At 32.6% G+C, this 62219-nt stretch overlaps 2 protein-coding genes across 2 annotated transcripts; one reads left to right on the forward strand and one right to left on the reverse strand.

Moving 5' to 3' along the window:
- Positions 1 to 31729: 31729 nt before the first annotated feature.
- LOC127872510 (uncharacterized protein KIAA1958-like) lies at positions 31730 to 37024 on the reverse strand. Its single transcript, XM_052415835.1, has 4 exons — positions 36946 to 37024; positions 32577 to 32731; positions 32115 to 32287; positions 31730 to 31957 (listed from the first exon to the last, which is right to left on the reverse strand). The coding sequence occupies exons 1-4, from the start codon at positions 37022 to 37024 to the stop codon at positions 31954 to 31956; spliced, it is 411 nt and encodes a 136-aa protein (XP_052271795.1). The 3' UTR covers positions 31730 to 31953.
- A 25-nt stretch (positions 37025 to 37049) lies between these two features.
- LOC127872511 (gonadotropin-releasing hormone receptor-like) lies at positions 37050 to 58453 on the forward strand. Its single transcript, XM_052415836.1, has 5 exons — positions 37050 to 37193; positions 37837 to 37978; positions 38427 to 38630; positions 39548 to 39689; positions 58276 to 58453. The coding sequence occupies exons 1-5, from the start codon at positions 37050 to 37052 to the stop codon at positions 58451 to 58453; spliced, it is 810 nt and encodes a 269-aa protein (XP_052271796.1).
- Positions 58454 to 62219: the final 3766 nt, after the last annotated feature.

Below are 62219 nucleotides of genomic sequence, written 5' to 3' on the forward strand. Positions count from 1 at the left end.
TTATCGAACTTATTATCCAACAAATCATTATGAACATGAGTTCAAACCATATTCGCTTCTTTTTTTAAAGGTCCACTGTCAACAGATTTTGACTATAATGTGATTACTAAGATTAGTAATTTTCGAGGATTCCGGTATTATACGACGAGAAGCTTTAATATAGGTTTAAATCATAAAATATAACGCAGTTAATACACCATCACGCAGTACAATTATATCCGTGTGAAAGATGGTACTTTTGTTAAAGTATATATCGCTTTTGATAGTCCGAGTATTTTTGTAAACAAAAATGATGTTTGATCGAGGAAATTTGGGTTGTACAACGAATTACAGAGTAACAAGGCCAAACACAAAAAAAAGTTTATGTAAATCAAATTACGCTGTTTCAAAAATGACATATATTGCTCGAAAGGCCCGTTTCAATTGGTTTACATTACACAGCATATGTACACAAATAACATCCAGACGCCTTTAGCTTTATCAAAAACTTTCTCAGTCACCACATATAATAAATGATAAATGGTAAACATAAGGATGCAAGTAGAGAACATATAAGTAAACATCGACACAAACCAGTTTTTTATTCCTTTGTTTTAAACAGCTGCGGTGAAGAACTTACTATCAAACGCAAACGTGATTATTAAAATGTTTATTAAATTTATGAATTGTGTATTTTTCTAGATATTTATTCATTTTGCGTTTGTTTTATCCATCATCGCTGTTCAGGTTCCAACCCAAGCCACTGACCACTTTAGAATGTAGATATTTTAGCTGTAAACATCAACATAATGCTTTGCCAGACTTTTACATAGTAACAGAGATGTTCAATTATCTAATGTAGTTTAACACTAATGTGTTAAGCTATTTAAAAACGGTAAAACCTAAAAGTGTTGTTTTTGCAAATATTGAATAGGTACATGTCTATGGAAGCCATCAAAAATTTGCTTCTAATCATTATTTCATGCACATTATAGAAAAAAACACAACAACAACACTATAGCCGTGTAAAGTTCAGTCTTAAAAATACGTATATTGACGTACTGAAAAAACTGAAAAAATGTTGTATACTTTGCCTTTGTTTACCCGATGATTGATCGACCTTAAAGTTTATGATTATTACTTAGTGGGGATTATTTGGGTATAGACTGTGCTTCAGTTCTAAGTACACGCATTGACGTTATATTTTAAAGGGGCCTTTTCACGTGTTGGTTTATTGGAAAAAAAATTGTTTCAGATTCGCAAATGTTCGTTGTAGTTATGATATTTGTGAGGATACAGTAATACTTAACATTAACCATTTTCTAAAATATCCAATATATGCATCTTTTGACGATTTAAAAACCTGAAAATTATTAAGCGTTGCAACGCGAAACGATTGAATAATTTGGAGAGTTCTGTTGTTGTCGTGTTTTTTTTCAAATACTACGAGGATTTCTTATATAAAGTATAAAATACTCATTGTATGAGCACGGATGGCCGAGTGATCTAAGCGATAGACTTTTACATCAGGGCTCAGTCTTTCGAGCCCAGTTGAGGGTTACTTTCTTTAATATATATTTTTTAATGGATTTTTTTAGAACCAATGTTTACATTTATCAATATAACGCATTCTATGCCAAACTTCAATTCGTGCCAAAATCTGCTAAAAGGTCCCTTTAATTTTCAGTATTTATTTATTTGGATAGGTGCTCCAGAGTATTAAGTGCCCTACAATATATAAGCACATGTGCTTCAGACAAATTTTGGCAGTTGGAAAGTGCGTTGCAGTATGTGATAACAATTTATTATGGCATAGTCTCTATTGCACTATTGCATGATATTGATATTGCACAGCGCTTTCGCAATATCCAGATTTGTTGTTCCTGCTTTTCCGGAATAAATGAGGGTATCGTGTGATGAAATACAATACATCATACTTTGTAACCATGTAAAGTATTTCTTGACTATCCGAAAATTCGAATTATTACTATGTTATGTGAATATTATGTCAGTTAATTAATGATGTTTATTTGTTTAGTGTTTGAAAAAGCTTGTAGCAAACATTTGAAATCAATGCTTTCCAGAAATATTATTACCAAATTGTGATTACTTAAACTAATGATATATGGCATTGGTTAACTCTTTCTTGCGCAAAAGGCTTATATTATTTATTTTTTTAAAATATTATCTAAAAGATTGTATGACGTTCATCTCGATATGATATGTCTTTGTCCGTTAGTTGGGCAGGTAAAAATGTTTTTAATTGAATTTTGACACACGCACTGACAAATGTAGGTTAAAGAATTTAAATAAATAAAGAATCACAACAACACTATAACAGTTATATTATTTTAAATGCAGTATTTAGCTTCTCATCACGCCCATCAATTTCAGATTCACGGAAACAAAAATAATACAGTTCCTTTCGTACGCACGTGTGGTTAGAGTCATTTTAGTTAAGGTGTAAATATAATTCATGATTAGCATTCCCACTATATGGAAATCCTCCGGCTATGGATGTTATGGAACTCGCTTTTGCATGTTATTAATAAATTAAACGGCGATGGTAAGAATGTAAGTGCACCGGGAAATAATCAACCGTTTTCTTAATAAATCATATTCTTATTCAGACAATGGTCTTAAAACTAGTGTTCTAAATTCACCGTATGATATCAAAACAAAACTGTGTTGAAAAGTGCAAAGCAAACTGCATTCATACCATTCGCGTTCTGTTTGAGAAAGCAGACTTTCGATGCCATATCCTAGTGTTTTAATTAACAATGATATATTTCTAAGACAATAAAAATACAACAAATTTTCGTGCTTTCCGGAAAGCTTCACGATACAACATTTTTTTTCGGAAATGAATGTAACGCGTTATGAAATGTTGTCAATATGCAGGGGTTTATTGATTTGTGTTGGTATTTGCTTCATATCGCCTTGCGTCTAATTTAAGCAATAATGTTGTAATGATGCATATTAAACAATTAGGGTTTAAATGTATATGTACTTTAATATAACTGTTATATATAATAATCTCAATTTGAATTGCATCCTTTTAGGGTTGATGTATGTTTACAATTGAGTGTTATGTAGTAAATTCTGGTCTTAGTGTAAGTTTGTTTCCAAAAGATATTTTCTTACCCAGCAATTAATTGCAGAAAAATGAATTGGCTAAAATGTCCAAGTAATTACTCAAGTTCAATGTTAAAATAAATATCAACATTCTTTTATATTAAATATTGTTATTCATAACAAAATACTGACAAGAAATGGTTCTCTATCAAATTATCTTTAAACACGTACAACATTTATTTTCCGTTTTTACTATTAAAATTTGTATGAGTAAAAGTGATTACCACAGAATACAATTGTGGTAAAGTCCTTTGTCTCTTTATTGGTATTAACTGATTCATACCGTTGCAGTTTTTGTTGTATGTCTAAACTGATAAATATCATCCCAACTTTAGGTTCAAAACTCAAACGTTCGTGCTCTTCCGAATGGGGATGAGCGTATACACACATCACAATATAAAGAAGTGAAACTCCAGCTGCTGGAGCAGTATTGAATTCACAAGCCTTCGACGTTCAAGTTGTTTCACTCACTTTATTTGGCATAAATGGCCGTGTTAATATCGGTATTTAGATAAGTATATACCTGTTGCTCCTTATGTATGGACATAATATAGTTTCAGTGATAAGGAACATTATCCAAATATAATAATATAAAGCTCTTGTTTCTGATCTATTGGAAGAACAATTAATTTTATCATGAATTATGACTTGTATTATAGTAATCTTGCACAATCCGTGTCCAAGAAGTCCATCAATTTTAAATAATAAAAATAAATATTTTACCAACAAAAAAAACTACCTCTTTATAATAAAGGCCTAAGTTAGTATAATGACTTATAGTTATTATTTCATACGTTTTTCGTTTTACATTCCCATGGCATTGGACAGCAATAGTCTAATCTTCAATAAAAATTGCTTAGTTATTACTTTATGTTACGCTCTATGTTTTACCCCAAGGAAAGCAACATTGAGGAATCGTATTAATCAGTGACGGTAAAATTAGGAGTGTCTAAGATTAGCATATCCCAATTGCATTACACGAAATGCACAAAAAAGTCATCTCATTTAGATTGGGAAAATTATTTTACCATAAATATTAACAAAGATCTCCGGCAATAAAATGTGATATATCCATACGAACCATATAACCACATATTACAAAATCTTATAATAAGATCAATGATATTATAATTTATATTAATGTTTTTTGTAATATGTGGTAATATGATATGTTTTTGTTTTATTCATGTTATCGCATAATATTTGTCTCATGCGGTGTAATTTACGTTTCATTGTTTTGTTGCAGTTTTATGTACAGGAGCTCATAATTCAATCTTTTAAACAACTTGATGAACAATCAAAGTTTACAGATATTGGGGTACACATGTTTTGCACTAATATTCTTTATTTGTAAACATAGGGAAAATATGTTATGTACAACTCTTTGATTGTATTGTTGTTATGAATTAATAACTATTATGTTTATAATTAATAACTAACTTCAGGCCATGAATTATTCAGTGGGATTTATCTATTTCGTAAATAGTATGTTAAACTGAAAAGAAACTAAAGCACTTTTTTTATAATAGTATGAAGCATACAATTAGTGTCCTTAGAATACCAAATAGTGTATTCACGCGACACAAACGAAGGACTGTAACATGAATTTAATTTCAATGCTTAGGCACTTCTTTTGTGTTATTTTAGTACAAGTTTTTTAAATGATATAATGTCTTATCGATAAGTTTGAAAACAATGCAATTATACCTAATTCCTTTAGACAGTGCAATCACATTTCAAATGTAATAAATGTTAAAAGTAAGGTTTATCTACGAAAATTCCCACAAATATATTTTTTAAACTCTTGGAATTATAATTCTTTGTTTACCAAATGGTTAGTTTGGATTTATGAATAGTTTCGGCGCAACTGATAAGCTAGTAAATTCAAAGGAGCAACTTTGGTTAGGACGTACAATACCAGTTGTTAACAATCATACAATTAAATATTACAAAAAAACTAAGTTAAATTTTCTTTTATAAATTATACATTTGCCTGCCTATGACACAATATTCTTATCACCGCATAGAATGGGGAAAATTATTTAAAATCATTATCGGTTATATAATGTAAGATTTAGTTATTTTCATTACTTTATTTTAACAACGTTAGTTATTTAACAATTTTGTTACTTTTTGTCCTCAAAATGTTTCAAAGTTTAAGTTCAGACATTTAACTCTGGCCTCAAGCTACCAATTAGGTTATGCTAGAAAGTAGTATTGCTACAACCCACATTGCGATTACAAGAACGTGTTAAAAACTCACGCGCTGAAACTCACAAAATATTATTCCCCGGGATTGCTTGGTTCTTTCTACTGAAAGTAGGCTACTGAACCTTTCCGGTCCTGTATTTATCGATTGCATTCAGCAGCATAAGAGTTTTCGGAAAGTGTGAAACCAAACAATAGAACGATTGCATGGAAAACATTGTCAGACTATATGTATAACTTGTGGAAGCGAGAAATTCCATTGATAGGGGACCACAAGGAAGTATATGGTGCAGATCCTGCGTCAAGGCAGACGAAACGAGGAAAGCGAAAGCTTACCATATCTAGACTATGTCCCTTAGTCAAAACACCCTATTAGGGACTTGTAGGCAGCGTCGAAACGTCCGATTAATACCGCCCACATCTAAATATAGGGATTGTAGCAATATTCGATGATGTACCTTGCAATTGTTCATTTCAAATGTACTTCTATTCTCAGTTTTATATTAGGCATTTTATGTCAATACATTCACATTGACAATTATATAAATATCGTCGTTTAGTGTTTATGTCTCATGCTCTAATAATTTTCATTACTGGTAAACAAACTGCGATATCCACCTATAACTTATAGTGGGTTTAAGTGTACAAAACAAACACTCATACAATTCTACAGATGAATAATCAGCAATACCTTAATACTGTCGATATATTTATAATAAAAGATCCTCCTTTATGATCAACAATAAATTAGGATCGTAAAGCTTTGAAAGTTTAACAAATGGTTGTATGGTGGAATGGTGGAATAAATACTAGCATATATAAATCAACCAAACTTTTCGCATCCAAATATCCTTTGTTAACGATGCTAAATATCTCCTACTATTCTGAGCACTACACATATACTTGAAATATAATTTATGCACTTTAAAGGAAAAATACATGTTAGGAGACGCTGCTGAAGAAACAATCAGGTATACGTGGCAAAGTTGAACACACTAAGTTCGTTATTGGCAACCACTTAATGCATAACGCTGTCATGTATATACATTTCAAATAAAATAGAATAGTTATTCCCACTTCTGTAAAGTAAGATATGTAATACACAACGTAAAGCTGATGTCAACGGGTGTAACTAATTTTTCTGATTGAGAGATTGGATATGCATTCATCATTAAGTTTTATGGCTCGGACATGCCAATTTCAGTGTCTACAAATACGAATATGCGTGGAATTACACGTGTCAATGACGCGGTACGGTCGAATTGGTATGTAAGAAGTTTTTTTGATGTCCGGATTAAATAACATTTAAATACCCATTCATCTCATAATATAATTTTTCATGAGAGAGTACAAAAACGGGCAGTAAAAATCACAGATTAAGAAATATAATTCCATTCTCATAAAATCACTGGAACACTTATTTTAAACTCTGGGATTTCGAAGTAAAATAAAAATATCTATATAAACATTGCGATATCACAAAATACTGATTGCACAATTATGCGTAAAAAACACTGATTTCTAAATTCATTCGACGTTGATATGATTCGTTTTACGTTAGCATGTGCATATATGTCCATTTAAGATCATGTTGTCGCATGTGAACGTTGAAATCGTCAAAGCAACTAAAAAAAATTCCTCCATATCGGAGATACATTAATACGATCGGCTTTCTCATAACAAGGAACATACACATGTTTAGTCAGTTACCGGGCTAAGATGGCAAGGAGAATATGGAGAGGCCAAGAACGGTGTTGCCTTTTTAACACTACCACGTTGACAACGGCACTGTGGCCTGAAAATAAACAATTACCGGAACACGTCCTTACTTTTGCCGACTCTTCATATTCAATTTCTGTTGAATGACTTCACGTGCTGGAGTAGTTAATTGATTTAATTGCAAGCCAGTTATTTTACATATAGAAGTGAGTTAATTAGTACAGTGTTCAGAAATAGCTCGATATAATCGTATGAAGCGCATGGAGAAACATGTTTACAAAATCAGTGTTGTCGTAATTACCTGACTAAACATCAATTTAAGTTCCGTAGATCCACTCAGTTTTACAACGATATTCTGCAATTAACCTTAATAACGGACAACACACTTTGATGTTCTACACAATTAACGAACGTATATATTCCTTATTCATAAGGTACACTATTTTATTGATACGGGCACAGAACAAAGCGTTATTCAATGAACAGAGACGAAATGTTGCATGATTATCACCAATACAAAGAGAATAATATTGAAAACGGTACTTGGTCCAATATAGTTTCAGTGATAAGGAACATTATCCAAATATAATAATATAAAGCTCTTGTTTCTGATCTATTGGAAGAACAATGAATTTTATCATGAATTATGACTTGTATTATAGTAATCTTGCACAATCCGTGTCCAAGAAGTCCATCAATTTTAAATAATAAAAATAAATATTTTACCAACAAAAAAAACTACCTCTTTATAATAAAAGCCTAAATTAGTATAATGACTATAATGGTACGGATTTTTATTTACAGCGATACACACAGACGAATATTTAACATGGCACTTGATCCAATTTATTGGATATTCATTTACAGCTAGCTTGTAACGAACGTTTTGTAGGACGCATTATGCCCTTTGTATTCCAATTTATAATTCTCGTTGAGCACCCCATCCCAAGGTGCCTGAACCACGTGACTTTTTCGGCTATGTGTGGGACAATCGGATGTAAACAAAACGTCGCTTCAGGTAACGTTTTTGATAATTTCTTCATTATTTCAAAACCATTTTCAAAAAAACAAAGACGAGTGCCCGGTCATTGTAAAAAGACACAACTTTGTTAAGTTTGCGCAAAATTAATTAAGTATTTTTTCCAAAAAGTGCAACCGCGTGTTTGAAAACACATGAAGTGAAATGCTATGTGTGGTATATTTTTTGTTCAATCAACAAAAACATTGATTATAATATTGTCGAGGGTTTAAAAAATAGGGCGGACATCGTTATTCTTCATAGATAAGCTACTTACATTGTATGTTTGCGCAAATTCATCTAATTCGGAGTGTGTGAATTTGCCCGTCAGTTCGGCATTTAATCTGAACACAGTTTTGTAAGAATCTAGAACATATACTTTAGTCTGTTTTGAAAATATATCAAATTAACCAAATGTTACATTATGGAATACTGAAGAAATCGTGTAATGATTAAACAATTTATGTTAAACTGAACATAATTCTTATATAAAAGCATACATGTTATGTTGAAATATGATATTTCTTTGTTTTACTTATTGCCTTTAAATAAATATAATGATTGATATTTCTGCCTGATTATTGAATTTGGTCCATTTTTTAATGAATTACAAAGAAAATAAGAGCACATGCTTTAAAATGGGTTTTACTTCTATTGTTTTTCAAACTTGAAAAGGATTAGTCGAAAGATCTGTTACGCTTTTAAGGTTCGAAGCTGTGTAAGAACTACATGAACACCATCAAACCACACGGAAGGTGATATGCGGCAAGTTAATTATCAAAACCACAGTTACAGAGACAGCGACCCAGCTCCATTCTGTGATGTTTATGGAAAGCAATTTCAACTAACTATGCAAACATACCATTTAACATGTATTATTGCATAAGCAAAACAAAGTGTGTGTATTGATATGTGTGTATATTTATGGGTTTTATATCTATGTTAGTACTAAAATTGATTAGTTGAATATAAAATCTGATTATGTGTGTTCATAAAACAGGTGTTTCATAACAAATAGCAATTTAAATCCAATGATGCTTGTTTGTGGTCTATTCCAATATAATCTCCATATGAACATCTTCGAATCCAATAATGCTTGTTTGTGGTCTATTCCAATATCATCTCCATATGAATATCTTCAGTATATCAAAATAACACGTCATTAATAATAACATTACTTTATAATTAGCATGCACATGTAACAATAGAAATTAAAGCACCAAATACATAAAGAAGTACATTAGTATTCACAAAGAAATTGTAATCAGTAAATTTATGAATTTGCAAAATCTTGCTATTCAAACATATGAATACTCCAATTAAGTCATAACAAATGATCATAGCCAAAACGTCTTGACTTGTGGGGGTTATTATACCAACAAACATATTGAATTGCATCAATACTTCATTTACTCACATTCAAATGAAATCTGAATAACTGAAAATAGCTTGAGATGTTTAATGAAAATACTCATTCGCCCCGGCCATGAAAGGGCGCTGCAAGATCTTGTTACCACTGCACCAAGTAATAAACATTAAATCATATAATGTTGTTCAATTTGTTGAAATGTCAATTTTTTATGTAATGTATTCTTTGATTGTTTTCTTTCTCTGGAATACTTGCACCATCTGGTAATAAGAACAAAAAGTCATTTAAACTTTGGAACATTTAGTATACATGTTTGTATATGACAAGTTCATTGATCAAGATATCAGTACGTCTCTTGAAGGTGCTTCCAAAAATACTTTAATCTCCCTTAAAAGAACAAAATACAAATGAAATAAACTGTTAAACTTAAAAAAAAATAGCATGCGTGATATATCAGATAGCTCAATAGGATTTAGATACGAATACATGATTTTCCAGAAAAAAATGTTATTGATCCTAGTGTCTTTTTGATTAAACATGCTGTATGATCTCTTTATGCTTATTTAATTACTATCGTTACAGTAAAAAATGCCTACACATTCCTGCTTAAAAACACACAACTAACACGTTTTGTAGTTTTGTTGCAATAATATTCCCATGACATCTTGCACAAACAATCCTTACCATTTTGTGTATTAAACAAGTGCATTAGTTGGCAGTAACAATTCACTGAAAATTCAACATTTTGTAACAATCAATTTTATAGAAACAAACAAGAAGAGGTTTGCCCAACGGAACTATTTTCCTGTCCGTGCGTGGGTGGCTTTATGTTAGGAGATCCCCGACCGAGTTTTGACCTCTCTGCCACACTGTTCGCAAACAAATGGCATTCTAAAAGTAAACAAAATATAAATATAAGTTATCGACAATCATAATAATTTTGAGTAACATGAACGTCGTGATTATCATATTTAAGGCGCGCAAAACACTACCAATAATGTTTATTGACCAACTTTTGTTATTCAGACAGACTTTAAATATTATTGACGTTAATGTCAATCTTTCGATTCTCTAGTTTAGTTTGTATACCACATATAGCATTAGAAAATTTGTCCCACACATATCATCATTACATTTTCATACACACACTCCGAATCAGATGTATTTGCGCAAACATACAATGTATGTAGCTTCTCTATGAAGAATTACAATGTCCGCCCTATTTTTTAAACCCTCGACAACATTGTAATCAACGTATTTGTTGGTCTAATAAAAAATATGCCACACATAGCATTTCACTTCGTGTGTTTTCAAGCACGCGGTTGCACTTTTTGGAAAAAATACTTAATTAATTTAGCGCAAACTTTCCAAAGTTGTGTCTTTTTACAATGACCGGGAACTCGTCTTTGTTTTTTTTTGAAAATGGTTTTGAAATAATGAAGAAATTATCAAAAAAGTTACCTGAAGCGACGTTTTGTTTACATCCGATTGTCCCACACATAGCCGAAAAAGTCACGTGGTTCAGGCACCTTGCATCCACTGATTTTACTGTGCAGTGCTTTTAAACATGGTGTGCGCTGGGGCGGAATGGTGCGTATGAACCATATTGATAATGTAAGTTTTCTAGATTTTTTGTTCAACACACCAGTCTGTTTAAATTTCTTTATATGGTATATCAAACAGTGTTAGTATTTGTTTTTACCACATAATACCAAATCAATATTTGAACTTTTTTATTTCTTACTGAGTGTGCATTGTTCGAATGTTTCAACGGGAAATAAAACAATTGGATCCCACAATAAGTGGTTCTCAGCCACCTGCTCGCTGCAAACAACAACAACAACAACAAAAACAACATTTATTAGCTCTTAAGCATACAATTGCTTTTAGCCAAATGCATTATACAATTATAAATAATACACAAGTGTTACGACATGGATGATAATTATTATGAAATTAGGTAATAATTATAAAAATTATGTAGTGGAGGAAGTTAACAAATATTTTACTGATTCATAACATAGGATATGTTCTTCTAACATCGATAATGGAAGTTGTTAATAAAATAATGAGACAAAGAGTACATTTTTCTACATAATTAGTATCATTTTAACATTCATATTGATTTTTACTCATCAAAGTATGGGAAAAATAGTATACATAGATACATTAATTTGTTTCTAAATTGTTCCGTAAACAATTCGCATTATATATGTATTTTGAAATATTAATTATTTCTTTTTTATTTTGTGTTTTCATTAATAAATCAAACTTATTTAATGTTGGCCATCTTTGATAATATGCCTTTAAATAAGTTTTTCTAATATCTTTGTATATTGGACATATTAATAAGAAATGGTATTCACTTTTTACGACATTAAGATTAACAAATTTACATTTTTTGTTATCCCGAGGAATATTGTGGTATCGACCTCGTTCTATTTCTAGTCTATGTGATGATAGGCGTAATTGAGTTAGTGCTATTTAAAAAAAAATTGTTGTGATGATATCCAGATATTGTTCTGTATTAAACGAGTCCTTGATGCGGCAATATGTATTAAGTCTTGATGAATTATTGATCTCACTGTACCAGTATTGCTTGTAATGATCGAATAATCGCTGTTTAATTAGATTAAATATGTAGGTTTGTTCAGATTTTTCTGTCAGGGTTTCTTGTTCAGTCCATACAAAAGTTAAACCTAGCTGCTCTAGTGTTGATTTGATTTGATAAGTCCAATTTCTTTTGTTGTATGTTTTGTTCTGTGTCATTGAATAGTGATTCATGTATTATTTTTATGCGACTATCATTTTTACATGATATTATTTTAAAACAATATTTAAAGATGTGTAATTTACGCATCACAGATAAGGTGTATCGTCCTAATTCGCCATACAGTGCTGACAGATTTGTTGATTTGTTGACACATAGAAATATTCTTTAAAATTGTGCATGCATTATTTCTAATTCTTTTCCTGAATCTTGTCCCCAGATTTCAGCAGAATAGTGAAGAACGGGGGTTACTAATTTATCAAAACGATTTAATTTTTCTTTTGTTGGGAATTCATATTGGTTAAAAACAGAGCGAAATCGATAAAGCGCTCTGTTACCATGTTCTGATATTGATTTTATTGTTTTATACCAGTTTCCGTTTTTGAATAAAGTTACACCTTAATATTTGAATGATGTGACGATTTTTAACGGCTCACCATATAACGTAAAGTTAAAACTTGTATGTCGGTTATTTTTTTCGAACATAACAACTTTTGTTTTACTTGTATTGATTTTCAGTTTGTATTTAATTGCAATAGTTTTCAACGTCATTTAACATAAGTTGGGTTGATGTTGGCGAAGTTGAAAATAGGATTTGATCATCGACATAAGATAATAAAAAGAATTTAATACCGTTGATCGTTATGATTCCTTAAATATCAGAGTCAATATTTTCAATAATGTCATTAACGAACATCATGGACAGGATGCTTGAGCATGGGTCGCCTTGTTTCATACCAGCGTGTGAATTGATGTATTCTGATGTTTGATTGTTTAACCTGACGGCTGATTTCACTGATGAATACATAGCTTTGAGTGCGGAAACCATTTTAGAGCTTATTCGTTCGGTGAGTAATTTTGCCATAATAGTGATCGATTTATACTGTCATAACATTTAGCATAATCAATAAAAATGCAATATAATTTATTACCAGAGTTTAGAACTTTGTTAATTATACTGTTTAGTATAAAGACACAGTCGACTGTGCTCTTTCACTTTTGGAAACCAAATTGACAGTAAAATATAATTTTATTTTCATCACACCATTTTGTTAGTCTGTTCAACAGTACTTGGGAATATATCTTTGATACAATATTATTTAATTTTATTCCGCGATAATTTTTCGCATCGCTCGGATACCGCCTTAAAATATTGGTGTGATGTAACCCATTCCCCATCTTTCGTGATATTGTGCAGTATCAAGAATGTTATTAAATATAGCTGTTAGGTACGGTTTTATAGAATTGTATGCTGTTTTAATTATTTCAGCTGAAATTTTATCAGGTCCACTTGATTTGCCGTTGTTTTGCTTGAAATCTGCTTGATATGTTTCTGACTCTGTAATTGGCGAATCGAGCTGTTCAGTCTCGGTTTGTGGTGTGTTTAAATTTTGTTCATTTATATAAAATTCTGTATTATCGCATGCATCGTTTCCGATTAAGTTATTAAAATGATTGAACATTTCGTTAATATTTGTATCCTCTGCATTTTTATTATTAGGTTTATAACATTTTTAAGTGTTTTCCAAAACATTTTTGGTTGTGTTTTTGCAATTTTATTTAACCGAGTGTTTCATTCATCTTATATCTATATATTGCTTTTCTACGAATAGTGTTATATTGTGTTCTATTATATACAAATAGGTGTCTATTTGGGTTAGATTTATTTATATTTACATTATTTTTTGCGTTACGGAAGTTGCATTTTGCAGTTTTACAAGAATTATCAAACCATTCTGGCGCTTTTGGATGTGATTGTTTATTGTTATTAATTGTAAATACTTTTCCAAATATCTGAACGCTACTTTCGTGTAAATATTTGCGTTAGAGTGTTAATTTGATTATTAACATTAATTTCAGGAAAAATTGTATTTAATGCATGCATTTTTCATCTATTAACAAACTTTATTCTTGTGACTTATCATTATCAAATATTACTTTTAATTCTTGTTGTTTTGTTTCCTTTTTATTACCTTGTAAGTTAATATTGTTTACTGTTTGAAAGCTAAAATAAAGTGCAGCATGCTCAGAGAATTCGCTCAAACCAAGTATTTCAAATTCATGAATGACATTCCCGAGGAAAATGTCGTGGTGTGTTAGTAAATAATCGGTTACGCTAAGACCACGTGGTGAGGTGAAGGTGTAATTACCTGTTCTATCTCCGGGCATACGACCGTTAATTATGATATGGTTGGTTGATATGCATAGAGAGATTAATGATCGGCCTTGACAGTCAGTTGTATGATCTTCATTCATTCGTTTCGGAATGTGTCCTAAATTTGGTTCATTTGAATTTGTATTAACGTTGCAAGTTTCATCCAAATGTCTATTGTATTCTAATATATCGGATAATAAGCCAGTTCTAGAATTTAAATCTCCTACAATAAAAGTATATCCTAAGGTACAATATTGTTCCATATTATTCTCTATTTCTTCGAAAAAATCAAAATCGACATCTCTTAAGACTTTCGAATTGGGTGGTGGAATGTAAATACAACAAATAAAAACATTTGTATCAAAATTTAACAGTTTTCTTTCTATTTTTAACCATATTATGCCAAAATCATTTACTTTTACAATTGATATTTTATCTTAAATGAGGTTTTAAAATAAACAGAAATACCTCCGGCTTGTCGGCCTTTTTTAACTCCATAAAATTTATATCCATTAATATGTGTGCTTTCAAATTTATGAATTTTTAGATTTTGCACTCTTTTTTTTATTGGTCCAGGTTTCACTTAACAAAATGATATCATATTGATTAATGTATTCTAAAAAGTCAATATCCTTTGATTTTCGCATCAGTCCATTTATATTCCACGAAATAATTTTTAACTTTCCATTGTCCTAATTGTTTAGTTCATGATAGCCACCGTTTTGTCCTTTCACTACAAGTCTTGATCCTGCCCATTTGGTTGTTCTGACTGCATTTCGTTCCCGGTGTGTTATTTATTTCGTCGCTTTTCCAGGTAGCCTTCGTCTGCTGTATCCCAACGCCTTGGTGTAGTGCCCTTAAATCTGTATTCTTTTCAATTGAGGCTTTGCGAACGAGTTCCTGGTCGGAATAATGATGGAACTTCGCCACTATTGGTCTCGTTTTTCCCGGTGTTTCCTTGCCTATTCGATGGACCCTATCGAGTTCGATGGTTTTTTTCGATATGTAATACATCTTGAATTAGTGTCTTGATTAGCTCCTCGCAATTTTCTTGCTTACTATGTGATTCTTCAATGCCATGAAAGAGCGTATTCTCTCGTAGACTATGGAAGTCCAGATTGTCGTTGGCATCTTCAATTTGCGTTAATTTTGTCTGGAAGCTTTTGATGCATTTTTCGATCTTGTTTGATTTTTCGTTAAACATTTTGATTTGATCCTCTGATTTTATGTTTATGTTTTGTTTCTTCGAATTGCTCATTGATGAATTTGCAACTGGCTTCCATGCATTTAACTTGTAATTCCAATTGTTCCACTTTTTGCGTTATTTTGTTTACTGAGTCTTCAATTCTTTTAATTTTCGCTACTTGTTGTTTTATGTTTTTGATTTCCTCTATCTAGCTCGTTGCCCAAGGTGTCGGGTTCATGTTGTTTTGATACAATTGGTCGGCGCCTACGAATTGGTAAAATGGTGGAGAAGAGACTCCGAACTGAACCAAAATATGATGTTCCAGCGTTATAATTCATTGTCCAAAGGCGTCTGTTGTATAATTATTGAAATCGAAAGCCGTTTGTGTTGTGGTCAATTTTAATGGTTGCGATTCCTTGCTTACATTGTTCGTGCTACATGTACTTTGAGAAGTGTTGACATCTTATGTGGTTTTGCCGGCTTTTTCATGCGAGAATCCCGTGCTAATTTTGGCGGGCTTAATTGGAGATATTGTTTTTCTTTTTCTGCTTGATTTAGTACTTCTGTTAATGTAAGTTCCTTAATTTTTCTTTGGTGACATCTAGATTATTTCACTGGCAACATTTTAGTCCAAACATTATTCTGATATTCTCGTTAAATCCGTATTATTTCACAACATTTCTGGAGAGTAAAAATCCATGTGTGTACACCTGTTTGACGTCACAACCATCCCCAACAATATGTTTTCAACCAAATGTAAATTAATAATGCATCTGGAATGTATTTATTTAAATTGAATTCTTTACCGTTTCAGATGTAAACATAAATTCTGATTGTATATAGAAGTGTACCTCATTATCTATTAAACACAAACCAGCCTCAGCTTGGTTACGTTCAACGTACCATAATGGTCGCCGTGGTGTAGTCGCTTCAGTGTCTGCCTAGCGATCGGGAGGGCAAGGGTTCGATTCCCACGGTGCTTTAGATCCCCCCAAAGACACACAAATACTGGTTCTACGCCTAAGACTCATTGACTAGTCAAATTGCGTCGATGCTTGAGAGGAGCCCTGCAATTAATGGGAAGAAGAACTAATTTGTGGGGGAAATACATTCCCATTTAATGGAATATTCATGACCTATGTGTTTTCACATGATAAGTAGACATACTGAATGTGAATCAGTGTTTTAAACATACACATAAGATTGCCATCATAGACGCCACCAAGATTCATATAAACAAGCATGGCCAACAACAAACACATACGCAACAGATTCCACCTGTCTATCTACATTTTTTTAAGTTGATACCTAATGCCAGTTGTTTAATAACGTTTTGATTTCGTGTTTTATGATGCACAAATTTCGATTTAGGTTTTTGTTTTGACATTTTAAGCACATATCACCGAGAACTGAGTGTCGGCTTATCTTCGATATGTTTCTTTCAATATAAAATATGCTCTAACACATTATTAGTGTTGAAATGTCGCACTTTATCGGCAGGTAAATTTCTTTAATTGGGATAATACAACGTCACTTTTTGCTGCGTTGTGGCATTGCAAAACGTAATTTCTTGCAAAATATCAAGAGTTGTTCAAACATTTGATCTTGTGTTTTTAGTAATAGAATAACCGTTTTATATTACGCAAATGGTAAAACTTATTATTTGTTAAAGTAACAGTCATCGCTGAGGTCTTCACGACTTTGTACATTATGTGCAGACTTGATCCCGTGACCATTTAGGGAAAAACATAATTTTAAGTAGGTAAAATTATCCTCGGCTGCCAGGGTTTTCGCCAAAGAAATAATTTTGATCCAAATAAACCAGTGCACGGTGGCCAATTAGACCTTAATTGCACTGGTAGCTATTTTAAAGACAATACTTGTCTGGTTGCCCTTAAAAGGACTAGATCACACCGCAATGGGAGTGCTAACAATAAACAATAGAAGAACATGTACTTAACCCCTAAATGAGTCATTTGCAACTGAGCTATGATTAAGTTTTTTATGACGGTGTACTATGTGCATAGAAAAAATAAACAACCGTGCAACAACTTGAACGGAGATGAGTGCCTAAGGGCCATCATTGCCCTCTTGTTTATCACACCAATCTTTTTTCAATCTGAATAATTTTAATATGCTTATGCTGTTGTTATATAATAGCTAATTCGATGGTTAATTAATGGCTACGCATAAAAAAAACATATCTTCAGAAACAGTTCTGTTTAAGATATGTATAGGATATTGAAAAATCTCCTGTATACGAAACGTATTTAGATTTACTGCCCAAAAGTTTGCGTACATAGCTTGTGAAACTAAGGGCTTCTGCCCACCCTTTTAGAATTCAAACTGGAAGATACATACGTAACCATATTCTTCGTAGTGAACGATACTGTCAATGTTGAGATCAAAGGGACATCGAAGACGAATTCCACTTAATATGTAAATGTCCATTTTTCCGTCAAATAAGGCAAACATTTATAAAAACTGTTTACTATGTGAATCCATCAGTTTAAGGTTCCATACTTTATTGAACTCAACTTGTAAAATTGAAATTATAAATGTATGTAAATATATGATGGAGGCTCTATCCGTAAGATATTATAGCACAAATAATATTGTGAACGAAGACTCAATATTTCCTTACTGCCATTGAAATGATATTGTACAATTGTAATAAAAAAACGTTCTACTTTGCTAAGTACTTTGTCTCAAATTGTTAGATTACATTTTATATAACCCCTACGATGTAATATACAGGCACATGACACTATTTTGTATTATATTTCATGTATTTAGTACATTTAGTACATTTGTATATGCCTTAATAAACTTTCTGTTCTGTTCTTCGGAAAAACACGAACCTCTGACTTGAACTGTGCGATTATGTTTTTATTAAGAGCAAACTTCAATAAATAAATTAAACACAAGTCAATACTATAATAGATATTTACTTTATAACCCTCCTCTACTCTTTGTACAAATAATTATAATAAAAATATATAATTGTAGCTTCGACTCTGATACATGTTTTTTATAATGGAGCTAAACGTAGAGAGGTTACGGACAGACAGTTCTGTGTATTTCAGTTATTTTACAAACGTATGTACCCGTGTTGCTTTGATGTAAAGTTAGACTTACTTAACCTTGACTCTTTTAAAATTATCTAGTTAACTACTGATTCTAAATACTCAAATACTATTGTCTTAACCTCAATTACATTCGCGGGATAGCTGTAAAATGCCGGATATGTCGATAAAATGACAAGAACTTTACATTGATCGACGACAATTTCAGTGCATTCCAATACACGATATTCCAATATCGATGGTACTAAAATGAATTAACTATCTTGTAATAATTATGTTGTTTGTGGAGCTTTGATGGTTATTTTCTGAATCTGAAGTAATATTTGTCATTATCGCTAAATCGGTAGGTCCTTATGAGATACGAAAAGTGTATTATTGTATTTTTAACACGAAGTTGATTATATAAGGACTTCATTTTAAAAGCATAACACAATTAAAAAGAATTTCAAGCATGAGTGCGTCTTGAAATTTATACTTCTATTATTATATTGATTACTATTACATTAATATTTATCCATCTGATTCAACGTGTTTTTACTCGATCGAAGAAAACTAGTGGACTGTAAGCAGTGTTATTAGATTCTGTACTTTAGTGTTATTTTTCCTGTAAATGAAGCTGAATATTGCAATAATTTCTTTTGAAACGTCACACTCTTACATTACGTAAGACATAAACGGACAATTTGAACAGCTGTTATATCTGATATACTTCAATACTGCGAACAATGCTAGAATATTGAGAGCATTGATATTCAGACAGGACAGTACGATGTTATGTCTATAAATAAATTTACATATTTTCAATTCGTGATTACAACATTGCTGAAACGTATTTAGATTAAAAATAGTTTTAGAATATGATTCCAATTGTGCCGTGAATCTTGCTAACTGAATTAAAATTTAATGTTTAATCGCAATGCCAATACGGGTTGGTGAAAACAATTTTTGACATCAATGTGAGCGATTGTCATGAAATCTAAATCTTTGTGCAATAAAACACGTGTTGCAAAGTAATTGTTCGCTCAGGCAAAACAAGTCCAGAAAACAGCTTTTACATTAAAAAAAAAATAATATCATGTTTAGCTATCAATGTTTTAATTATTGATATCGTTCATGACTTATAACGGTTTACTTCATGCAGTTTATCCAAAGTAATATTTTATTCTCACAATCTAACATATGATTAGAAGCAAAAGACAGGCTTGCACAACATACAAATGGAACAGCTCGTTGGTTGACATTAACAATGTTGTGATAAATAAAGACAACAAACACTAGATCCCAAAATACTTTGTATTGCATAACATGCCATTAGTTTAGTTTTTATACTCTCCTCCCACTCTTCTTGTCATCTGGTTACAGACACACACGCCTTTATAATGTGATAAAATCGAATGACCGTACTGACAATACATAAAACGCGTACATTAATGCTATTTTCACTCATTCTACGGTTTCATCAAAATGATTTAGCCCTCGTGTTTGAGCCTTGCTGTCAACAGATTTCGAATTTAGTGGTCATACCAGAATATGAAATGAACGTTCTTACCAAGATAATTAGATTAGTATTTTTCCCATAGGCTTAAATGATGTATTACAGTGGGCATAATGGCAGTATCATGTCCGTATAATAACATTAAAGTCACCAGATGTGCTTCTTTTCACATGAATGGTATAAAAATAAAAAGGTTATATGACTAACAACGTCTGATCATATTTGTTAATCTGGTATCAGATTTCCTATCGCGTTGACAGTTATTCATAAGATAGCAAGAGCGTTCAACAACAATCGTAAGGTTATCATAAAACGCTCATATGCTTTTGGATAAAATCAGCTCACATTTTTGATAAACAAATTAAATATAAGTCAGTGTGGACTTAAAACATTTTATAACCTGAGTTGATTTCTGATTGATGTCATACAAGTCAACTTTTGTCAATAAAAACACTATCTACTTTGTTTATGTCACTAAGTGCTAAAGTGAATGAAGTTAACAACTGTGTTGCTGTAAAACATATGAAAAAATAACTACACAAGTTAAGTGTGCATGATGTCAACGAAAATAAATCTTATTTCAAGAAGATCATGCTTTTGAAGTGTGTATATAATGGTTGCACCTTTTGCAAATTAGCATTAAATCACTTGTTTTAAATGCATCATGACTTCTATTGCTAGTTTAACATATTTTTCCTATATAACAATGTTTTGAATCGTTGAACATTCCACAATGGAGAGTGTTTGCAAAGTTTCAATTGCCGGGGAAAACCAACCGCTTTCTATACCTAAAGAAGTTTCAATGATATTGAAAGGCAGTATAACAGTAAAACACGAATGCATGCATCATTTTTGACACTACACGCCGTGAACTAAAACATATATTCGTGAGAAAGTTGTTTTCATTGTATTAGTTAGCTGAGACCGCTTACTGAATATTATATCCTTAAACAATTGTTATACATATCCTTAACACCACTCATAACTCAAAGCATACAATGGTTATGAAGTGGTTAAATTGATTTTAATTTTGTTACACATATGTTTTTATTGATGTTTGGTGTTTTATTGTTTTTGCTGTTTAATAATAACTCCGTTGTGGACTAATAAAAAAACGAAGCATTTATATTGTCCACTAACAGGCAAATGCTAAATGTGATCTTTGAAAATCCGAGAGACTTCATTATCTTATTGATCCGATATAAAAAATATATATCAACATTTTAAATAAACTCATAATTCGAGCTGCGATTTGAGTACGACACAAACTCACTGAATCAAGGCCATTCCGAAGTTGTCAATTGTGTTTTTGTTTACATAGAAAGTGACGGTCCTGCCAGTAAATTTCCCTCTGTACATGTCTTCAATAACAGTTCATATGCGATTGTCCTTCTTCAATTTTTTATTGTTTTTGTATTCTTGTATTCCAGCTGTCAAACATAAATTAAGTTACTTCCCTGGTCGATCAACGCTTAACAACAAAATTGTTTTAAAGACATATAAAACTATCGAGTCAACTTTTATGTGATTTAAATATTAAAATATTAATATTTTTATAGATGTGAACATATGAAATAACATCACAACAGCTTTATTTATTTCTGAAAAGCCTTTTATGTAAATGCCCACTGCATGTTATTTTCAAAAACTGAACACAAAAAAGCAATGTATTGATTGACACAATTGATCACTAGATGCAATTGTATTATATGGAATCACTATTTTATTTAAAGCCTTGTGGTCTTAGTAGTTTGAGTTATCAAACATTTGTCTTTATTGACATTGTCATATCATATCGTGATTAAATGTTTGCAACACATTAGTGCAATATGAATATGAGTTATTGACAGTTTGATAAATATACAATAAACACGATTGCTTGTCTGAAATATAGCCAAACAGCACGTATGAATACACTATCAGAATAATTATCATAATAGTTTTCATATCTGCGTTGTAATCTCTTTTTTCAATGTCGTTGTCTGCGTTGTAATCTCTTTTTTCAACGTCGTTGTCTGCGTTGTAATCTCTTTTTTCAACGTCGTTGTCTGCGTTGTAATCTCTTTTTTCAACGTCGTTGTCTGCGTTGTAATCTCTTTTTTCAACGTCGGTGTGACCCAACTATGTCTGAAGGGAGTTGCATTCTCAATACTGTTATGAATTGTTAAATGCAAGTTATTAGTTTCTAGTTTCTAGTTTTCAAAAGAACTGCGACACCTGAAGTGTTTCGCGGAATGGAATGAGTGGGGAGAGAGATCAAATTGATTTGAAAAACGATTCTTTCTGTGCACTTGATGAAACATAATTTCAACTGGTCCTTTCTTCGAAAACAATTCAACACTTGCTGAAAAGTCTGCACCAGCACATTATGCGAAATGACTGAGCCGTGCTCTGTTAAATGCATGTGCGTAAAGTGTCATCCCAGATCAGCCCGCTTTTATATATTTTTCGAGTACAGAGAGTCTATTTTCAGCAAAAAATACAGTTTAGGCAGAAAGTGTCGTCCCTGATTAGTTTGTGCGGTGTGAACAAGCTAATCTGTGATAACACATTACGCACATGCATTAAACCCTTTTTAACAGAGCGCGGCCCAAATACACGATGAAGTTTCCTAAAATCAAAAAATGCGTTTGTATAAGAAGCATCCATGCTGTTTTACGACGCTTATGTTTTACTCATGACTAATGAATAAATTTACATATGCGCAGATCACTAGTCACTAGACAACAAGATTTAAATCAAAATAAATTTGATTTCAGACAGGAAATATAACACGTTATCAGCTTTGAATGAGTCTACACTGATTCCTACTTTTCAATCGGGTTATATATGAACACACAAATATAATTGTCATATAAGAAACATTCGTGATCATTAATGCCACGTTTTTTCTTAAATTCAGGACTCGTGATTAAAATAGCATATTTGCAGATCTAAAATAGGACCACCATTATTAAATCAAAAGAAATAAAACACGTTGTAAGCTTTGAATTATTTTGAAGTGCCCATCTACTTGTCAATCGGGTTATATATGTAGATGCCCTTAGCGTATACGCTTTGCAGTCAACATAGTTCAAATACAACTGCAAAACCAGATATCACTGTTGGTATAAGCGTAATTGACGTGTTACAAGGGCTTGAATGATTATAATTCCAGACCTCATAACATTAATCCAGTCATGATACTTTAATGACATAAATAATGGGGCGTGTCTTCCAAAGGCATCTAATTATTTACTGACAACATAGGATAATACCAAATAATTTGGTCTGAGAAAATATATTTCGCTTTGATATTATGATATCACAATAAAATGTAAAAGCAGCTCAACCCCCGTTAATCATCATTGCATTCTTCGCTCTTTTGCTTTTTGGGATTAACCATTAGAAGTGTTCGACTTCTGAAATAGCAACCAACTCCCAAAAACATGAAATTTTTTGGGAACAATCATAACACGTAATTAAACTATACGTCGTCGTATAAAACTCTTTCAACACAATTATAAATGATCTGTTTTATGTCAGTTGAACCTTAAAACTGAACAAATCTCTGTATATTAGTACATTTCCGATTCTAATAAGTGTCAATACTCTATGTATACGTGTATTGTCCATTTGGATATAAATGTGCAGCGCATGGTGGAATATTGTGCAAAGAGGAATATTCATTAAATTTCCAACTGAGCTGTATGTACTCTGTGCACGAGTAGTTTGCGATCAAGAGGTCACTCCTAATGTTTACCTTAATTATTTCATATATAGCGTGGTCTATTTTTTCAAATCATGTACGAAGCAATAATAGTTTATTCACCTAGCTACACACATACGAGCCAGATCAATGTGATGTGATGTGTAAATGAAATTATCGAGGAAAGTCGAACATACCGTAAAGCATCACTATTGGCCAAGAAAAAAGACCATGATGCAACTTGACAACATCTAAGACAAAACACAATTTTGTGCTCTCTGTCATTCACCTTAAAGGCTCTTGACATGTTAAAGAAGAAAAACACTTCTGCAATAGCTTTTTAGAAGTTGTTGGGAAAAAATCTTTGATAAAGGGTTTTAATACATCAAAAACTACTTGTAAGTGATTCATTGTTTATACAAACATTGAAAAAAATCTGTTATATTGTGGATTTCATTCAGACTATCATAAGCTCTTGGAAAATTAGTTAAGTATGAACAAAGTGAATAATTGCTCTTGTGCTATATAACGTCCACTACAGTTTGGACCACAAACTGCTAGGCATACAATATCGGTTATGATATTTCTAACGCCTATAATTAGAAATGGTCTTCTTAGTCTTTTAAATTTATGCAAATGTGTACATTTGTATATAGCGTTGCTCTATTTTTAAAGTCTTATACGAAGCTATAAGAGTTTATTCACCTAGCTAACCAGATATGGGCCAGATCAATGTAGTATTGTGTATTATTGAAATCATCGTAGAAAGTCGACCGTACCGTTAATCATTTCCTTTGACCATAAAAAAGCACATGATGCAACTTGACGGCATTCTAAGGCATAACACACTGTGTTCTCAGTCATACACTTTAAAAGCTCCGTACAAGTTTAGGAAGAAAAACACTTATGCTATGGCTTTTTTAAAATTGGTTGGAAAACAACTTTTGATAAAGGGATAATACATCAAAAACAACTTTAAAATTTTTAAAAATCGATATACTAAACCCAACAACACTTTCAGTAACAACGATCAGCTTAACGTATATACCATTTTTATGCCCCCGAAGGAGGGCATATAGTGATCGGACTCTACGTCCGTCCGTCTGTCTGTCTTTCCGTCTTTAACTTTGCGTTAAGGTTTCGAAAAATGCTCATAACTTCTATGTCGCTTCAAATAGCAACTTGATATTTGTCATGCATGTGTATCTCATGGAGCTGCACATTTTGAGTGGTGAAAGGTCAAGGTCATTCTTGAAGTTCAAAGGTCAACAAATAAATCCAAGGGAAGTAATAATCTTCAAAGGGAGATAATTATCTGTACCTGCCAAATGATTTTTTAAATCAAAGCGGCGCAGTAGGGGCATTGTGTTTCTAACAAACACATATCTTGTGTGTAACAACGTTGAGCTTATGTGCTCATATTCTGAATGACACATAAACTTCATTTATTTTTATAATTTGAACAGGCGAGCGTTATAATATCATCACCGAACAAGCATACGACAACGATTCCATCTAACGCCTTTATTTAGAAATGGTTTTCTAAGTATTCTAAATTCCGTACGTATACAGATCGGTTGAATATTGTGCTGAAATATAAAAAGGGTGAAAAGTGTACTTTTGTATTGCATAATGTCTTATTCAGTAAGAGTACTTCAACAAATATTATAGGCCTCCATTATTACTTCAATGTCGTTTTTGAACAAAGAAGTGAACACGATATCATTCTTAATTTACGCCGGCTTTCAGACAAAACGGAGCAAATTTTAGATAACGAAAAAGACGCGGACTATTTTTGGTCAGAATACGAGTACTTTATTACTTTTGTGCCATAATACTAAAATTGTGTATATGTCTTTTCCAGAAATTAACATCTTTAATGACGAGATCCTCCGCCAATTAGGATGTCAAGTGTACTTAAAATGTCACGTGGTTTATTATTGGCGTACTACCAATGGCCGTTACATCCTCCTTTACGGGTGAAAACACTTAGTCAAAATCTTTTAACTAGAAAATTAAAAAAGTTCAATACGCGACTTTGTTTTCTCCCTTACGCCTTAAATAAAGAATGTATTCCATATATTAGTACAGATAAACCTATGACAATCCCTATCCATTTTTGGATCCTTATGTACTTACAAACACCAATCAAGGTGCAGAAATGTTGATGATCGTCGCCTAATCAGACATATCTTTGTTCCATTAGCATACTTAATGCCACCATAATGGATCACTCCCGTCTCAACGGATACTATTTAACCCAACGCATATCGCATTAGATCTCATTGTGAGTTTAAACTTAAATGTTTACAAATCGTACTTTTTAATATTTAATACAGAAAAGAACAACTCGTTGTTCACGAGAGGAATAACAGTAAAACTAAGGATTACAAGGCATTGATCTCAGTCAGTTACTCTGTTCCTGCGAGCTTTCTGTTTCAAAACCTTATTAATTTATACTTCGCATTTCTATGTTGTGGATCAGTTATATTTGGTATGTGTATGTGTTTTCGTGTTTTTTCTAGTACGTATATCTTTTGTCAGACACTTTGGCACAGTGTCTCTTGCCAAAAATAGAGGCCTAAATAATATAGGAAGTCGTTACTACCGATGCAGCGGTTGTACATCATTAATGTAAAAAAAGGTTGGATGGTGACGATATTTTCTATACTGCAAATGTCTTTTCGGTTTTTATTTCTATCAAACAGACATCAGGATCAGTGTTTATGCTAATTATGTTATGTTCCTATCGAAATAGAATGCTAACATTCGTGTTATTTTGAAGTTATAAAGCCGGCTCCGACTATAATGGACAAAAACTAAAATGAGTTTATATATATACAGAGAGAGAGAGAGAGAGAGAGAGAGAAGAGAGAGAGAGAGAGAGAGAGAGAGAGAGAGAGAAGAGAGAGAGAGAGAGAGCTCTCTCTCGAGAGAGAGCTCTCTCTCTCTCTCTCTCTCTCTCTCTCGAGCTCTCTCTCTCTCTCTCTCTCTCTCTCCTAGCTCTCTCCCTCTCCTCTCTCTCTCTCCCTCTCTCTCTCTCTCGCTCGAGCTCTCTCTCTCTCTCTCTCTCTCTCTCTCTCTCTCTCTCCTCCTCGCTCTCTATATATAGATACTCTCTCCTCTATAGATCTCTCTCCTCTCTCTCTCTCTCTCTCTCTCCTCTCTCTAGCGCTCTCGCTCGCTCTCTCTCTCGCTCTCTATCTCTATCTCTCTCTCTCTCTCGCTCTCTCTCTCTCTGCTCTCCTCTCTCTCTCTCTCTCTCTCCCCTCTCTCTCTCTCTTCTCTCTCTCCTCTCTCTCTCTCTCTCTCTCTCTCTCTCTATAGAGAGAGAGAGAGAGATGCTGATATATAAAATGCATTGTAGTTGTACGTGTAACACGTGTCGTTGTATGTACAATGAACGCACGGTGTACTGGTTATAATTATGTTGTTTACACGATCCTGTAATAAATTATGTTTTATCGTGTTTTTTTATTTAAATAAAAGTCATGGCTATTTTTTCATTTTATTAATAATGGCATACATTGTAAGAAAACCATTTTTTAGTAAATGTAAATCATTAAGTATTACATTTGATTGCTTATCGCTTACGGTGCAGCACACTATATAATACCACTGCGGATTAATTTATTGTGTCAGAACCTACTGTGAACTTACGTTTAGAAAAACCTTAAAACTACTTTCACCGACTGAAATATACATGTAAGTGGCAGTGCATGAATCAGGAACTTGAGTTGAAAAGAAAATATCAAATATACGTTCATTACATTCAAAATATACGCAGCATGTAAATGTGACCTTGTCATTTTGAACATCAACTATACGAAAGTTACATGCTTGAAAATAAAAATAAAATAAAACCAGAAGTAAATTGGCGTTACAAACTCACACAAGTATATCTTCTTTCATTTGCCAGGTTTATGAGAAGAGGTAATACGTTAATTACCCAGACGCAATTCGAGTCCATGGAAACATATATATGTCGGTAATAGCAATATCTGCAATGCCATATGTATTTTGCTTGTGTTGCTGTGACTGAGATCGTTTATGACAAATTATGTGGTAATCCTGAAAACAGCGAAGGTCATTTCTCTCAACGATCAGGTGATGTTTATCTTAGCCTAACAAAAAGCCAGCAACAAACTACACTTCTTTCGTTTCCTTCTTGCCATTGGCGATATTATACCTTCAAATTGTCACGCAGACACTTTGATTTTCATGTGTATATCAAAGAACTTCTTTGTTATTACACACTGTATGATCCTTAATATTTCTATAAGTATTTCCCACCTGAAAATCTTCTTAAAGCTATACAACAATTAACATATATACCATATTTGTATTGCAATTATTTATCGAAGGTGTTTATTTAAGGCATAAGAACTAGGTGGTTATTGTGTTAATCATCAGCGGTATAAATCATTAAGAATTAAAAATGTGAGCATTAGGCCGATTGGCTTTAGAATAAGTATCCGAACGACAAAACCGTTCGATCTCACAACAATATTGGAAGGGTTCATCTGCCATTACATACCTGTTTCTAAATGAAATTGTATAATAACAATTGTTTATAGGTAAGTAACAACTCCATGTTGATGAATTCAAATCGCATTTTATTTCTGATGTATTTTTGTATTTCATCGTTAATGCACATACTTTGAAATAGTCAGTCCCTTTCAAACACTTGTTGTGTATAACGGACAAGTGCTTTCTGCTTTGCAAAAACGAATATTATTTCATCTTGCTCAAGTTGTACTTGCCGAAGTGCGTACGACTGTGTTGGAGCCTCGTTTATCTTCCTATGCATGCGTGATTGTATTACATGGAACCTATAATAAATTTGCCTTTCTAACGCAAATACTTACACGCGGTGACAACCCTGGCAGGTGTGCGATAATTTCCGGCGTGAAGACTTTTTTTGTCGAAAACACATGTTGGCACCTGAGCTGGTTTTGCTTATAGAACATTCTGCAAATAATTGTCTTCGTTAAGAATAGTAGGCAATAAAGAATATGATTTATTTATATTGCATTACTAACAACTATTAGGACCTTCGACAACGGGGTTAGTGATCTATACTCACGTGAATTCGGGTTTATGAGTGCGTTTATATGTGAGTGTTTGATGGCTATTTTGTGCGCGTTCATCTTTTGCATTCTTATGACGACTGTTCGAGATACCATGAAGCTCAATTTTAAAGAGACCGTACGGGCAGCGGTGTAACTTTAGGAAACCCCAACTGTCAAGTATGTGAGTAACAATTTAATTCAGAGTTTAATTCAATCAAGTCCACCTCGGTAAGAACCGAATGTTCCAATCACTGTTCTAGGTAAATAGCCACGCGATACTTAAATCGGGCCATTCAAAATTATTATATTCTGACATATGTTGAAGTAATTTGGAAGAAAGATTATGAATTTGTTTACACTTAGGGTGAATAATTAAGTTAAGTTGTAGAAGCATCCGGGAAGATTCACATGAGGCTCATGAAAGTATTTGTCATTCAATCAATCGGTCGACCCATCAATCAATAAATTAATCAATCAATCCATCGGTCAATCAAGTTTTAACTCAAACCGCATCGGAGACGCATATTTGGACCCACTCATAGGATATGCCTCTACAGTACAACTGATGACTGATGTCTCTACGGCATACTAGTAATTGATGCAGTCTACAGGTCATTTAATTTTTTATTAGATCTTTGCAATCATTTAACAGCGTTAAGTCAACAAAATATATAATTCTCTGTGTTAAAAATTAACAGGCTTTCTAACTGACAGTTAAATAGAGACTTTCTATGGCGTCATGCCTTATTGCGGCGTCATGCCTTACAACATGATAATTTCTTATTTTTGTCATGTTGACTTAATGATATATTACTATTTATTTAAATAAATCGACTTGGATACGGAATTAAATATGTGTGGACTGATAGTAACATTTTCTCAAATGAGCAGTGGACATACTCTGTACAAAGTTTCAAGAGGAGAAAATCAATCAGGAAGAGGATGATAATGATGATAGTATTGAAATTGACAATTTGCTTGATGAAGTGTGTGATGATCAGTGAAATAACGTCTGTTTCCTTACTATGAAAATGAAAAAAATGGCAAATTAGTAAATTTTTGTTTTAAAAGTATAAAATAATAATACTAATAACTATTATTATAATGAGTATTGTTAATATAACAATTTTAATCACAATAATAATAATAATACTAGTAACTATATTTAAGATGATGCAGTTGTCAGGTTTACATATCTTCTAAGTTTAGTATAAATCGGTCTATTATTTGCCTGAGAGATGAATTCCAAGGTTTGCTATCTCTTTATCATCATTATTATTATCACTATTATTGTTATTATTATCATCATGGTAATTATTGTTACATTGATTATAGTCATTATTGTACCGAACGTGTTGGCATATTGTTTGATCGAATAATGTGATCATGATCTGAAATGATATGTTTGACACAATATACGTATGTTAAAGGAATATGTATGTGAATCATATACAAATATGTGTAAAACATATATGTGTCACATATATTTTAATAGAAAATATAATTATAAAAACATAATGGAAGGAATGATTACATTCTTTTTTTTATAAAGAAATGTTAAAATAATTTGTTTTCTAACAAAGTGTGCTTTTTGTATTAAAGGTAATCTAAAAAATATATTAAAAACGTTTTAAACTCATATATTTTAAAGTTAAATTTCTCCGCAACGCCTCGCTAGTCAATTGCAAACAATGTGTCATGAGACTCAGCGGATATGGAGGATTTAAAAAATAGGGGGACAAACGTGTTCTTTGCTCACGGCCTAAATTATTTCTACAAACAATTTTACTTGGAGGACAGTGATATAGAGAATAATAGGTTAGTGTTGATTATAGATCAGGTTTATCATGCGAGGCTTAGAAAACAAAAAGCACGAGCCTTGGCTATAATCAACACTAACCTATTATTCTATTTATCTCACTTTTTTATTCAGTAAACCTTTTTATTTTAACAAAATTAGTTTTCATTAGTGTTTGTCGTACTTTGATAATGACTGTAGTGTAACCAAGGTCAGTGTATGACTCCGCGTTCCAAAAATAACCGCTGATCAAATTGTCATTTAAAAAATCAGAATATCGTTCTGTGACAAAGAGTCGTGCGTTACTAATAACAATTTTATTCATATTGAATTGCAAATCTAAAAGTTTTATAACATAAATATAACATTTAGTTGTTATATACAAGGAACTACATTTGTATACAACGTAGCCTAACACCACACACAATTCACTTTCGATGTTCAAACTATCAACTAGAACACGAGGTGCAAAACATTTGCTTCTTTGTTGTAATATGTGGTTATTTCGTGACGAAATAACAATAACAACTTGGATTTAATATAATTATTCACATTAAAATTTTGAATGTGGAAAGTGGCACCAAAGAATTGTGAGGCAAAGTTGTTCGAACGACAGAAAGACATTTGCTGGTGAAGTGACTGGGTGGGACGAACATCAAGATCAACTTGTTCAACGGTAGACAGTGGTTGTGTAGGCTGCATTTCGACCATAGTTTCAGTGCATGAAGGTGAACAAGAGGAAGCTGTTTGGTTGTTACATTTACTGGACTGAGCAAGAATGTTGCAACACTTTTGCTGCTGTTCAACAGATATGGTGGAATAATTGGTTATGGACTGGACATTTTTGTGCCCTGTTATGGCCATGATTTCAGTGGGTGGAATGTTTGCATTTCGAAGTTTTTGGACCAGGAATTTGCGAACTGAGTGGTTGGTTATTCTCTTGTGCTCGGGAAAGCCGGTGTCTTTTGCCATGGCCTTCAGCATCTGACCCAGCTTGTTAACACCCAATTGTTGACGCAAGAACCACTGGGATGCAGTGTCAATTGTGCGTGTTGCCAGGTAGAAAGGGTGCTGATCTGAAAAAAAATCAGATGGACGCATATTCGAGTACAGCTTGTAAATTAACACGGTATTTCTTGGTCCAGAAGTGCCGAACATCTTGGGAGACACTTTTCTTATGTCAGCGATGTTCTCTCCTGTGCGCGTTTTCGTTTGCCGCTCGTTCAACTCGAGATACTCGACACCATTCGAGTCTACACGGAGGCGGACGTCTCCTCACCTTAAAAAATACAAGAATCTTAATTTAATGTCAGATATGAACAATAATAAAATACAGCATTTAAGTTGAAGCGGATGTACTTTGTGAATGGGGTGAAAAAATAATGAGAAAAATTGATACATATTTTGTGTGTTTGTGTGTTAAAAATGTTTCTTACCGCAAATTGTATTGCTCCGTTGTTCCTCGCAAGCCAAAATGAAGGCAGTTGTTCAACCAGATTGTATTTAACAAGGCCTTCGGAGACTCGGTGCCAAGGATCCCCTTCTCCCAGAGCAGATCGATGTCGGTATCACTCAGCGGATGGGCCTCCCTAGGACGGTTTCCCATACCCTTAATTGGTGATTTATATTTATTATACTGTTTCATTTAACTTTTTGACTATATTTTTTTATTTAAATTTATTTTTTTAGTATTCTATCTTTCGTAGGCTTACAGTATTACTTTTAATGTGACTTTTCGACATTTATTTATTTACTGCAACTTTATGTCGACAGGGTATTAGTTTCGTACAGACTACACTTGGGATTTTTTCCCAATTTTGTCATAAATGATACGTTTTCTGTTGAATATGTTATTTTGCCAAATTTCTTTTAGTTATAACCGTTCATCTCAATTTTACCTGTTTCTTAAGACTTTTTTTCTTTGCATTGTAGGTGTCCCTTGTGAGTGCAAATTGGGCTCCAGTCCCTGTCATGACTGAACATCCATAGCGATGTCGTTTCAGGTACCTGTCAACACTAGCAATGATGCCACGGATGACGCTCGGTTCAAAATCTGTGTCATTTGACTTTTTAAGGGACAACAGGAAAGTGGCCAAATACTCATCAAGAAGAGTTGGTTCTATGTGGTGGATTTCTTTTGATTCAGCTTTTGACATTAGAAACCTTTTAAATTTGTTTATGTCAGACAAGGTCTTCGCTACAGTCTTTTTTTTCATTTTGGACAATGAAATCACCAACATCAGTGAGGTTAACATCTAAGAACTCTTTATTCTCATGTAGATCTAAAGTTGGGGGGAAGACATTGCTACTGGATGGTGCGTTACTACTGGGGCTGGTTTGATTCTCAATGGTCAATTCAATTTCATTTGTGAACAAAATAGATGGATCAAACCCATATTGTTCCTGGAACTGGCTTAGTGTTAATTCCATTTCAGTTGCTTGTTGATCATGTTCATTATTTAATTCATCCCAAGTTAATGAGAAATTGACTTTGTCAAATTCGTCAGAAATTTTGAGGGGTTTACAATTTCGCAGACGATTGTGTTCTATAGTCAAAGGGGAGCAACTCGAACTGACTACGTCAAAGGAGAGCAACAACAACAGAACCTTTTTGCAACATAGTGTTAAATTTTCTAATACTAGAAGTTTAGTGACAATAAATGACAACAAAAACGTTTTTTTTTACTTGTATTTGTTTTAATGTAATTAAGATTGACAAACATTTGAGATTGTTTTTATTATTGATGCACTTGGCAAATACAGGTGACGAGGTGCGTGGGAAAATGTAGTCCCGGTGCGGCAGTTGATGACGTCATTTCGTGCCATTGATTATAGCCTTGCCGTTGATTATAGATGAAATTTAATAAACGGGGCTTTAATCAACCGAATTCGCTGTAAAGGTGGGATAAAATATTTTATAGGATGTCAATAACAAACATTTTCTTATCGCATGGGATAACGGAAGTTTCAGCATCAATCATACACTTGTTTTTAAAAATCGAAATGACATTGTTAATTGTACATTTTTAACTCGGCAATATTTACTTGCAATCGGAATTAAAACATGCCCTTCGTATTTTCTTTAGGAGTTCGTGTAAACAAGTTAATGGATTTAATCTAAACAAAACACAGCAATGCCAGCATTTTGATAACAATATCAAACATTTTTATAATAGAGGCAAAAAAAGAAAGCCAGAGATTAAATTATATTTGTTATAATGAATGTGTACAGACAACTGAAATGTTTAAACTGTGGATCAAATAAGCATATATTTAACATTTCGTAAAACTCATAATTAATTAGCATACATTAGTAAAACTCATAACACTCCAATATGTGCATAGAAGTTATTTCATAACTATTTTCAGTTTAAAAGACGTTGGATATTGAGAAATAATAATAACAGAAGTATCGTTTGGTTTGAATGGTAAGTATCTAAAACAACCAATCAGACTGAGTATATACTAGACATTGAACGTTGTTTAAATGTTTTATATTTTAGTACATAAGATGAAACGATATTACAAATACATCCGAACTGACATTACACTTGTGGGGTCTTGTGTCCCGTTCAGCGATATAATATCAATGGCTTGATGCTGCTGATGCTTCTTTTGTGTAACTATTGATCAATAAATCTTATTATGTGGAGGCAAATGCAAAGTAAGCAAATGCATGCATGTACATGTATTTAATTTAATAAACAGGACAAGTACGAGCATATTTAGACTAGGTATACATTGAAAACAAGGACCCATTACACATGCACCACCATTGACAATTTAAAATAAATTGCTTTTTAAAATACTATATACACATGATACATATAAATAATAAATGATAACAAATGTATTGTGTAATTTAACGCTACGATTCACATTAGACTTCTGGCGTCAAACGAGGGATCGCGTCATATCGATCATACGACACGCTGACACAAGCAAACTGCAACTGGCTTATCGCCTCACAAGCACAGCGTGCAGTTCTTCGATACACTTGACACTCTGGGAGAGCATCAGGTATTTGAAATACGTTTGGCAAGGCGTAAAGGTGCTATGACTGATGAGTGATTAACACATTTGGGACTATTTGAATGTCAAAAAAGCAGGCACAAAATGTGTTGTGAAAATAATGCAACGTAGTTAAAGTAATTACGTTTTTAACACGTTTGTTTATCAGAAAGTTATTATCGAGGAAATATTGTTCATCCATCTTTTTTAACAGGATGTTATATGCAATAAAACAAACGATAAAACTTTAAAAAAATAACATTTGCAATTAAATAATATACGTTATTCTTTAATTCTGTTCAAATACACAGATACCGATGGAGATTAACAGTTCATATGTGAATCAAAGCGGGATTGTCAACCATGATTTTTCCGTAAGTGTGATTATTTCATCGAAAGTTTGATGTATTATAAACTTGGTATTTATTCAATTTATCAAGTAAATACTTTCAAAATAAACACTTTCAGTTTATTGCTTTCGTTAAAGTACTGATTATAATCCAGTTATTGGTTTTTTAATCATTAATTTTGAATACTTAATTTATTATATCAATTTAAGTATTTTAAAAGAAAATTTATTATTTATTTGTAATATTAACTTAAAATTCAAACAATGCGGAAATAATTAAGATTGTTATAATGCTGTCTTATGAAAGAGATAGGTATGTATATTCTAGTTACATGCAAAGCTAATCAGTACGCTCTAGCAAAATATACACTATCATATGGTTGTAATGCGTTCGTGGAAAACTGATTCCATGAAGTAATTAAGAAATGATTCAATGTGTGTGTGTGGGGGGGGGGGCGGTGTTTGCGGGCAACGCTACTCTGACAAAGCTATGTATTAACAATATGTTAATACAACATGCATGGTTTTAGCTTATTGATATCCGACCTGGACAACACGTTAAGACAGACACTGTTGAGAACAATGCTTACCGCATTCTAGTACCAAATACATTTCCTTTATATATTATACATTATATATATTCCTATCGAAATAGAATGCTAACATTCGTGTTATAGTATATATATATATATATATATATATATATATATATATATATATATATATATATATATATATATATATATATATATCGTTGTTAAGTTTTAAACTTTAATATTATATTTATAAGTATATATAAAAGTATGTTTTATTTTCGAGATAACTATATGAAAATCGAGTAAAAGCACTTTATAAACATTTGCCAATATTCACACACACGTATAACTGCCTTTCATTTAGCCTTTAGACTCTGTAAACTCTGTAATGTTGGGCGATACATATCAAAACCACCGACTGAGACGTTATGTTTTTTAGTATTTGCATTATTTATGTACAGGGTCTGCTCACTGTGACACTGTGTTTTTCACAACATCAAGGGATATCAATCAATAAACCTCATTACGCAGTAATTATTATTAAAAAACTATCAACTTACACGCTTCTCGACGTCAAAATCTAAATGACATAATATACTGAAATACTAAACTATATAAATACTGAATTATTTTATTTCACAATGCATATAACATCGGCAACATTAATTGCAAATTATGAACATAACTCTGTAGTACTGACACACATATGATATTACGCCATATTTAATGCGTCTATTATCAAGATTATTCATTGTTTTGGCTATAGCAATATTAAAAGGCTAAAATAAAACGATACAACTAAAGATTAATCTAAAAATTAACATACAACACCAACGAATAAGATATGTAAATCAACTTATTTGTCATGCTAATTTAAAACAAATAGTATGTGATTATTGCGTATCATTAATTCGTCCACTTATTGCATTTAATTTGGTAGTGTTTTGCTGAGGCCAAGAAAACAACAAATAATTGTCTTCATCAGATTCACATAATGGATGAATGTATAGTTCAACTTTTTCCTATAACGTGTTGGTTTGTTGGCAGAACTGATTCTCTGGAGATCATGCTGATGCGCTCTTGAGCAAGTCACTTCAGGGGGCAACGCCTGCTGTGGCTAAGCAGGCCGATTCGGGAGTGGCAGTCATTGGTGCATTTAACGCACAAACAGGGGCCTGCAGTTGGGAGAAGGGCGGCGCGCGCTTTTCAAAGGCTACTCTTTTGAATTGTATGCTCAAATCTTCCAGCCCCAGCTCCCTAAATTCCTCAATGTTTTGACTGTCACAAAGCGGTGCGGTCTTTGGACAGGATCTCCAGGTCACTGTAGCGATGCCACTGGATTTGAGGCCCCTTTTTCAGACAACCTTGTACCGTAGTGCTGGGCGATCCGCGAGTCGCTTTCCAGTTGCACGCTGTCCGTAACGTCGTTTGGTAAGCGTCCATATTCCATTCTGAGTACGTGACCAAGCAGCCAGATGCGACGTTTAGAGGCTGTGCCGGATACGATGATGCCACTTGATCTCCAGAATGCGCTTAAGGCATCGCATGTGAAAGGTGATAATGCGGCGTTCATGTCGATTGAAAGTCGCCAAGGTTTCGCTACCATACAGCAGCGTGCTGTGGACACACGCCTGGGAATGTGTAGATTGTTTATAAACATAATCATTATCATATGTTCAATAATATGCTAAAGACATTGTTCCAAGATTATAATAAGTTACACCAGGTTTTATTATACGCCCAGCATAGTCTTTAACATTTTATTGCAATCTTTTGTATCCAATGTGAATGGTGGTATAAGAAAATTACTTCACAATTCTGTAACGTTTTGCCGAAACCACTGACGTATCAGTTTCAGTTGCGAGCATATTTATATACATTGCTCGTTCACTTGCTTGACTTGTTCACTTCAAACGTCAAGGTTATATTTATAAGAGGAAATAACATCACAGACTTTAGCTGGCACAATAACAAATTCGAAACACTTAACGTCGGTTTACGTACTTTTTTACTACTGAAACACATTTTTAACTTGTAAATGGTTTTATTACACAATATGACACGAAACTGATCAACTCATCTTAATACATTATCATATGCAGCTGTAAATAGTTATCATGACAATTATATGTTTTTCTTTTGTTTTGCTGCGTATCACTTTTTATGATGAAAAGATTACACAGAAGCGAATCTATCATCCACTACGCAGTATGTCGGTATTTTTTAATGGTCATGGTGGTATTTTACTTATTTCCTTTGCAGGGATCGTTTGTTGCCATCTCAGTTGTATGTCTGCTGATGGCGGCAGTCATCATCTCCCTCAACGGTCTTGTCATCATTATCTTAGCCCGACAGAAAGGCAACAACAGGCTTCACTTTTTCATATTCCATCTTGCCATTGCTGGTAAGAACATTTGACATGCGCGCATGTGCTCAGTATATTTATCAAATCACCGTTATCAAATCTGTCTTTTTTTTACTGAATAAGGAACATTTTCACAAAATTCACATCATATTTGAATACCTATGAATGCTTAATAAATAAAATAAAGTGACTCTACTTCGATTTTGTTTTTAAATGGTTTTAGCACTTTTAAATCACGATGGATCGAAAAATGTACTGTTGACGTATATTCTCAAATGCAGAATAGTTACAAGCTTACAAAAATCAAACGGATCATATTTTTGTGGTAAAATATTAAAATAATTGTAAGGTATTTAGCAAAAATACATTAGCAACCAGCTAAAGTGTTTTAATGGAAGATATTTCTTAAGTGTTATGTTATGGCACCGGTGTACAACATTTGAAATCAAATATTTAATTTAACGTTATAGGAATGCTCAAATTTCAGATCTTTGTGTCGGCTTAGTAAGCGTTCTTGGTGAAGGGGTGTTCTACGGTATTCTGAGAGGAGAGTGGTTCTTGGGTGACGTCATGTGTCGCACCTGGCGCTATTCTACGTTTGTGGTCCTAATTGTGTCAAACAATCTTCTGATTGGAATGAGCGTTGACCGCTATCTGGCTGTACGATATCCGCTTAGGGCAATTACTGGAGGTAGATTATATGGAATAAGCATACCCCACTACAGTTGCTTATGCAAAAATATCAAGTGTTTGTAATGGTAAAAACGTTTCGTAACTGTAGATGACAATTAAAGAATGCTAAATTACAATGTCAGACGCGGTATGATTTTGCAATTTAAATAGCACATAGAACCGTAGTTTATTTTAAAACTGTATTGGATGATATACGTTGATCAATATGGAATGATATTTCACATGAAGTTAGTGTATTTGTAATACTGTTTATGTATGGATTAAACTTTGTCGCACTATTGTTCTTCAACTTGTAAATATTCAGAGTACCGTCCATACAAAGCCATAATTATCGGCTCATGGGTAATGGCCTTTCTGATTCCTGTGTGGACGTTTCCGTACACGGGAGCTGTCCTTTATAAAACAACATACTACTGTGGCGTAGCTATCACAACAGACCTTGGATGGAAGGTGTGTATGCATTATGTTTGATCATAAATCAGTATGAAACCAATTTGTTAAATAGAAAAACATACACATTAGTTAGAATTCACAAGACTCTGACTAAGTGATGCTACATATTACTAATTCATTCATGTCAATACAGATATTTGATGCAAGGTATACATTTTTGTGTTCAATTATTTAGAAAAATAATTTGGCTATATTGAAAAGAGAGCACATAGAACACAATGTCAATTAAAATTATCTAATACATTTGTTGTGATTGATATAAATAAAATAAAAATTCGTATATTCTGTGCTTATTATAATAAATTATTTAAATGGACATAATGAAAACGGTGAACATTACTTTTCTAGAAATTTGCATTAAGGCTACATGGTATTCTGATTTGCAAGAGTTTTGTTATGATACTTGTTAATTAGGTTATAGCTATTCTTTTATAGGAGTGTTTGGTTCTAATGCAATTTCAGCTTTATGTTTGGTTCACACTGCTGCTCGTGTTCTTCATTCCATTCCTCGCTGTCTCCGTCTGCTACATTTGCATCACGGTTGTCGTCTGGAAGCACTGGAGGGAAAGCAGAAATCTCACGGAAATGAACTATATACTAGAAGGTAAACATATGATTGTTGCATCAAACAAAGGAATCAAAGAGTATTGTCTTTAAGATTTTGCATTTTCCTTATTTGCCTTACTTGAATCACTATTTTTTAGCTCTCAATACCACTTTTTCATATTTTTGGATCTTGAGACAATGACGTATATGCACTACGTTAAATGTTTTAAATAACAAACATATTTATTTAACAACATTTCATGTAGTTTTGGTTAAGAATCAGGAAGCTTATAAAAAATAATAACTCTCACGACTAGTACATGTGAATCGTTTTGGGGTTTGTTTAATTGTATTGCGAGCTTTATTGTACATTTGATATGCTCATTTTTTATAAAACGGATAAATAAGTATCACAATCGCCTGACATAAGATATATTTTTTACGAACAATGCGTTAAACTTACATTTTAAGTCAGAATGACATCTCGTTGTGTTTTATTTCAGATTCAAATTGCAAGCCTTGTCATGAAACCAAAAACAGTGGTTTACTACCAAAAGCAAGAATCAAAACAATAAAGATGACATTGATAATATGCTTTGGTAAGATTGTTTTCGTTGTTTAAAAAAATATTGCAATTGTTATTTTTCCTTGATAAAGTAGATACTATATTGCAAATAGTACCAGTTAATTATGCAATTGATTCAAATATAATATTAAAATTACATAACATTGGTGAATGCCATTATAATTATTATGCTATTGTTTAACGACATATATAACGACATTATTAAAACGATAAGGTACATAGTATCTAAAAAATGTAACTGTTCTTATAGAAAGTTGCATAAAATCAACATATGAGGGAATATTTATTGTGGCGGAAAATTCTGTTTGCCGGGGTCGGATGGGCATGCCGACTTATTTTAAAACATATATCTCCCTTAAAGCTAATCTTAACGACATTGACTGAAAACATTTGCTCGGATTGATTCTGCGTTACTTGTAACATTAGCGTTTTCTTTCGGGTAAATGCTTACTTATTATAAAACATATATCTCTTAAGGCTAACCTTAAAGACAAAGACTTAACACGCACGAATGGACTCTGCGCTACTGTGTTCCATCAGCGGGTCCTTTCGGGTTTGTCAAAGAAATTTTAGCCTTAAGTTTATAACAAAGTAGCAATACCGTAGGGCAAAAACTTTGTTTGAAGGTCCGTTTTTAAATGTGTAACCGTTGGTCCGAGTTATAGTGTGTAAAAAATGTGAAATCGCTGGTGAAGCGATAGTTAAAAAGTGTTAAAAAGTATGAAATCGCTGGTGTAGCGATAAATAGTATTATGGACCGAGTTTAAAAGTGTGTAAATGTCGGACCTTAAAAGTGTGAAATCGCTGCTGGAGCGATTAGTGGTATTGTTGTGTTAGTCCGAGTTATATGTGTTTTAAAAGTGTGAAATCGCTGGTGGAGCGATTCGTGGTATAATTGTCCGAATTTAAAATGTCTAATCGCTGTCCGAGTTATAAAGTGTGTAAATGTCGGACTCCAAAAAGTGTTAAATCGCTGGTGGACGATTAAGTGGTCTCGTGTGTTAAAGTGTATGTCAAGCGATTGGTAGAACTACGTTTAGACCAGTCAAGTGTATGGTTTTCCTAGGTCGTCGCACCTGAAACATTTTTAATTGGGCATCAGTGTTGCAGCTAATGGCGTAACTTTACATTAGTAATTTAACGGGTGCTCATCCACCTCCGGTAGACATAATTTTTCAAGACAATCCGGATCACGTATGACAGCCAACCTTGGTACCGTGGTAACCACTGGCTGTTTTTTTCTGTGCCGCTGCGTTAATATTAACATGTGTATTTAAAAATTGCTACGCTTTCTTTAATTATACATATATATTCAATTTACAAAAATAACGAATGCGTTACCCCTATGTTACATCTATTTCACAAACTGAATTAAAAGTATACCATTTGGCGGCGAAACTTATGTTTTTAATCGGCCGTTGAACACACTTCGTATATCACCGTCATACAATTATTTTTGTAAAGCATGGTTCGTTGACTAATTGAAAAGGGTAATTATAAAACAACGGCATGTTAACAATAGTGTTAACATCATGTATTTTCACAATATAATGAACCGTTTGATATCATGATTAAAACAGTTTCAATTTATTGTATTCCAGTATAGAAAGTTTCCCGAATTAAACATAGGTTTTATGAGACTTATATATTTACTTTCATTACATGAATTGAATTGCCTTTAAAGAGAAAGCTTAATATTTAACAAGTGTAAATAACTGCAATGATCAAAGGTAAAATGACGGGTTTTGAAAAGGCAGCAGTGGGTATAAAATGGTAAAATAAGTGATTGTATAACAGTAATTCTTCCAATTGGAGTAAGTTTTACGTTTTTCGTTTATCCATAACTTCAATTATTTACACAAACTATTCAGAAGTTTCAGGACTTTAAAATTAAAGTTTTGAACTTAATTGTTTTCTGGAAAAAAATGAGAACGAAATTGGCACAAATTGTCTAATGAGCCAAGTGCTGAACTTATGAATAAAAAATACGTTCCCTTGGCATGGTACTCGTAATCATTTTTAATCATACGAAAATCGTTGTAGATTTTAAAGTATGGAATTTGGCAAGATATATACTATAACTTTCCTCAGTTTGCGCAACAATACTGCGCATATTTTATAGTAAACTTATTTCTAAACATTTCAGCGTTCCTTATCTGCTGGTTGCCGGCAACAGTGTTTCACATCCTCGATGTATACCAAATCAACGTGCTCGATGTTCGTTACTATATCGTTCTTCAGCGCTTATATCCCCTAAACAGCGCGTGCAATCCAGTCATATTCCTGTTCTTCAGCAGGGATATTTTACCATGCGGGACACAAAAGTCATCGGTCACGACGAGAGGTTATGAAAGTGTTGACACCACAAACACCACTACATGACTAATAGTGGTGTTACAAAACTTGTTCGGCACGTTAAGTAAATGACAACAAATTGAAACAAGCAAGAGGTCGATGGGTTGTGTAAAGTGAGCTCTCATCATATGAAGACGATTTCGTTACGTTTTGTTTATGGCAGATGTGTTTGTTGCATACATGGGTAAAATGTATTATGCTACATTTAAATGTATTCTAGATATGTATACATATCAAATTTAAAGTCTAATTTGAACAGTTATTTACATAAATATGAAACCCAAGCATGGATCATTGTATTTCATTTCTTTTCACAATTAACGACAGTTGATTTGTCATTGTATATGTAAAGTTAGTAATGTAAATATTCTTGCACAATGTTTTCATCGCAGGGGTTTGGTAACAAGTTAATTTATATATAAATAGATTGTCAAGTATAATTATTACTTAGGTAAATTAACTGCACAATGCATTGTAAATTAATAGACTGCCGAAATGAATGGGTGATTTTTATCAAAATGTATTGAAATATTTCACGCTGGTTATCGATGCTGATGATAGATTTGCAGGAGTTTGAGTTTATCTTGAGTTGTTATGTAATTACTTGCGTCACAATTTGATGAAATAAAATATGTCAGCTTCACAAACAATAAATGTGTTTGCTTTTGAATGACATGTTATATGGGCTCATTATTTGACCATGTTTTTAGACAACTCGCATATTTCTGTATCCTTAAACATTTAATCAAATCCCTAAATTGTTAGGGGTCAGTGTGATTATAATACGCAACGCCGTGTTGCTTAATGCAAATGTTATCCTTATTCAATCATCTCAGAATGGAACAAATACATAATATATATGAAAATCCCTAGATGTTTCGATGTACCAAACAGTAAAATGACGTGATATATTAACATTCATTTCATTTTGTTCTAAAATTAAGTGAACTTTACGGTACATTTGAATGTTTTATATATAAGTTTCGATTTCTTTTACTTTTATTAAATCGCCCCCTTGCTGATTTTGTTTCAACGGTCATTCTCGATTTTAATTTGTTTCTTTGTATATTTTCCAATGTGAAATGCATGGATGTTAGTACTAAACCAGTCATAAGTATACAGGTTTGTTCTCCACATATATCAGTCCAAATATCTAAGAAATAAATTTATTACATCTTCCATGCTTACTTCAATAAAATATGTCATTAATTGAAAGCGAATGTCAGTTAACTATAACCACATGCGTATTAAAGGACAAACAATCTCAGTACAGAGGCTTCCAGTAACTATTTATTGAGTTTGTTCCAATCACTTAAAATATTTGATACAATTCAAGAATTTGGACATAAACAAACATCTTATAAAATATTTAACGAATACATGTATGCTGTAAAAGGCTTTAATTTGAAACTTAAAATCTTCACATTGAGCTCTTAAAAGGCATCGTGCAGTTAAATTTGATGACCATCTATTGACGTCTTACTGGACAATCATCAGAATCGCACAAAGCGAGATCTTGGTAGCCGAATTGCATTTTGTTTGTGGCATCAAAACTCCACCAAAAACGTGGGTACTTTTAAACGGATACATTGATTTACATAGCTGCATAACCATCATTACACAAAAGTATTGTCATCTAAATATTCAAACAAATATATTAACCGACTAAATTAATGCTTATCAAATATTCAGTCCTATTCACATGAAAAATGAATATGACACTCCACCCCTGCACACCACTTATCGATGCAAACAATAATTACAGTCAAGAAATATATTTCATGTTGGTAAAAGGATGTTATATTGGTATACTCGCAAAACAATTAATGTTTCGGTAAGTTCGATATTTCTCGTTCTTTCTTCTTCGCGTGTTGGCGACTTTAACAGCCAAAAATTAAGGGGGGAGGGGGGATCTAGCGCTCATGATGTGTCGTTCTGGCGCTTTGCGGGTTTTAAACGACGCCAAATTGCGTACACGAAAGAACATAAAATAGAAACTCACATAGCCTTTTAAAGTCGCAAACTCATAGGAATGATTTTGCAAAAGTTAGCCACTTGATTGCAAACATTCACTTCATGCTTTACTTAGATTTTACCTTTACTATAGGCCGTTAAAATACAAAAAAAAGTTTCGACAGCTTCCGCTGTTAATCGAGTAGATGTCCTAATGAATAGCATGTTGTATTGTTTAATCTTTATAAATACACGTTTTAAAATTGCGTCATATCTATTTCATATAAATACATAAATGAATGAAGTTACCGACGCTAACCAGCATGTACACTTTTTGTCTTGTGACAGATATGTATTTTGAGCGAAAACATTCCTGTATTTGGCACAACCAAAATAGAAACACATCAACTTATTGTATTATTCTTGCTTTTACAAAAACAAGGCTCTGAAATTAAAACATGTAGGGAAAGCACTTCCATCAAGTAACATCTGCCTGAAATAATGGCTTCTATTTTGTTTTCCTCGTAACAGTTTATCTTCCGTCATTGACGTGTGTTCAGTTTTTACTTGTATACCCACGCTGATATACCAGCTTAAAACCATTTAGGATTGAAATTTGCGAAACAACGTCATTGTAATGCATCTCCTTTTTCAATAAAATCCGTGAAAATATTTTAAATGAATGTATTTAACCATGTGCTAAAAGGCTGAATCCATTTGCTTTTTCCTAATAATTTTTGTGTAATGTTGTATTGCTTCATGATATTGTAATGACGTATGGCACACTGTTGTAGATCGAGTGAAACTTTGTGTTCTTACTTTCTCATTTTCGCTTGTACTAAATTTAAACTGAATTGGATATAATCATAACAATTGAATGTAGTTTTTGAAAGCCCTTCCGTTAAACCTTTAAAAAATAATGTGTTGAGTTAGGAGTCTCTTCGAGAGAGGTTTGAAAACAATTAAGTTCTTTTAAAGTGACGCGCTAACATTCAAACATTTTGTGTTGATGCTATATTTATAAAATATATGTGACAGTATAATAGTATGGATTGCTCAGCAAGGTAAATTGTTCAAATTACTTCAACATAAAAATAAACAAGTATTGGAACAATATGGCTTCCTTTACTTCATGTGGAAAGTGTTTATTTGTTTCGAGCAACTTTCTCAATAATTAGATTATCTTACTTACACTTTAGGTAGAAGTTGTGATACAAAAATGCGATAGGTTCCTGTCTCAGCCATCAAGTCTTTAACGTGACTTTAAGTTTGCTAGAGCATCGACCAAGCCAGTGACGCTTATTTCGAATGCAAGAACTAAACTTGATTATATTTCATGAAGATTTTAGAATGTATACTGAAAGCTTAGTTAAATTGCTTTTTGTTAAGCATATTCAAATATGTATATCCTGTCAGAGGTGTAAGTGTGTTTGCCTTGTCCTTTAAAAACGGATCTTTCTTTTACTGCATTAGCGTGTAATTTTCAAAAAGAAATGCATACTTGAAATTTTCAATAAAGAACGTACGTAAATAATGCACTCCGTACCATGTGTATCATCTTTATTTATCTGATATGAGTGGTATATTACTAATGGTCAACAGCAATTCTATCACATTTGAAGCTGATAGTTATTCCTTTTTCACGCCATCATCAAAACTGTTCGAAGCCGATTGTTTTCCTATTCATTTGGATAGAGCCTAAATATTTTAAGGAATACATTGGACCGATTAACACTACATTGAGATAGACACGCAAGATGAAATCAAATAGCAAGAACGACTGTCAGTTTGTTTAGTAGGTGATTTTAGCCTAGGGGAGGAACGTCTCATCTTGTTTCTCTATTACTAAAAACACCAGAGCAAAGATGTCGGTTATAAAAGTTTCTTGCTTTTGAACAACTAATGATATATTGCAAGAAATTACGTTTTGCAATGCCACAACGCAGCAAAAAGTTACGTAGTATCATGCCAATTAAAGAAATGCACCTGCCATTAAATTGCGAAATTTCAACACTAATAATTTGTTAAGCATATTCTAATATTGTAAGAAACATATCGAAGATAAGCCGACACTCAGATGTCTGAGATATGTGCTATTAATGTAAAAACAAAAGCCTTAATCGAAATTTGTGCATCATAAAACACGAAATCAAAACGTTATTAAACAACTGGCATTAGGTATCAACTTCAAAAAATGTAGATAGACAGGTGCAATCTGTTGCGTATGTGTTTGTTTTTGGCCATGTTTGTTTATATAAAATTTTGTTGCGTCTATGATGATAATAAATCTTATATATATGTTTAAAACACTGATTCACATGCAGTATATCCACTTATCATGTGAAAACACATAGGTCATGAAGATCCCATTAAATTGGAATGTTATTCTACCACAAATTAGTTCTTCTCCGATAAATTGCAGGGCTCATCTCGAGCATCGACGCATTTGACTATGCCATGAGTCTTGGGTGTAGAACCAGTACTTGGTGTCTTTGGGGGATCCAAAACACCGTTGGGATCGAACCCTTGACCCCCCGATCGCTAGGCGGACACCACATCCACTACACCACGGCGAACTTCATTGTAAGTTGACAGTTACCAAGCTGAGGCTGGTATGTGTTTAATAGATAATGGGACACACTTCCATATACAATCAGAATTAATGTTAACATCTAAAACGGTAAAGAAAACAATTTAAATTAATAAATTCCAGATTCATTATTAATTTACATTTGGATGCAAAGTTTATTGTTTGCCACAGGCAGGTGGCTGAGAACCACTTTTTGTGTGATCCAATGGTGTTATTAACAGTTGAAGCATTCGAACAATGTACACTCGTCTCGGGAAGAAAGAAAAACAGTTCAAATATTTATTTGGTATTTTGTGGTGGAAAAAATACAAACGCGGTTCGATATCCGACGAAAAGTAATGTAACCATTATTATATTTGAATTATGGTTGCACTGTCCTAGGAATTAGCTATAATTGCACATTTTTGTTCAAACTTATCAATAGGATAATATATCATTTAAAACAACATTGTATGCAAGTAATATGAAGCAAAATAGATGCCGTAGCATTGAAATCGTATTCATGTTACAGTCCTTCATTTGTGTCGCGTGAATACACTTTTTGCTATATTAATGACACTTATTGTATCAGTTATAATATTAAATAAAATATATCGGAAACAATACTTTGCAGTAGTTTATTTTAAGTTTAACATACTATTTAAGATATGAATAACTTATGGCCGGAAGTGAATTGTAAATTATTAACAGAATAGTTATTAATTCATAACAACAATACATATTATTGTTGTACATAACATAGACTAGAATGCAACACCTTATGCTTGAATGTATTATTTATCATACGACTGTATTCCAGATGTTTTTGGTTGCTTTAAAGGAATAACTTATGAGAAACATTTAAAAAAATGTCCATGACAAAATGTTGCTGTAGTTTTATGTTTCTTTGTTTACGAAAAAAGAATATTAGTGAAAAGCATGCGTACCACAATATCTGCAAACTTTGATTGTTCATCAGGTTGTATGAAAGATTGAATCCTTAGCTCCCGTTAACATACGAAAATACAACAAAACCATGAAACTTAAGCATAAAACAAATAATATGCGATAAAACGAATACGAACAATGACATATCATTGATCTAATTATTCGAGTATGTAATATGTGTTTTTATATGGATCGCATGGAAATAGCAAATTTTATTTCCTGAGAATTTTGTATCTAGATTAAGATAATTTACCCACTCCAATTAGATGGAGATTTTATGTAATGCACTTGGGATATTCCAATGTTAGACACTCTTGATTTGAGCCTCACTGATTAATAAAATTTCTCAATGTTGTTTTCCTTGGGGTAAAATATCTAGATTGAGCGTAACATAAAGGATTAACTAACCAATTTTATTCTTCATTAGACTATTGGTATTCAATGCAATGCGCATGTTATAAAACGAAAAACGTATACAATTATTACTATTAGTCATGATATTCTAATACTTTTTTATTCTAAAAAAGTTTTGTTAATAAAAGATGTATTTTTTATTTTTTTTAAATTAATAATTGATGGAATTCGACAGCGAATGCGTAGGATTATTAAAATACAGGTCTGACGTGTATTAATCCAATTAAGTGGCATTGAAGGTATTGTTCATAAAGGTTATCTAGTCAAGTTGGGCTTGCAACAGCTACTTTAATTGGTTTATCCTTTTTTACAAAAAAGACATTAAAGAAGCGCGTGTTTTTTTTTGGTAAATAATATTTTCATTGCAAGAGTGAAGACGGAGAAACGTACTTTATAACACTGTTTTTTATAGATTGACTTTATTTTACGACATTATTTGCAAAATATTCTTTGATTTTGAGTACTTATGTTACTTTATAAAAAAGTGTTATTTTATAGCATTAGCCTAATTTCAACGATATATGTGGCATAGTAACATAGATTTAATGAAAAACAAAATGCTCGCTTTAATTTTTCGTGGCACAATGGATTCCATTTTAATTCCCGTAATGATAACAACTCATACGACAAACGATCACTAACTTGGTATATGAACATGTGTAAAATATATTGTCCCGCAAAACACAAAAAGAGCATTTTGTATATTGTTAAATCTTTGTTACCAGACCAGATATAGAGTTAAAAATATTGCTATTACTATAAGGAACATTAAATGTTTATGGGTTTACTTTATTTTTCGAAAACTTGTTCGAAGTTTTCGATGACTTCGTGGGTTTATGGGCTTTCAAGTAATAGAACATGAAAAATATGACTTGAAACATTTCAATTAATTAAAATTTTAAATTTACTTGACCTTAATTTTGTTTATAACTTAAATATGATCAGTTTTATTTAATAATATAATTCATTGACTTTGATATTGAAAGCATAAGATAAGTTATTAATGAAGGACTTATGAAATGCCTTTGTGTGATTGCTTGATTTGTGTAGCTTCTTTCTTCAGCATTTTAATTTTAAATAGTGACAAATAAATACAAATTTAAAAGCATATTTTTAAATATTTTTGTTTATTTTACATGGAATTGTATGTATGCATTGTTCAGCAGTCCTTTTATTATCGAAAAGGTCGCCTATATGGCAGTGTGCCATAACCCAGAAGCAGACACTTGTGTTTCCCATGGATAGATTTTCCTAATAATAAAGGGGCTGATCCAGATTACCTTTAGAATTAAAAAAATCCAAAAATAATTTCCAATATTATTTAATTCAATATTTTTATTTAATATTATTTTAAGGTTATGCTTTTATAAGGAATAAGTTTGCTACAATCGACATGTACATTTTCTATAATTAACCAAATAAAATTTCCAAACTGGGCTGTGTGCATTTCATGTTCGTTTCAGAGATTGAATAGAGGCTTCAATCGTATCGTGTTAAGACCAACACATTAATATTCGTTCGTTTAAATACATGCTTATAGATTGCAATGCCTATGCCATAGCGGATTTTAAAGCATGCAGCGTTTCATTTAAATATTGTTATATTCCTATCAATTGCATTATCATGTGCAAATAGTGTACGTGTATATTCTACTTCCCTTATATCTATGAGTTTAACATTTATTTTAAGAAATTATATTAACGTAAAAATAATAAACATGTTACGAGTAAGAGCCCATGGGTAAGTCTTGAAGGTAGGGATATTGATTTATAGCTGATTTTGATACCTTTTAAAGAATATAACGTTTTGTCAAGCCCAAGTAAAATAAAGTTATTTCTGCACCAAAGACAAAGATAACGATACGAACAGTTTCTCAAAGTCGATAAAAAGCTGCTGACCTGGAATCGTATTATGTTTGCAATAACACGTGAAACTATTTCATAAACGGTATTTAAAACAGAAATTTGTATCCATTTATTGTGAAAAGCCTTGATTTGTCGTCCCATGGGATACATGTCATGATTTCTTGAGTTTGAGTTATGGTTAAGGTCTCTTGGCAAAATACTCATTAAGAGATCTTAAAACAAAGTACCAATTGTATGCCAATCTTTTAAAATCTTATTTGATAAAATTCAGCAATAAAAAAGAACTTGTATTTTGTTGTTAGACGTGTTTTGTTACACGAGATACTTAGATTTGTCACTTATTTTACATAATATGGTTCAACGTGTTCCTGTATCGGTAAGGGCATCGCTTAAACAAATCAAATACAATTTTATTTGGGACAGAATTGTGACTAAATATTTGAAGTGTTTGTTAATATTATTTGCAGTTTCTCTAGATTGTCATATCGCATAGCTTAGAGCAAGTTAACAATCCTGTTCAGCGTGGATTACATTCTACATGTTTTCTGTAAAATGTGTTTTTTTGCAAACATTAAATTTTACACTTAATGTTTTTCAAAAAAAAAAATCCATTATACATTTATGAAACCTTTTCCTTATATTATAGTTAAACTTTGTTTCCAATATACCACCTTAATAACACAAATTTTAAGATTAATATTGTCAATCAATATATGGTTTGATCAATAAAATGTGTATTTGCAAATTTATAAGTTCCGTTCAATGGTCAAATCGATAAACTTAAACAACTTGGAAAGCAATTTAAAGCCAAACCGATGTATATGCGTCAATTGGTTAATTTCGATGTGTTGTCTTTCACTTACTGTATCATACAGTCAATGAAGTCCTGCGTGCTGCTTTTACACCCTGAATGACATGCTGATGAATACCTGAATTCTGCTTAAACTTTTATTTTCACACTGGTCACGCATCACATCAAGTTATCAGCATACCAATTGTAATGGATACATTCACAATAATAATTACTAAGAGCGTGAGGAAGAGACAAAACGGATAGTCAATATATAATTTGAACTGATTGGGAGCAGACATTTGCTTCCAAGGACTATGTGTATCGTCACATTAATCGAGATTTTGATAATAAAAAAAAAAAAGACACGACTTATGAGTTCATTTTAGTGGGCGGTGATGTAATGAATATTGCAGTTTTCTTAATAATGAATGATCATAAATATTAATAAATAAAATAACATTTAATGCATCATTAATTGCATCATTAATTGCCATTCAGACTCAAATAAACTTCATCGGAGTTTAATTGTCAATGATAAAATATTGCAATATACGTAGAGCAATACATTAATTCATTTATTAAAATAACAAGAATAACAGTTGCAGATACACGTGCACATTTTTATAACGCTGCAAAACAGCATATTTATGTCAGATCAAGTTGTATGAGTATTTATTAATTTTACGGTTCAGATTTCTTATTTCGGCCAATTTTGTAAAAAAAAAATATAAATATAAAATAGAGTTGGGCAAGTTTATTTCATACATATTATGTCTTCATGAGTATACAAGATTTAAATACGTACACAATATATCATTCATGTGATGTGGCTTGCAAAAACAAACACATAACGTGACATTGTACAATGAATACAAATACAAGAGAAAAGTGAACTAAAATGGGAGCTTACAGAGCACGGTGAATGCGTCAAGTTGTTTAAATAATAAATTACTATTCTCTACATGATTATTACAAATTAATATTAATCAACACATATACTATTAATATAATACCACATAAATGTGTTAAAGGGATCTTTTCACGCTTTGGTAAATTGACAAAATTGAAAAAAGTTGTTTCAGATTCGTAAGTTTTCGTTTTAGTTATGATATTTGTGAGGAAACAGTAATACTGAACATTAACCATGCTCTAATATAGCCATTATATGCATCTTTTGACGATTTTAAAACCTAAAAATTATAAAGCGTTGCAACGCGAAACGATTGAATAATTTGGAGAGTTCTGTTTTTATCGTTAAATTTTGTGAAACTACGAAGATTGCTTATATAAGGTATAAAATACGTCAACCATGTGTACTAGGCGGAATAGCTCAGTAGGTTAAAGCGTTTTTACTTCAGGACTCAGGCAGGACTCCAGGGGTCACTGGTTCGAAACCTGCTTCGGGCAATGTTCTTTTCCTCTTTTTATTTTTTTTCTTGATTTTTTACTGGAGCTTTTACGATCCAATGTTTACATTTATCAATATAAAGCATTTAATGAATAAGTTAAAAAAATGACAAAATCTGTGAAAAGGCCCCTTTAAATGTAAAACAAAAACTCGGCATCTATATGCTATAATTAATCGGTTCAACATCTACTATTACACAGAGGCGATTTTGTTAAGGAATAATTTTTCATCTGGTGCACTTTTAATTACATTCACACTCCGCCAGAAGTCATCAGGGACACCAGCCAGCGTGTGATCATGCGTGTAGTGCGTAATTATTCATACAAAGTCATGATCATTACGCCGTATCTGATACCGACATCGATGTATTCATTACTCTCATCGCGTAACATTCTCGGAATGGCTACATCACGTGGCAGTTATCAGGAAACAGTGTCACCGCGATTGATGTACTTCTTATTTAAGATTTCAAAATAATTTTTATTTAGACTAAACACAGCTTTCTTTGAACCAGATTAGTAATCTCTAATTGACATCCCTAACGCAGATACCCCTTCCGCTTCAATGATCGGGAGCTTCCTGCAATAAAATAGGGGCATAGCTGCTATTAGGCACAGCAGGCCCGGGCCTATATATTTTTTTGAAACATGAAAATTACTAAAATATGCTTCAACTTCGAAAAACGCATTCAAATGTTGACCCTGAGGGGTCAGGTGTTAAAAATCTGCATTTCATATTGACATTATCGTCAGACAATGGATTCTGGTCGTGTAACTGTTCAAAGGACATACCTTCTAATTATAAACTCTACTTCTTTCTATGTGACTAGATTCTATTTCGCTTCTTTTCACGTTACTTGCTGTTACAAGTTTACATAGATCTACATGTAGATCTACTTGTCTCACTGTCAACATTACAGTAAGTTGTAATAGATTATCGTTGGATTTTAAAGAAACATTCCGAATGATGTTTATGACCGCGGAAATTTAAAATGAAGCACTTGCCCCCTTATCCCGATCCATTGACTGAATACGGTGCTGTAATAGACATGCAAAGAGTATTATTGGAAAGAAGTCCCATGGGTTGAGTTGTGAATAAGTTGAATGTAACGATTGTAAATTTTTCTCTGTTCCATATTGTTTTAAAATGTATTTCTTTGGTATATAAATAACAAGTAAATTATCAAAGAAAAACAGGTTAACAGGTATTTTCTTATCTTATTATTTGTCTAGATATGCTTTAAATCTCACCAAAGCCGTTATAGAATTTAAAAAAAATTCTGGGGGAGGCCCCACATACCCCCCTTTTACGTTTCATAACCGGGCCTACAGTTAAAAAAATGCGAGCTACGCCCCTGTAAAAGTATTTATGTTAAATGTAACTTCGCACAAATTAGCCATTTCTAACATGTATTTATACAACTTAAAAAGTATTTTGTATCTTTAAACACATACTCAGTTAAATATCCAGTAGGGATAAAGATATACATTTTCAGAATAAAAAACACATTTATTTATTTTGGCGCAATTGTTTAAACACATATACAATGACTTTTCTGATTGTTAAATTTTCTGCCATATGTTATCTATGCTTATTACTTACTATTATTATTAGCATGATAATCGACATGGTATGCATAAAATAATCAAATTTTTAACTTAGTTTATTTCCATTAATAAAAACGGTATGACAGCCACACTGTTCGTGTTGCATTAATATTTTCAAAAAAGAAGAGTTATTTTCCAAACAACTTCAATGGTATTACGTTAAATAGTATGCATCCTACATATTTCTATTTGAACACTCTCTCTTCTTACGACATATCGATATGTGTATTATTTTATTGTTTAAACTGGACAAGTCGTAATACATACGGAATTATACGCTAGTCAATTGTTCCAAAAGTTTGTATCACTCGAGTGGCTTGTGTGATGACGTATCACACGAGAGGCGGAGCCTCGAGTGTGATGCGAAATAGCACAAGCCACGAGAGTGATACAAACTCTTAGAACAAATGACTAGCGCAATATTCCATTTATTATATACAACAACTAACGAAAACAGTTAACAATTGTATTTTTTCTTTAACAAAACTGACAAAACAATGACAAAAACGGGTCGCCATAGTTTATTTAAGACGCGTATGAATGCAGTGTATGTAAATTAACGTGTAAACATTTTGAATTCGTTCGATGTTTTTAACAAATAGTTGACTGTTAAAAAACACCACGTCCGACATGTCCTTAAATTCCATAGAGTTTAGATAAAACTAATGTGTTCCGTCACAGAAATGACGCCACACGATGAACTACGTAATATATTTCGTAATATAAAATATTTATTTTTCGGTGCGCGTAATGTGATTCATTAAATTGGTCGAAGTAGTCCGGCTAGTAAGGTAATACGGAATTGGAAACAGCGAGAAGCGTAATACGGGATTTTTTTTATTTCAACGATTGATACAACCTGTATTTTGTTAAAAGCATTAAACAGGTATATAATAAATTTCTGTTCCATTCTGTTCTGTATTGTTGTGTGAATGTGTCTTGAATGTGTGGCGTGTTTGCAAGTTTTTATACAAGTCAGTTCAATAATGAATTTTAAATTTTAACAAACAAAGTACATTCTTATTAGATATTTTGTTAAAATAGCGGATCGGAACAAACAATTACCTCATCCCTTTGAGAGTGTTATTGTATCTTTCATTTTTTTTCATATCGTTCAATGCGCACCAATTATACATGTATATGTATAAGTTCGGGCTGGCAATGCTTTATAATCAGAAGATCATCGGTCCTATATTAAAGAACAAAATGTATTTGTTTTCATCAATGTGAAATTCTTCATCTACTGCATGTAAATGACATTGTATAATACAAACTTCAATATGAACTTTTCAGTTGTGCAAGTATCGATACTATAATTACATAAATATTAATTAAGAATTAAAACTCAGCAGTTATGAATTTTATAAACAATGGTCTTGTTTTCCTGCGCAATTCGATTACAAAATAAATGTATTGTATACACATTAAAATGACTATACGATTTAAAAGTGTGCACCAATTATTTTTTTCAGCAATACTTAATAAGGACTAGAAAAACATTAACACGAAACATTTATAACATATCTGAACTGAACTTCTTAACCAGATCTAGTCTAGACAAGTCATTTATGATATGATATGATCTGTAAGTGTGTTATCTAATGAACACTAGTGAGAAACTCCAATATCTAGATTGCAGCAATATCCGTCTTGTGAAAAAGAGATTTGATTATTCCAGTTTGATTAGCCAATTTTAAACAATTATGATGTGGCAAAATCCGAGCAATAAAACATATCGGATTTGTCTACAAGTTCTAAAAGTTGCGTAAATCAGAAAGTATGTTAAGTGACACGTTAAATTGCTATATTCTAATAGTATTTTTTGAACGAATGTTATCATTGTGAAATTGAATTTATTTTTGTAATGTATTCAGTATTGCCTAAATTGTAAACGCCAATGTAATTCGCTTCTTTAAATTAACATTTGTTTTTAAAATCATCGAATATTTCAAGAAGTATTTCGTAAAAAAAGTTAACTGAATCGTTACTTTTCAGAGCTCTTATAGTTCGCCATAGGAAATATACAATTCTGTTCGACCATGTTGGCCTTATAATATAAATCCTTCTTAGTTTTTACAGATGTATTAATGTATGTAATGTCTCATATGTTGGATTCAAAACACTTGTTTTTCTAAAAATAAAATCAGTTCAGTGAATGATGGGTTATTAATGTAAATATTACCTAAGATATGTTACACTGTCGTCAACTTTATTTAACGTTAGATGTAAAAATCTTTTGTTTTAAGATAATTTATTTGCCAAACACAAACGATTTGTGCAAATGTATATTTTCCATGAGTTCTTACCGGAACAGCGTAAATAACGATTTACGCAAGTTTAGCGACTTTCATGACGCAATAATAAATCGATGTTTACAGAACGAGGCTCGCGATATGCATTTCTAAATGTTTGTAGTTGTGAATCATGCATGAATCTATAAACATTTATGTGATCTTTAGAAAAGAATTACATTGAAAACTTCATAAACACAATGCATTAACAAAAAATAAAACTATAATGAGGATTCTTAAATTAATGAAGTTATGAAAAACAATTCTATTTAGTCTAGTGATCTTTCAGTGAGGATGGTTTTACCGCTTTTTGGTCAGATTATGTAAAGTTTGGTCCCTGTTTTATGATGGCATTAATACTACTGGTATGTACACATCAACGATCCATTATTTTCATTGATAATTAAAACACGTTTGTTAGTGTTTGTGCATGTGTGAGGGGCATAGACAATTCTAAGAAATGTGCATTTATTCTTGTAATTGTGAGTATTCATCAATAACACGTTATTTTCACGGCTTTAAATACTTTGTTCGAATGTCGCTAACAAGGCAATTGAAACGTCGTCATGGCGTCCGTCAAGCGACCGGGAGGTAACGGGTTCAATCCTCACTGAAGGAGCGTTCTTAAGGTGTCCCCAGAGTACTGGTTCTACCCATGAAACGAAATCAAGCGCATGTAATCGAGCTCAAATATATGGGTTAATACTTAAGGTAACTGATGGAAATTGTTTACTCATTGATATTATAACATGAGAGTAAAAAAACACAAAAGACCAAACCCTTGTTAAATCAAAGCGCTCAAGGCACTGCAGTTGTTCGCTCTTTGAATGTATTTATATTGCTTACAGTCACAAGACATGAAGTTCGACTTTTTAATGTAGGCCAATCGAATGGCTACAAGAAATTCGAACACCAATTTAATTTCTTTTTATTGTCTACAGTTGTCAGATATTTAAAAAACATCAATGAGGAAAGTGATATTGATTAAAGGACCTTTTCACAGATTACGGCATGTATTGTCACTAAATGCTTAATTTTTACAAATTTAAACATTGAATCTAAAAAACTCAGGTTAAAAAACAAGAATACAATTAAAGAAATACAAAATGATAAATCTCAAATTGCATCTGGAGAAACAGCCTAACGCTAAGACATTTTGGGCATCCGTGCTCAAACAATAAGTGATTTATTGTAAACATCATATAAGCAATTCTCGAAGTGAAACACAAAATAACGACAACAACAAAACTCTCCAAATTATCCAATCGTTTTGCGTTGCAACGCTTTATAATGTTAGGTTTGATAAAGGTTTGATGATGATTCCCGACAGGGTTTTCAATGAACTGTATGAATAACCGTTTTATATTACGTAAATGGTAAAACTTTATTTGTTAAAGTGACAGTCAACGCTGAGGTCTTCACGAATTAATTATGTCCAGACTTGATCCCGTGACCTTTTAGGTCACAATTTAATTTTGAGCCAAAGTAGGTAAAATTATCCTCGGCTGCCAGGGTGTTCGCCAAAGAAATATTTTTTTATCTAAATAGACCATTGCACGGTGGCCAATAATATCTTAATTGCACTGGTAGCCATTTTGAAGACAATACATGTCTGGTTACCATTAAAATGACAAGGTTACTCCTCCATGGGGTGCTGACAATTAACAAATACCTTCTTCCCGTTTTGCGCGCACTTCGCCGCCTTTATGACCTCTCTTGAAGTCACCAGCCGTCGACCTGAACACCAGAAATGTTTCCCCAGCACGCTTAATTTACTGTGAACCTGCGTCCTGAGACACTTCCATTATTTCATAGGGCCACCACGTTAAAACTCCGGTCTTCATCTCTTCCCAAGCTCCACCATCTCCGTCATCTACGGTACCATATCCATAACCAAGCATCTCCTGTTCCTCTTCCGGAGATTTAGGGATACCACTATCCACCTGCGGATAATTACCATTCCACTTATCTATCGTTTCAAGTTTCGGGAGTCGGCGAAGTCAGCGGGAGAGGAATTTCGGCTCGAGGGTTGACGGTATTAGCTAGAATAACAGAGGCGCCCGTAGAAGTTTCCTAATCCAACCCTCCTCAGATAATGTAGTAAAACCACTATCCATCAACCGACGATTACCATTCCACTTGGCGATTCTTCAGAGAAGTCTTCAAGAAAAAATCGGGTGTCTCTTCATCCGGTCGCTTTATTTTTCCTGTAAATGAAGCTGAATATTGCAAAAATTTCTTTAGAAACGTCACAATCTAACATTTCGTAAAACATAACGAACAATTTGAACAGCTGTTATATCTGATAATCTTCAATACTGCGAACATAGCTAGAATATTGAGAGCATTGAAATTCAGATAGGACAGTTCCATATTATGTCTATACTTTTTTGGACATGTTTTCAATTCGTGATTACAACATGGCTGAAACGTATTTAGATTTAAAAAAAGTTTTGAAATATGATTTCAATTGTGTCGTGAATTTCGCTGACTGAATTGAAATTTAATGTTTAATCGCATAACAATACGGTTTCTGGAGACAATTTTTGACATATCAATTCGAGCGATTGCCATAAAATCTTAATGTTTGTTCAATAAAACACGTGTTCAAAAATAATTGCTCTCTCAGGAAAAAAAGTCCAGAAAACAGTTTTAACATGGTTTTGACAAAAAAAAGTTATGTTTAGTGATTAATGTTTTAATTATTGATATCGTTCATGACTTATAGCGGTTGAGTTCATGCAGTTTATCCACCGTAATATGTTATTCTCACAATCTAAAATATGATTAGAAGCAATATACAGGCTTGCACAACACACAAAGGGGAGTTCTCGTTGGTTGACAATAACAATGTTGTGATTGTTGAAGACAACAAATATTCGATCCCAAAATACATTTTATTGCATAATATTCCCTTAGTTTAGTTTTTTATACTTTCCTTCCACTCTTCTTGTCATCTGGTTACAGGCACACACGCCTTTATAATGTGATACAAACGAATGACCGTACTGACAATATATAAACGCGTACATTCATGATAATTTTACTGATTGTACGGTTTCATCAAAATGATTTACACCTCGTGTTTGAGCCTTGCTGTCGACAGGTTTCGAATTTAGTGGTCATACCAGGATATAAATTAACGTTGTTACCAAGATAATAGATTAGAATTTTTCCCATAGGCTTAAATGATTAAACAGGTATACGACTTACAACGTCTGATTATATGCGTAATCTGGTATCAGAATTTCCATCGCGTTAACAGTAAGTCATACGATAGCAAGATTGTTCACAAACGATCGTAAGGTTATCATAAAACGCTCGCATGCGTTTTGGATAAATCATCTCACATATTGATAAACAAATTAAACATTAGTCAGTGTTGACTTTTATAACATGAGTTCATTTCTGATTGATGTCAAAAGGGTCAATCTTTGACAATGAACACAATATAACTTTGTTAATGTGTCTAAGCGCTAAAGTAAATTAAGTTAAGAACTGTGTTGCTGTAAAAATATGAAAAACCCACTTGACACTTAAAGTGGACATTATTTGAACGAATATGAAAAACCCACTTGACACTTAAAGTGGACATTATTTGAACGATTATAAATCTTATGTCAAATAATCATGATTTTGAATTTTGTATATGATGGTTGCACATTTTGCAAATTAGCATCAAATCACTTGATTTAAAGTCATCATAACATTCTATTGTTGCAAGTTAGGCATATTTTTCAGACATAAAAAGGTCTTGAATCGTTAAACTTTCCTTAATAGAGAGTTTTTTCGTAGCTTAAATTTTCGGAGCAACATACCGCTTTCTATACCACACGAGGTTTCAAAACGTGAAATTTGAAAGACAATGCAACTACTTTCTATGACAACACACGTATGCATGCAACATTCATTTAACTAAGCGCCCTGAACTAAAACTATATCCCTGAGAATGTTGTTTTTCATCGTATAAGTTAGCTGTGACCGCTTACTGTATATTATATACTTAAACAATTTGAAAACTTTGCCTTAAGACCACTAAGAACTAAAAGGATACAATTTTTATAAAAAGTTTAATAGTTTTGATTTTGAATGCTGTTAAATTGTATTCATTTTCGGGAGTGTTGTTTGTTGTTGTATTTTTTGCTGTTTACTGATAACTCCGGTGTGGACTAATAATAAACGTCGCTTTTACATTTTCATTTACAGGCAAATGTTAAAGTTTATTTTTTTTAATCCAGAGACTTCAATATGTTATTGATCCGATATAAATATATATCAAAACATTTTAAATAAAGTCATAATTGAAACCGCGATTTGAGTACGACATTAACTCACTGATCGAAGGCCATTCCGATGTTTGCAATTTTGTTTTCGTTACATAGAAAGTGACGTCCTTGTCATCGGTAATTTTCACTTTGTACATAGTCGTCGTTAGTTGTTTATGTGCGCTTGTTCTTCAGATTTGTATTATTGATATTGCCTTTTTATTCCAGCTGTCAAACTTAAATATAGTTGCATCCCTGGTCCCTCAAGGCTGAACAACAACGTTGTTCTAAAGACAGATGAAACTATCGAGTCATGTTCATTATGTGTTTTAAATATTAAAATATTTTATCACATTTTAGATGTTAACATATAAAAAAACATTAAACAGCAATTTCTTTATTTAATTCTGGAAAAGCATACGATGTAAATACCCCCACTTCACGTTATTTTCAAAACTGAACTCGTAAAACAATGTATTTACACAATTGATCACTAGATGCAATTATTTTAAATATTCAATAAACACAAGTGCTTGTTTGAAATATAGCCATTATAGGCAAGTCATTTTCCCATCTTAATTTTTTAGTGAGATAATTAATATTTGTTATCTATAAGACATTCATATATTCATTGTTATCTCTCTTTCAACGTCGTTGAGACCCAACTATGTCTGAAGGGAGTTGCATTCTCAATACTGTGATGAATTGTTTAATGCAAAGCATTTTTTTTAGTTTTCAAAAGAATTGTGACACCTGAAGGGTTTCGCGGAATGGAATCAGTGGGAGAGAGATCAAATTAATTTGAAAAATGATTTTTTTCTGTGCACTTGATGAAACCTAATTTTAACTGGTCCTTTCCTCGGACGCAATTCAAAACTTGCTGAAAAATCTGAACCAGCTCATTATGCAAAAGAAGTAAATGATGACGTTTCCAAAATCGCAAAAAATGCGTTTGTCCATGCCGATTAACGATGCTTATTTTTTAGTCATTACTTTTGAATAAATTAATATATGCGTAGATCAGTAGTCACAAGATAACCGGTTAACTGGTCGTTTTGGTAGATTGATCGGTTTACAGGTTAACCACTTGCATCATCATTTAATTGCCTTAAAGTTGCGCGCTACGGTACGTTAACAAACATGCGCGTAATTGACAACCCGATGGCACCCCGTTGACATGGTGGTGTGAAAATACAGCGTTTCCCAACAATTGCGCACGTGATTCGGAAGATTTTGTCCGTGCCATTAACGTTCGTGCCATCGGAGTGAGTGTTCGCGAAAACAGGTCGTCTTGTTACCAAGGCTCGCAACGCGCTACACACAGCCACAAGCAAGTGGAAGGTCATTTTCTTGACCAATGAACACTGTTGTTTTTTACATTTTCTGCATATACATGTATGTTTGCTGATTTGTTTGTACTGTGGGGCAGTATTGTACTAGTTTAAATAATTGTTTTAAAATCATTTTTATTTAATGTTTAGTCAAGTTAAAAAATCAAAACGGAATGAACAAAGAAAAACAACATTTTGTGAGC

The sequence above is a fragment of the Dreissena polymorpha genome, chromosome 3 (assembly GCF_020536995.1).
Source record: "Dreissena polymorpha isolate Duluth1 chromosome 3, UMN_Dpol_1.0, whole genome shotgun sequence".
Lineage (NCBI taxonomy): Eukaryota > Metazoa > Mollusca > Bivalvia > Myida > Dreissenidae > Dreissena > Dreissena polymorpha.

Coding starts and splice junctions, on each gene's coding strand:
- LOC127872511 (XM_052415836.1), top strand. CDS start 37,050: ATGCGACGTTTAGAGGCTGTGCCGGATACGATGATGCCACTTGATCTC. Junction 37,194..37,836: donor CTACCATACAGCAGCGTGCT/GTGGACACACGC, acceptor TTTCCTTTGCAG/GGATCGTTTGTTGCCATCTC. Junction 39,690..58,275: donor AATGAACTATATACTAGAAG/GTAAACATATGA, acceptor TCTCTTCCCAAG/CTCCACCATCTCCGTCATCT.
- LOC127872510 (XM_052415835.1), bottom strand. CDS start 37,024: ATGGAATATGGACGCTTACCAAACGACGTTACGGACAGCGTGCAACTG. Junction 32,732..36,945: donor GCGGATCGCCCAGCACTACG/GTACAAGGTTGT, acceptor CAAATGACACAG/ATTTTGAACCGAGCGTCATC. Junction 32,288..32,576: donor AAAAAAGTCTTAAGAAACAG/GTAAAATTGAGA, acceptor TCACCAATTAAG/GGTATGGGAAACCGTCCTAG.